The sequence below is a fragment of the Haliotis rubra genome, unplaced genomic scaffold (genome assembly GCF_003918875.1).
Source record: "Haliotis rubra isolate DU_JTF1 unplaced genomic scaffold, ASM391887v1 Scf33, whole genome shotgun sequence".
Classification (NCBI taxonomy): Eukaryota; Metazoa; Mollusca; class Gastropoda; order Lepetellida; family Haliotidae; genus Haliotis; species Haliotis rubra.
In genome coordinates, this window is record NW_025767002.1 from 2100054 (window position 1) to 2172142 (window position 72089).

At 38.9% G+C, this 72089-nt stretch overlaps 1 long non-coding RNA gene across 1 annotated transcript; it reads left to right on the top strand.

The window, feature by feature from the left end:
* The first annotated feature begins 16465 nt into the window (after positions 1-16465).
* LOC124284098 lies at positions 16466-38560 on the top strand. Its single transcript, XR_006900468.1, has 5 exons — positions 16466-16578; positions 20751-20756; positions 34984-34986; positions 36382-36389; positions 38549-38560. It is a non-coding gene; the product is annotated as an uncharacterized LOC124284098 (long non-coding RNA).
* Positions 38561-72089: the final 33529 nt, after the last annotated feature.

Below are 72089 nucleotides of genomic sequence, written 5' to 3' on the forward strand. Positions count from 1 at the left end.
CCCGGGGCCCTGTCGTGATATTGCTGCAATATTGCTAAAAGCGGCGTAAAACCAAACTCACTCACTTTAACGCCATACGTCAAAATATTTTGAGAACGTCTTAAAATCCACTCTGGACCATACAAACTGGTGATTGATACTATGAAAAGCGTTCCACGTTGTTGGATGATTAGTGTACGCAATAACCCAAGTCACCGAGACAGTTGTTTTCTTAAGTCGTCTCAGCACGGCCAACAAAAGTTGTCGGGACCAATTCTCTTGCGGAGTAATCACAGGCTGTAGTGTTATGACCTTGGTTGAGTGAGCAATAACGTTGACATCACGTCCATTTATGTATGCATCGAGTCTGCAATAATTGTAAAGTACAAACGCCAATAGTTTAGCCACTGGGACCAGGGGGACCCATTATACCGTTGACCCGATCTGCCGATTGTTGACGTCGCCATACGTGAGGGTGGTATGACCCGTAGGCAAACTGTTCCCCGACGTCTAGCCTGGGATCAGTATCATTCCACTGAGCATCCGCATCTTCTTGTAAACTACCAGTTCATCTGATTCCCCGATGACCGTTGAAAATGAGATATTCGATGTCGGGGGCATTAGTGCGGCTACTTTATAAGGGAAGGTGGCGGGATGGACTAATCTGTTTATGGCTTCCCGAGACCTATCGAGTGTAAAAGAAGATCGGTCTTTGAAAGCAAGGTAGTTCTAACTACTCGTCTGAAAGTTCCTCGACGCAATTTCTTAAAAAAAATAAATAAGAAAAAGCTTAGTCTCGCGATCCTTTTTTAGATATCGTCGTAAGATATACATCACGTATTGTCTTCAGGAGACGTTTTGTACTCCTCACAGACTTATTGATGCACTGCAGTCAAGACAAGCCGGTTTACTCTTCTTCAAAGTGTACGTGAATGACCGTGAATGCTTTAAGCGTGTCTGCGATTAACATTTGGGTATTAACTGAGACATACTGGTGATAGACACACGTTGACGTCTAAGCCTAATGAAGAATGCCATTAACGCTATTAGAGGTCTTGGCATAAGTCACATTCCTTTCATATTATTTCTCCGAGCATGACCCCCTGATTCATTAAGTTGCTTCCTACGACCAGGAAGGGATTAATTCTAACCTGAAATCCCAACAGGTTTGTAAACGTCTCGCAAGTGAAGACATTACCAAATCAAGGGAGATAACTCTAGAAGTATGTAGAGTGAATGCATGACAAGTTGCACGTGGACATGCTATACGCCTTTTCTCAATCGCCAAATGAATTAGTAGATTTTAACATTATGCCATGCGATTTATACTTCGAGAATGTAGCAAAAATACGGTATAATATTTAAAATTGTCCAGTTGACGCATGGGCAATCGCGAAGACCATTCGGTTGTCACTGGCCATTGGCACGATTGTTAAACCGATAATCAGATCGGGTAAACATGACATCACAACCAGTGTTAGTTATTGCTGTAAAGAATACAGTACAACCAGAAATTATTGAGAATTTAAGATTGTAATTTTTCTTTTTTTACTCATTACTCACGTATTAAATGTGAATATTAGCAGAACATAACTCCAGATTCAAAGACAGGTCAACAGTTAGTTTTTTGTCAAGTCACCATGGGCAGCAATGCAAGCAGGCTTCAGTGCGGCGAGGCATACTACTGATCAAAGAAGTTAGAAAGTCGTGGTCCATGCTGTCCCAATATCGGACCACCTCTTCTTTCATTTCAGCAATATTTGTCAGATTTTTCTTATTGACACTTTCCTTCATAAGTCCCCAAACATTTTTTATTGGATTTAGGTCAGGGCTATAACTTGGCCAATCTAATAATGTCATATTTTGGGTCCGAAACCAGACCTGTGAATGCTTTGAACGATGTTTTGGGTCGTTGTCCTGCTGGAAAATCCAAACGTTTCCATAGAACACGTGAGCAGATGGAAGTAAATGTCCCTCGAGAATATCTGTGTACCGCTCACTGTTCATATTCCCTTCAAATACACAGAGGGGCGTTGCCCCTAACACAGATATGCCACCCACACGTTAAATTTCGGACTGTACTTTGGGCGCTGATACAAAGGTTGTTCAGTTTGTTTGGTCCAGAATTCAAGTGTATTAGGAAACAGCCACACAGAACTTTCATCTGAGAAAATCACATTGTCCCAGTTAAAATTTCTATGCTGTAAGCACCAGTTCAACCTTCGCTCCATTTGTTCAGGTTTCATGATCGGTGATGGAATTCCTCGACTTTTCTGCCAACCCATTGCATGCAGCTCCGTTCTAATTGTCTCCTTACAGACAGCCACAGTTCCTCTTTCAATCATATCCAGCCTTAAGTTTTCTAAACTCCTTCGTTTGTTTTTAGAAACAAGAATACCAAGCCGCCTCCTGTCACCGACAGTCAATTTTCTGGGCCTACCTGCGCCCCCCTGGTGCTCAATGCCATATCCATTTACAATATTTTTCAAAACACGATAAACAGTAGACAAAGGGATGCCTGTTCTACTTGAAATCACTTTAGCTGATCTGATGTCCTTGTTATAATACTCTAAAATCAACTCCCTTATCTCTAAATCATCCATACTGAGGATCACTGAAAATGTCGTCTGCTAACAAGTAAACAAAGGGGGATAACTCTTCACAAACTAATGAAAAAGGATTAACGGAGTTGTCTCTCTTGAATGAAACCAAGCACTTGATAGCTGGTCAAGGTTGTTTATACTAGAAATCCAATTAAACATATTCCTAAAATTCTCAATAATTTCTGGTCATACTATACACGCATATAAAATCCGTACACAGTAGAATGAAAGGTGTAACTTTATTTTCTCCCCCAAAAATTTATTCTGGTTTAATCCTGCCGTGATATTGCTAAAAGCGGCGTTAAACCAGTCGCACTCTCTCAAAGTAATGTTGCCTCTGAAGTGATATGGATACGTACTGTTTCTGTGCTCATATTTATGTATGTGGACAACTACATGCATATTTGTTATAATCCGCCTTGAAAGTAGAATAACCATATTACAGAATTTGATTTATTCAGTATTGTGTATTCTGACCATTTGTTTGAGGCCTTTTATAGACTGATTTGACGACCAAAGTGTGAATCCAGTCTTAATGCAACACGGTGCAGGGCTGCATGAGGGCGATGCTATTAAGTGGATAGATCATGTCATGGGTGGTAATAATTAAGTATTTTCATGGTTAAACGCGTAGAACATGCGTACTCCTAACACCTCACACGTCCAAGCAATCAAGATAAAACACTCGACTTGATCACTCGGACGCGATAGTTCGATAACTTATCTGATAAGCTTATCATGTGTCAGTGTCCATTAACCTAAGATCTAACACAGGCAGTGGGCGACTCACAACCACAAGTGTGTAGATTTATTCAGGTAACCGTAGATGTAGACTTACACAAGTCTCTAAGGTAAAAAATTAATAGTTTAAATGATAATTTCTAAAAAATAATAAACAACAGACTGGGCCTTTACTACTATAAGCTTATCTGGATTTGCCTCTTCAAAGGAAGAAATTTCTATGCACCCATGGGCCCATCATTTAGTACAGCCTTGGAGCAAGGCTACCGTAGATATAACAAAGCCACTTGGGAGTGGTCACGGTGGGGTTGAGGTGGGGACGAGCTCATAACACTGTTGTTTCACGTAAAAAAGCTGTAGGTCGTGGCCTTCATCAACTGGTTGTCTTGCGCCATTCACTGGTAGTAGTGGAGAACTAGTGAGGATTACTACCACTGTTATTGTTGATTAAAGTCGCCTTGTAGAATTATTTCCACAATGTTACAAAATATGAAATCTGAAATGTGATATACATGATATATATTATATTAAAAATGTGCAAAAATAAACACATCTACACTACAAATGAAACACAGCAACAATGACTTGTTAAACACTTTGAAAGTGTGTGACATTCTTTCTCCACCCGTATCAACAATGAATGAGTTGAATTGGGCTTTACATCACATCGGCATTATTCCAGCCTTATATAGTGCAGGGTCCCATGACCCAAAACACAGACTAAATCAACTCTGAACCGCCGAGCAATAGATACGTTAAGCCATATACCTGCGAAATTCAGTTCGAAAGAACAAATATTTAACAAATCACATATTAAGACCTGTAACGCAAAAGGTACACCTAAGGAATGTGACCACAAGCTTGATCGTTTAGTCGTCAGAAACATGTGGCAGAAATACACCATATCTTTGCACAGCTGTTTGTGAGATTGTGTTCAGTCGGACTTAGTCGGGCGGAGATTTTTGTTTGTGACAGAATATGTTTTTCAGCACAACATCATTAGTGAACGTATGTTGCCTCACTCACTCTTGCAATCCGCAACAAACATATGCAAATGCAGGTCAATAATTCACCAGAAACACCTATTGTAAAGTCAAAGCAGGGAATAGCACCAGGAATCAAGTTTGTCACTGATTTGTCAAATTTGAAATTATTCTTAAGATGTCTACTTTTTCCAAGCTTTACTGAGGTTTTACATGTAAGTTTAAGATAAGAAAGTCTGAGCAATAATCACATAACGCTATTTGAAACATTCGTAGACAGATAATAGTATGCTTGACTGTGACTCCAAAGTTGTGAAACACAGAAAGTGAAGCTAGGGCAGCTGGGTGTTCTCCTGATATACGAAAGATGGCCGTTGGAAGGTTGAGAACATCCATGTTGTTGTAGAGTCTTGTGGCTAGTGTTTATAAACTCCGAATCTGTATGTACAGATGTGTAGATAAAGCAGGTGGTCTTTTTACTGGTCTCACTTTAAGTTGGGTGAATCAATGGAGGGAATTGGCTTTAGGACCATTATTAAACAAAATAAGTGTTTCAGCTGTAAGCAATATATAAATAATAAAATTCGAAAACATCAAGCGAGGTCTGTCACAAAACGAGCGGTTGTTGTGTAACTGGAATGATTGAGACTGTAATTGTACCAAATAGTGTTGATGTTCACTGAACACCGTCAAGTTACTCTGGCGTCAGTAACCAGCTGGGACACTGCCTTCTGGGCGTCTACTAGTGACTTTACGTTGGCGGGGTTATTGTATCCATCTGGTTCATCACCAAACTCGGTTTCTTTTAGACTAACACTTATTTCTCTGAATGTATATAATGTTTATTGTAACAAATAAACCAATTTAAATTGAAAAGGAGCTCTCGAGAGACCAGAGATTCAGCTGACTCAGCTGAGACTCCTGAACCTGGGGAAATCTAGACTTGCTTCATTTGGGACTTAAGCATTGCAGGGAGGGCAAGGCTATAGGGAAAATAATGTGGTTCAGGGACTTGAGACAGACTTGGTTTCTTGCTGCAAGTTGACATCCCAGAGCAAACAGTCCGAATAGTATGAAGACTGCGAGGAACTGGTTATGAGAGCATATCATCCGACCACGACGTTCTTTGGGACGTCCAAGATGCCTTTCAAGTCATATAACTACATTAGTGGCATGTACAATTCTACAACTGCAATTTATAATACAAGAGAGTAAATCCTCTTGGCGGTTGAGTCCAGGCCTCATCTCGACAGCAGTGCTACTGAAGGGGTCGTTGTCGGCGCGGGTACTACAGATATGTACCCCAGGTACCCTAGCGAAATTAGAGTACAGAAACGTACCCTACCCAAAATTAGAAAACAGAACGTACCCTAGCGAAAATTAGAATACAGAAACGTATCCTAGCAAAAATTAGAATACATAAACCTACTACCCTAGCGAAAATTAGAATACAGAAATGTACCCTAGCCAAAATTAGACTACAGAAACGTACCTAGACAAAATTAGAATACAGAAACGTACCCTAGCTAAAATTAGAATACAGAAACGTATCCCAGCGAAAATTAGAATACATAAACGCACCCTAGCCAAAATTAGAGTACAGAAACGTAACCTAGCCAAAATTAGAATACAGAAACGTACCATAGGACGAGTCCATTCCACATTGTCTTGATCGGAACTGTCATTCTGTTGTATGAGGGGCGGTGTGGTAGCCTAGTGGTTTAGGCGTTCGCTCGTCGCGCCGAACACACGGGTTCGATTCCCCACATGGGTACAATGTGTGAATCCCATTTCTGGTGTCCCCCGCCATGATATTGCTGGAATATTGCTAAAAGCGGCGTAAAACTAAACTCGCTGTTATATCAGATGCATTTGATTGCGATATATTAGAAATAAGAAACTAGCATACACGAGTAAAGAATGTTTTGCGATGCACACTTACGATCAGGCGAACGGGACAAATATACGGTTTCAGTTTTAGATTGAGAAATATGGAGTCATCCGCCGTTTAGGGTATCGGGTACCTTTCTGTATTTTCACTTTGTTTAGGGTATATTTCTGCATGCAGAAACGTACTTGGAGTACACATCTGTAGTACTTGCATGTGCCGACAACGACCCCTTCAGCAGCAGTTGTCATAGGCGGATCCAGGAATTTAGAATGGGAAAATATTAAATTGGCCTTTGGTCATATTCAAAAGGGAAATGGAGGAGGTGATCCGCCAGTGGTTGTAGCCGTTATCGAGTTAGCATCGGCGGCGGCGGGAACGTTACGCTGGCGTGTGTGTTGTGCAAGTTCTGCAGTCGGTGGTGAGAGCGTAACTGTGATGGGAAGCATCACTGTACATACGAACTACCTCCAGTTTACATGGATGACCTTTTGGCAGTGTTATGCTGCCGCGGTCAAGGTATCCGTCCTCACGTCTTCCCGTTCCCTCAGATTCATGGGCGTCACTTCAACTGACATTTGGCGACAAAGCATCTGAAACACTCGCTCGCCTTCTGTTTCTCCAGGTCTGTGTCACATTCAACGTGTGGTGAAATAAATGTTGTTTACGCCCACTTCCAAACAACCTTAGAGGTTGGACATATAACGGTCCAGATCTGGAATGTCTTCCTCAGTTAAATGCAATAGTCAAGCTCGTGTCACTGGCAATGGTGATCACATGTGATACTGAGTCGTGAACTTACATTGGGCCTCACAAGATGAATGTCTACAGAAGCCATGTGTTGACACTGTCATGGTCAATTCATGTTTTCTGGACATACATGTAATTGTTTTGGTTCAGTTGCAAAATGTTTCTTTATTTAAGGTTGTTTATAACTTCCTGTGATAGTCATTGAGGTACAGAAACCTTTTCTGCAAGTACATCGCGAATGAATACACAATGTCATTTTAGAACGTGGTCAAATGTAACATATGTTATATTTGGGATTACATTTTCCCAGTAAAGTACAGATTCTAGTTTTGTTGTTTTGTTGTTGTTGTTGTTGTTGTTGTTGTTGTTGTTGTTAGCTTGAGTGCCATCCAGGATTCGAGCCCACACTCAGAGAGTTAAAGACCTAATCGCCACAAAGTAAGCCACCTAACCACCGCGGCCTCCATTCAGGTTAGATGGCTGATTTTGTGGGAATGTTACTAATCTCCTGGACAGGGCAATGATAAGCTCAGAAAAAGATTGCCAATAAAAACGTGTGAAGGATTGGTACCATATCACGACCGATAAGGCTGAGACAGTGTATAAATGTCAGTGTGAATCCCACCAGCATCAGACTTACTACTGTCACCAGCATCAGACTTACTACTGTCAACATGAGAGTCGCCCTGTTCCTCGTCCTTGCTTCAGTGATGCTCCTCGGGGCTGTCGGTGAGTAACAAGGGTGATGGGACGACATATGTATATACGTATGTATAAGAATGTCGTTTTAAGGACAACCAGCATATATACATCTAAAAAGGTTCGCTAACATTTGAATACATGAAGAATGCCATGAAGAATGCAAAAGCCTTTGGGATATACTGATGTACAAAAGAAAGTACACAATTGGTGTTTTGAGACTATTAAAACAACGTAAATATTTTGCTGGCAATGTTCCAAGTGGGTACAATATACAGTGGAAGCCCTCTAAACAGGCATTGGTTGGGACCGTTAAAATGCCGATATAGAGGAGGACGTGCCGGAATAGAGAACTTTTTGCCTTTTTTTTATTATACGATATTTCTATAGCGCATATATTCAGGCAACTATTGCTTGCTTAAGGCGCTGGTACTCTGGACGCTGGACTGGGACACATAGTCACAGTACTTTGTCCAAGTTCACTGCACGCTGCTGTACCCGCAACTATGTGTTTGCACGTATTCATGTGGCCACCATCTGGTCATTTTAAGTGCACAGGGTTGTACTGTTGATAGTCATCTTTGTTGTGCCGAAATACGGAATAGACTGACGCCGGATTAGAGGGCGTGTATATGATCATGAATTAACTAGCTTCTGCCGGGACCAAATTCTAGTGCCGGTATTGAGAGCATGCCGGATTGCATGGCTGCCGGTTGAGAGGGCTTTCACTGTATATGGTATTATTGCAACACGTACACAATGTTTGTGACTTCTGAGTCACAATCAAAACATTTTTCTACGTATTACGCTGTTTTCAGAAAAAAAACAATTTACCAAAGCATCAGGTGTGTACTTTCTTTTGTACGTCAGTTTATATGGCTGGTATAGCGCAGATCACAGTCAGCGCCAGTAATACAGGAATGAATTCGTATATATAGATTGAGAGGGTACGTAAGTCCCAACACATTTAGAGTAAATTTAGGCTTGCCACGGTTTTAATCGTAGAATATGTGTGCTTTTAATTTATGGCTAGATTTCTCTTCTGTCGCCAATGGCTGAAGGGATGGTGTAAATCCAACTAGGGTCCATGCAGGTAGCAAAAGTAATGTAAGTCCCCATGGTCCCTGGTATGGTGATCTACCTTCAGTTATTGGCGATTTATAGCCCATTTTTATACTGTATTGTTTTTCCCCTATAGTTAAAACGTTTTAGATTTAATTACTAGTTTTACATACATCTGTGATAGTCTAGTTGTTTTACTGTCCTTCGTCGGCAGGTTTTTTATAATATACATATATTTCATTTCAATATCAAAGGTTTTCGTCACGATATGGCTGAAATATTGCCGATGTGACGTTAAATATTAACTCACTCACTCACTCACTATATATAGATTGAAAGGCTGAATTTTCTTGCGCTGAAGGATGTAAGATCCCGGTCACTTTAATTGATTTGCATTCCCTAGAATGAACTCAGATACAGTAAATTTTAATTTAATTTCACGAGTTATTGTTCCTTAAAAGCAAATTGTGCACATTAACATGTGAGAATTCTACCACTAAGTGTTGAACTTCTCAGTGACGTTATGAAAAAGCCTACAATTGTCATTTTTCCAATGTTTTCTATAAAGTCCACGTTCTTGTAACGGAAGTGAAGGTATCTCCGCAAGTCATGTGAGTCATATTATATTATTGGATTGTCTATTATATTCAGATGCTCAAAGCTGTGGCAGATTTGACCGATGTGTGGAGGACAAAATCTGTGACATTGAGTGCCCCGGGTGTAACGGGAAAACCGAATGCCACCACTCAGGTCACTTCATCGGACACTGTGTTTGTCAATGGTGAGTACACCTAGACAGACGGACTTCGTTTATCCAGATTATCTCGTCTACCAGTAGCACATACAACCACAGGGGTTCGAATCACTGTTTGGACAATATTTTTTTAAAATAAAAATCTAGACATATGCAATCGTATATTGTTTTTACATGTTATGATTAACCTATATTTCAAATTTGAACGAGATCGGTGAAGAAAGGTATTTTTAAGAAAATTCCACCGCTACACTCATTACATAAAATAAACAAGGGGTGACACTCGCGATGCTCAAACCTGATCGAAAACCGGACAGCCCGACTATTTGAACGTGCGGTTCAATCAAAACTTACGATTTTCACAAAACATTGTATTGAGCTTGTAGGTTATTCTTTTACCTTTCTGCTTATCGTATTGAATTTGTCTACCTGCTTTTAATATTTGAACACTGACCCTCGCGTTAGCATTACCCTCATTCTTTGAACAAACGTCGGGCCTCTCTTCGGTAAACATCGACAGTTTCCGTAAATCTTTCAGTGTACGAAAACGTTATTTATTATATTATGAATTACAGGTGGTTCATAGGTAGAAGTTTCTTTTCCCTGTGCAAGGGAGCCAATGCTGTCTGCTATCACAGTCAGAACTGTGGTTAAATATGGGCTAATATTTAATACGGATCGAGTCTGGACTAGACATAATTAACCATAAACTTAAAGACTTACTCCCACAGGGGCGGAAACAGCATTTTCAAAAATGGGGATGCACACTATTGAGAAAAAGGGGGTTGGGGGCGGGTTACACTTCAAACTCTCTCTCTCTCTCTCTCTCTCTCATGGGCTAAGGGGCCAGTGAACAACGTATTTCTTCAAAGGTAATTTTGAACTCTCTCTCTCTCTCTCTCTTAGAGTTATCTCCATTCCCTCGATTTGCATTCGCAAAACATCGGTAATTTCTGTACATCATGCGTGATTCACTTAAATTTAAAGTATCTGAAAGGAAGATTAATATTCTGCACACCAAGTTAAGACATTCATGTAGTTCTTCAAATGCTGATCTTTTTCGTGTCAATTTATCTGAAAGTAAAGCTTGCCTTTGTGGTGCTCTGGTGGAAGATGCCAATCATTTCGTTTTCAAATGAAAATATTTGAGTCAACTCCATAAATTCATTGTAGGCAGTAAGCGTTTCAGTTAATGTGTAATATGTCTTGCCTCTGTTCATTGTCCATTATATGATTTTTTTCCATGTAATTGCCGGGAGTTGGCTTTAATACGTGGAATAACTTGTGCCCAACCCTTTCAATGCTGAATAAATATGTTTAAGACTAGACAAATCAGTATTCAAGACCTTTATCATTCAAGCACGATTGTTGGGTTTGTCCCTTGTCAACCCCAATAAACTGTTAGCTCGTATTGCCAATATCCACCTATCAACAAGCAAAATTCAGTTATAAACCCAGACTGGTTTGCTAAATCAACAACGAGCCTGATTTCAAAACGAAACAAAACATTCAAAAAGTTCCTTAAGATAAAATATCACGCAAACATATTTTGTTCCACGTCATTTTCATACATGCACACTAGTAAGTCAAAAGTACAATTTAGATTGAAAGGCTGAATTTTCATCCGCTGAAGGGTTTCCAAAGGCTTATTTCAAAATATTATCCAATAATAACATTACCTTTACACTCTGTTGAATCTGTTTGGGCAGACAATCGAGGCTGGTTACTCTCTCTACTTAGAAGGTACACCTGCTGGTATTCCTCCTTTCAGTTGGGTCGAATTTGAATACATATCCGATGTCTCAAACGTTTATTTTCTTACATTTTCAGATCATAGACGCTAACTGGACCACCGAGACTGTCATTTATGAAAATAAAACACTTTCACGTGTACATGGACTTGAGGAATTGTCAATACAATCGCATCAAAACAGATATACATATACTCATGCCAATAATGGTTGTCACCCCCTTCAATTTTTTTAATTGGAGAGGGGGTGTGGGGTGGGGGTGTGAGGTGTGTGTGGGGTTGGGGTGCGGAGGGGGGTGACAACCATTATTGACATGAGTATACTTAAAAGAGATTTCGTGTTGACGTCATTTAGTTTCGTTCTATTAAAATCTGAGTTTGGTTTTACGCCGCTTTTAGCAATATTTCACGGCGGGGAACACGCTTCATTGTACCCATGTTTCGTCTTCGGCGTGACGAGCCAACGCTTTAACCACTAGGCTACCCCACCGCCCCTCTATTTAAAATGAATACGTCAAACCTCTACAGTGGATCTTTCGGTGTTTGTATTTAAATATAAGACAAGACTGTGCAGAGTGAGAAAGAATGGTTTTATGCCACTCTTAGCTATATGCCAGTTCCATACATTGCCGAAATCCGTTCTGAAGATGTAATCAGTCAACAGCCGTGAACATGCATTGATGTATTCTGAAACAGCCGTTAGTGAAGGTGACCAAAAGTTGGTAGTTCATTTTATGCAAAGGCGTATAATTTATAATACATGAGTGAGTGGTTATTGGTTTGCGCCGCATCGTCCATCTTGCAGCTATTCACAAAGAGAGGTAATCATATATGTCCACCAATTGTCAAATTACGTCATGAAAGATAACAACATTTTCCTATACTCTATTCATCGTGATGATGTGCCACGCTATACTGCGTACCTCGAGACTCGCATCATGACATGCAACTTCACAGTCTTCTCAAAAACACTTTCCATAGCGATCTGGACTATAGAGGTTCAATATTCCCATCTGTGTGGACCTGGACCCAGCGTGGATTACATCCAACACCTGTTATAGTTATGAGAACGGAACGAGGAGAGTCAACAGTCTAAGTGACGAAATGCATCTCGAAGGGACGGGTCTTCTACACGACGGAAGCCCGTGGTATTATGTTATCATGACTTTATAGTAATGATCAGATTTAATAATCTAAACCAATATGTAATACCCGTTCAATATCAAGTGCAGGGTGGAATCCTCAAACTTCGGCACCATACGATAATACAGGAAGAACTTCTCCATAAAAATCTGAAATAAAACATTTCCTGGAAATATATAACTTAAATACTTTTGATTTCAACATGTATAATAACTTCTTCGATTTCATGTGACAAAACTTTTTTGAGTTTGATACAAAAATCCAGGCCCTGATTTCTCGAAACAAACTTAAGTCTGAGTTTTGACTTAAGTTAGAGTTTTTACTCAAATATGAGAAAACGCAGTAAAATGCATTCCCCAGGATGAACTGAAATCGATATTGAACTCAAACATAGTCGACAATTTGAGTTTGATGGATAGATTACTTGGGTTGTTTGGGCTTTTTTATTTTAAAAATGCAGTTGAGTTAAAAATTCAGCTGTTTCAATTGTCAAACTCAGTTTGAAATTTGAGGAAAAACTTAAGTTTGTTTCGAGAAATTGGGGCCAGAACTTATAAAGTGTACACCTAGGTATTTATATGAAGACAAAATTTCTAGAACATCATTATTTAGATATTTTAGATTTAGAATTGTTTTTACTTCAATCTTCCACCTTTAAACACAATAATCTTAAGTTTATCAACATTAATTTTCAGTCGCCAGTGGAACAATGATTTGTTAACTTATTAATTCGTATTGGCAACCAATTCACCGTCGTATTAAACATAACAATGTTGCCACCAAACAACAAGATGAATAAATCAAGTAACTCAATGTCAATACAACGCTGGTGATCAGTAATGGTGTGACGATTCATCGATACGCATCGATCCATGGGCCGCCTATACAGTGAATCGATACAATTGTTGTTTTGATCTATGATTTCGGTTTATAACTGTACTTTTTTATTTATTTTGTATTATATTTTATTTATTTTGTATTATATTTTATTTATTTTGTACTTGATGTTTAAAAAGTGCCTATTGTGACTTTTTCAAATTAAAGTTTCTTTCATTTAAACATTGTTTTTGTTTTGAAGTTAAGATGTTTAATAGTTGGTGTTAGAATTAAAGACTTTAGTATCGTGATACGTATCGTATCACCACCCTTATATCGGGATTCGTATCGTATCGCAGCTTTAGTGCACAATACCTTTGCAATATATCGTCATGACTAAAATATTCGTTTGGTGATGTATCGTATCGCAGGTTGTATGCCAATACCAGCACTAGTCATCAGCAGGTAGGAACGGAACAGTATCTTTGAAACAGAGAAGGAAACCAAGAATGTCAATACTTGGGATCCGTGTCGGCATGTATCTGACTTTTCGTCCCTTCTGCCTGCCGTCCGTTCTTTCCTGTTTATGATGTATACAGATCAGCATTACCCCCTGCCTGTCCTCGAACAGATTTTGGGCCACACAGATCACCATTGACCCCTGCCTTTCCCTGAACACATTCTGGGCAAAACAGATCACCATTACCCCCTGCCTGTCCCTGAACACATTCTGGGCAAAACAGATCACCATTACCCCCTGCCTGTTCCTGAAGAGATTCTGGGTCACACAGATCACCACTACCCCCTGCCTGTCCCTGAACACATTCTGGGCAAAACAGATCACCATTACCCCCTGCCTGTCCCCGAACAGATTCTGGGTCACACAGATCACCACTACCCCCTGCCTGTCCCCGAACAGATTCTGGGTCAAACAGATCACCATTACCCCCTGCCTGTCCCTGAACAGATTCTGGGGGCAAAACAGATTCTCACCATTACCCCCTGCCTGTCCCTGAAGAGATTCTGGGTCACACAGATCACCATTACCCCCTGCCTGTCCCCGAACAGATTCTGGGTCACACAGATCACCATTACCCCCTGCCTGTCCCCGAACAGATTCTGGGTCACACAGATCACCATTACCCCCTGCCTGTCCCCGAACCTTCACACAGATTCTGGGTCCACACAGATGGGTCAAACAGATCACCACTACCCCTGCCTGTCCCCGAACAGATTCTGGGCCACACAGATCACCATTACCCCCTGCCTGTCCCCGAACAGATTCTGGGTCACACAGATCACCACTACCCCCTGCCTGTCCCCGAACAGATTCTGGGTCACACAGATCACCATTACCCCTGCCTCTCCCCGAACAGATTCTGGGTCACACAGATCACCATTACCCCCTGCCTCTCCCCGAACAGATTCTGGGTCACACATATCACCATTACCCCTTGCTTGTCTCCGAAAAGATTCTGGGTCACACAGATCACCATTACCCCCTGCCTGTCCCCGAACAGATTCTGGGTCAAACAGATCACCATTACCCCCTGCCTGTCCCCGAACAGATTCTGGGTCACACAGATCACCATTACCCCCTGCCTGTCCCCGAACAGATTCTGGGTCAAACAGATCACCATTACCCCCTGCCTGTCCCTGAACAGATTCTGGGTCACACAGATCACCATTACCCCTTGCTTGTCTCCGAACAGATTCTGGATAAAACTGATCACCATTACCCATTGCCTGTCAGATTCCCGAACAGATTCTGGGTCACACATATCACCATTACCCCTGCCTGTCCCCGAACAGCTTCTGGGTCACACAGATCACCATTACCCCCTGCCTGTCCCCGAACAGCTTCTGGGTCACACATATCACCATTACCCCCTGCCTGTCCCCGAACAGATTCTGGGTCACACATATCACCATTACCCCTGCCTGCCTGAACCCCTGGGAACAGCTTCTGGGTCAAACAGATCACCATTACCCCTGCCTGTCCCCGAACAGATTCTGGGTCAAACAGATCACCATTACCCCTGCCTCTCCCCGAACAGATTCTGGGTCACACAGATCACCATTACCCCCCCCTGCCTCTGGGTCCCGAACAGATTCTGGGTCACAAACAGATCACCATTACCACCTGCCTCTCCCCGAACAGATTCTGGGTCAAACAGATCACCATTACCCCCTGCCTGTCCCCGAACAGATTCTGGGTCACACCTATCACCATTACCTCCTGCCTGTCCCTGAACTAATCCCGCGTAGCTGAGATCCACATGTTGTGTATTGTGCCCGGGGGATGTCGAACGTTGCTTCAACTATCTCCTGAACACAGCAAAAATATTCCTACTGAGAAGAGATACCATGTTCTTTTCATGGGACAGTGTGAAGTATATATGTTTTATCTTTTGTTTTGAGTTTAAATCAAATTCTGCACATTGATATAAAGTTTAGGTCAGATCACGAGCATGAAGTTGACCTCAAGGAGTGTATCTCTTGAATGTTCTGAGAAAAAAAAGATTGGTCTGTGCCCCATAGATGAAAACGTTGGACGACAGCCTGCTGGACACTCTTACTTGCTGACAACATCAGAGCAGTTCTATTCCTCGTCTTTGCTTCAGTGCTGCTTCTGACGGCTGTTGGTGAGTATTTGATACAACCTTCCTACAACCAGTGATAGACCCTTCCTACAACCAGCGATACAACCAGTGACACTGTCCAATTGACACTGGTATTCGGTAAAAACTAGAAACCTTAATTTCTCACAATGACCCATTCGTTCATTAACATATGTTAGTCGTATTGTGTAAGGTCAATATGTTGACTTGAACATTTCTTGCACAAAAGATACTTGATGTTCACCAAATTAAAACAGGCAAGGTACAGGCTCAGATAGATCATTCGGCAGAACATTGTGTGTGCCACTACCAAGGTAGTTTACTCTCATGACGACTCGCGCTTCAAGTCCCACGTCCGACACGGACCCTTTGTATAAGGTATTTACCATACTTCAAATACAGAACGTCTAACTTGTGTTGCCACACAGACCTATATCATACATGAACCCTTCAGTGTGTACTACATTGGCGGATCCAGAGGGGGGTTCATGATGTTCAGATTGGGGTTCACCGCCAAACCCACCCCACCCGCCGTTAAACTTTGAAAATGACTTAAGACCACATTGAAGATTTTGTTTTTGCGTTGGCGGAGTCAATTGGGGTTGAACCCCCTGAACCCCCCCTTTCAAAATTCCTGGATCCGCCCATGTACTGACGTCGATATACGGGGACTTTGTTGTGGGCGATTCGACCGTTGTGTGCAGGACCGGATCTGCGACATCGAGTGCCCCGGATGTAGGGGCAAGACTGATTGCCACCACGCCGGGTCATTAATCGGACACTGCGTTTGTTCGAGGTAACTTGGATCAAATAGTTAAAACTTGCTAACGTTAACGGCGCCATGTTGTTGGACACATCGAGGTAAACATTATAGCGGAAATCTCAAGATAAATAATATGCAATTGTGTTCACTTACAGGAACTATTTTCATATGCTTTATATGTCGATGCAATAAATTTTGAAAAATAACTACATGAATAGCGTACAATGTTCCCCAAGAGGTTTATAGTATATTATATTATATTATATTATATTATATTATATTATATTATATTATATTATATTATATTATATTATATTATATTATATTATATTATATTATATTATATTGCTGATAATAATTAAATGTATAAATGGAACATAAAATATGATCTAAACTGTACGCTAAAGGGCCCTATAATTCAAAATCACTAACATTCGATATTCGACACAAAACGTACCTTCTTTATAACACATAAATTGTGTCTCGATCATAAACAGTACGAAAAACATTACGAGCAATGTAGCTGGCACGATATCCGCCCCTGGCATTAAATTATTAACTCCCATACACAATCTGTTGGCAATCAGTTGACATTGTGAAGGAAATCTATCATGCAGAATAACGAAGCCTAAACCAGCGTCGATCCGTACTTAGAATATTGGAAAACAATTACACTCGCCTGTGTAACCATTCTCCGTTTGGTTAATGAAAATTTACCGGCAATAAACCGATTTAGAGCCATCATAAACTTCGCCTTGGTTGACCGTTCGAGGGTATCAGAATGTCATGATTAACTCGTTGAGATTGGACAGGAGCGCGATCTCTGGCCATACTCGCTACAACTCTACTTCCGTCTGCAATGTTACAGCCAAGAGAGACGATCAACGGTATTGTGATTGTCCGGAAAGTAACTTAGACAGAGGAATGACTCCTTCTTGTGTCTTTCGTCAAATATCGGTCCTTTGATTGGTTACATTGTTGAGAAGGGTGATGAGTGGTTCTATGTCCATTCATTAACAGGGAATTACGTTATAATATCCTAACTGTTAAAGGTATCATTCCTTTCTGCAGCACCAGGAAGGGCAGTGGGGTAGCCTAGTGGTTAAAGCGTTCGCTCGTTACGCCGAAGACGCGGGCTCGATTCTCCACGTGGGCACAATGTGTGGAGACCATTTGTGGTGTCCCCGCCTTGATATTGTTCGAATATTGCTTACAGTGGCGTAAAACGAAACTCACTCACTATCCAGCACCAGGATCTCGTCTGTGGTACAGTAGACAGAGTGTATTTCTGGAGAGCAAAACGCCAGTAGTGCGATCCCCAGGCCGCAAGACAATAACAGAGGTCAAAAGATGGTATTTGTTGTTAGCCTGGCTGAACCTGGGCGTGAAGCAAGAGTTGGTCTGCGCGGAGTCAGTATATTGTGGGACATCCAGTGTTACAGTGCCGTATGGTATGGTATGCTCAGTCTATTGTCTGTTTGAATAAAAATAATACCAATAATTAATTTTATTTTTTTAACTTTAATTCGAAAATGATCAGTATCATACATTTGAACATATTAGGTTTAACTGCCTTAATTTATTAACAATTTATTTTTAAATATCTAAATGTTTTTGTCGACCAAGTCAACAATGTGGCATTATGATTATAGAATAACATATATAATTCATCCTAATGACCAATCTCTTCAGGACATAGTACAATAGTACATTGGTCAACAGTTCTCGAATACTCATCGACCTTCAACGTCATTGCACTGCAATTAACTGTTAATTAGTATATGATACACTGGCTAGAATTATATCTATATAGTCAATATTGTCTAACAACAGTAGGAGGCTCTTTATTATATTTGGAGCACAATCGACGACGTGAAATGACAACATATACATGCATGCCTTGGCTTAATGTGGAGAAATGTAGTTTCCGTGAAACAAACGTTCCTATATTTCTTTTTCAAAATTCCATGTTTATATCCTTTGTTTTGAATTGAACGTTCCTGGGATTTAAGTGGAATAGTTGGCTTTTAAAAACTCACATCATGATAATTGATGTTTAGCTTCAACAAAAGCATTATCTCCCATCTTGTAAAAGAAGGGTCAGAGCGTTACAGCAAATTCAACTCATAGGCATTTATCAGACTAGAATTTCAGCCGCTTGGGATGGTCTGCAATACTAATCAAATATTTTACGATTCATGTGATTTCAATCTCAGGAGAATACAATAATTGATCAGAATTCTTGACCACAACAAGTATCAGAGATGTCAGTCTCCAGCAAGGGAGATACTCTTGGTCCTGTCAAGATAATCTGTACGAGACTGATATGGAAATCACTGAAGTGGGTTTGTCATTTTCGGCCCTGAGGACTGTTTGATCCTTATTGCCAAGACTGCTGCCCATGGTGTGTGCATGTGTAGCTACAAGTAGTGATATGGAATATTGCGGTTCAGTGTCGTAAAGATGGTTTGTGACTAATGAGGTATCATTCCAAAGGATAATATGACAAAGGTCTGGTAGGATAATACACCGGACCCGTGATGATCCGGGTTACAATTGGACTTCAGCAACCCATGCTTGTCGTAATGGGCGACTAACGAGATCGCGGGATCAGGACACTTGGGTGGCATATGTCAATGTAGCCCAACTGCGATGATTGATGTTCATCATGTTGATTACTGGATTGGCTGTTATTTACAGACCGCCAAATATGACTGGAATTTTGGTGAATGCGCCGTTAAACAACAAGCAAATAAACAAACATGCGCGTCTCCTGTTTACCAGCGTCCTCTGGTGGTATTCACTATATGGGTATACCACACGAAGCCCCTGTCATGCAGGAATATTGCTAATTTCAAACTCTACTCATCTACTTCATAATACAATTTGCCCATTTAAAAGATTAATAAACACTTTAGGTATCAAAATACTTGGCAGTTCAAAGCTTCAACGGCAAAGAATGATCAGTTTTGATTACCTGTCGAAACACATTCCACAGGGAATATTATACGAACATGACAAATCAGAAATGAAAAAATGAATTAATTTTGCATCGATTCAGCCGTCACACACACCATCCGCATAAAGACACGGCTGTCTCTAATAGCTGAACAGAACAGAAGTATGACATTATTTGACACACAGACCTCACCCACATACATACTTAATTTGATAAATAATGTCTCTCCACAAGTAGGCCACAACTAGGCAGTAGGTCGAAACTTGGCCAAGCTGCATTCCGCATGTGATAAAGCGACACCAGTGTTACTCTCATTACTGCAGTAAACTAAATGTCATGTATTTCAGATTCGAAATATATATACAGGTGAACCACAAAGAACATGTTAAGACATTTAAGGACGATTAAACTAAATATGACATGTTATGGACAATTAAAAGAATTAAACATATACAAATATACTTATTTAGCCGTCAAAATATGTTTCCCCTCTTTTTCAAAACTTGAAAATCCCTGCAGGATATAAATAGAAATATGGCTGTAATAAATAACCGAATACAATATGGCATGGTATACTAAGTGTAGCAGAATGTTCTGAAACTACTGCCTGTATTTTTTATTCAGTAACCCATAAGGCCATTATGCATTTACCAACATGTGCCATTGACGCTTCAGAAAACTAAAATAAATAGACCACGGATGCATGGTCGACATGGAACTTAATTGAAATTCACCACATATACTGATTAAGACAACAAAGTTACAATCATGATTAACAATCATGATCATCAACTTTATCGTCATCATCTTCATCATAATATGTTCTTTAAAGATCCTTTCGAAAAACTGGGTATCAACAAGCATTGAATTCCAAAATTTATCATTTAAAGTATCAGCTTAAAGGACTCTCTAGTTTGTATTTTGTCCGCTCCCAATGGTTTCAGTAAGTGAATCTGACTACGCTGTAGCCATGTTCATCACAGTTTCATCACAGTAATTGGCAATGCTCATTCTTGTCCAGATACGTCACTGCAGGAAAGTATTCCTTTGAGGAAAGCATACACTCTGTATTCACACATAGCAACCCAGTGTGATATGGGGACAATCATAGTCAACTGCCCATCACGGGATTCTAGGTATCTGCTCTGCTCTGGAATCACCCAGATGTAGTCTTTGCAGTCACGGCTTTGCTCAGTCGGACGAGATGACCAGCAGTGTTATCCAATTCCAGGTTCAGAGGTAAAAGTCAACACACATAAAACGACCAACAGTATTGGCTGAGAACAACCACGTTATGCGAAGTGTATGTTCAGATATATATGTGTTTTCATGACAAAATTAACTTGAATGGTTTCAATAAATTCATTCTGTTATATATGTGAACATAGATTGCGCTTCACCTGACAGATCACTATGAAACTTGACGGGGGAGAATAGTAACATAATAAATCTCTGCTTGTTAGTTGCTATGATCTTTTCTTCTGGTTTCTTGCTTATGCCTGTGACCACAGAACGAATATTCAATGGTACAGTGTGTACATGGACTTGTTTTTACTGCATGCTGAAATCACACAACACCAAACACAATCTTCTGATAACATTATTTTCACGTGGACATTCAATATTGTGTTCAAAGCAGCCTCGTCGTAAGTCTGTATTAAGTCACAGAAGTTACGATCACCTTAGCGGTAAGATTTGAACAACGGCACCTTGAATTGTTCCACGCACACGAAATTGTAGATTATTGGTCATGATGAACACATGTGATATTATCAGAATAAAGCAGTGTGCTTATAACTATCCATGCACGTTAAAGTTAAGTCATAACCCATCTGTTATGCCCAATGTCAGTAGGTGAGTTTGATCAGTATATTTTCAGTGACCTACGTCAACCGTGGTTACCATGTTTTAGTCAATCAGGGCTGACTGGAGTTGAGGGGCGGTGGGGTAGCCTAGTGGTTTTAGCATTCGCTCGTCTCGTCGAAGACAGGGTTCGATTCTCCAGATGGGTACAATGTGTGAAGTCCATTTTTGGCGTCACTCGCCATGATGTTGCTGGAATATTGCTAAAAGCGGCGTAAAACCTCACTCACTCATTAGAGTTGACTTGAGTTGACCAGGATTTATAAATGAGAACTTATGGCAGAACGCAAAAGATAACACATAAAATGCAACCTTACAATGATAGTGTCTGGAGAAGAAACACAACGGCAATATATACTTGACGTTATTAAAAGAGCATTGTGCGTAAGTATTACTGTCAGTCATGATCCATCTGTGATACCCGCTGTCTGTGTGATATGGACCGACGTCGCCATACAATGCCATCCAAATACCTCCAAACATAAAGACTGAGCAACCTCATCCAGTGAAATCTGCACGCCATCTTGATCTCTGGTGATTTATGCGTCTGAACCACGACTCTGAACTAGCATGCTGGTTGTTCAATATCCTGTCATATATATCATAAAATTGCGGAACGTTTGTAAGATGTTAATGTGAGCGTCCGGAGCCAGAAGGCGGTCAGATTTACCTGCCAGTAACGCCGAGTTGGTCCGAGTCGTCTGCCGAAATCTGAGAACGGATCTTAGGAAAGGTTATGGGAGCAGACGACTGAGAAGCAGACTTGCCGGAAGTAGCGGTACTAAACTCAGGGTCAGCGGAATACCCGCCAGACTTATCCTTATCTGAGATGGAAATAACCCACAGGATAAAGCATTCATCTTCTCCGTGTGACTGATATAAGTCAGGGGGTAACTAACCGAGGTTTTTAATCTGTTGCTCAAACACAATAATTAATAGCGTCTTTGAAATATTTAACATTTCGCTCCAACAAGTTGAATGTAAATGGGGAATGTGTATATAGATGTGCGTCTAGACAAGGACAAATATGTTGAATGGTTATGGTGTTTACCAGGGCTGAACAGGAGTCGGTCTCAACACAGATCACTTTACTGACTAAATTGCTGGCAGTCATGAAGGTCACTCTGTAATATGTCAACAGTATGTCAAATCTGGCATTTCATTTATAGACATCCCTTTTAGACACTGTTAGTTTTCATGAGCAAAGAATCAATGGATGCGCAGAGCTCCTGGTAGCGGTTTCTAGAACATTACACTTGAGATGCCAACATTTTGATGACCAGACTCATTCCTTCGTTTAATGTCCCTTGTAATTACAGCTGCAATTTACTAATATAAATGTAAAACAGATACCACTGACTTTGCAGTATATCAAACAAGAGCGACAACATCATTTCCATAATCATAAGAAATGTATGCTAAAGGCCACGTCCATTGTACGATTCCATCTGTATCATAATCACGTTTTCACGAATCACTACCAAATAGTGATGATACCAGGTGTTCGGGAAAGTTGTCAATAACTTCTTACTTTTTTCTAATTTAACATTACACATGATTCCACATCTGAGATGCAATACTTAAGCCGCGAATTCCCTATGATTGTGTTTCCAGTGTGTGGTAGACTCTCATTGCTACTTCAGTGGACATGAATGCTTTCATCATTACGTGTATGTAACTGATACAAGATGTGATGTGAAATAGCGACACACAGTTCTCTATCCGGACCTGTCTCCTAAGAGCGTCAAGTGATCCATGAAATCACTCGTATTGCCTTGCATAAGTCGACACCATTTACACAGAGGAGTGGGAATACAAAACAACATATTACATTCTGCTTACCTTACACGACGATTGTCGACGCTATCGGTAATAAAATAGTGATGTATGGTGTGTTCCAAGGCCGACATTCGAACCTCCTTGGAGACTCTCGCTCAAGCAGGGCTTGACAACTGTGATGGAAACTGTATCGAATAATTTTTCCATTACTAATGTCATTCTCCTATCAAAACGTCGCTCTCCTATCGCTTTTGTGGCATTGATTCCGGTAACCCTTACATCAAATGCCAATCACTGCTTGATATATGCGTTACTCCATATCCTATTCAGTCAGGATTTTGCAGAATTTCAAAAGAACGACCTTGGCTTGAAGATAAAGCTCATACCCTGAAGAAATTCTTCCCAAATATTGTGATACAGGAGAACATTTATGGTGCAAGAGATTAGGTGATTTTGTCGTTTATCTACTCAACTACAGCAGAGAGAAGCATTTAATCGTCTTCATCTCTTTCCTGTAAATGACACGAATGCAATAGGACCTTTAGATGATGATGAAGAAGGTAGAGGGAGCTCGGGGGGTAATTGCCATGACGCTTTGATTGACTCCTTCATCGATTCATATCCACGCGAGCCAACCTCTTGCTGTATTCTGAAGTGAGTATGAACAAAGGTTGGGGCAGCTTCTTTGAATTCAGTCCCGACCTTTTCCAAATCGTTACCGTGAGGTCCTTCTGGATTTTATCTTCTTTATTACAGTTGCGAGATATACGATATTTACACTGAAATAAACACAATTCTTTATTATCTTCCACTCCAGCGATGTTATCAGGGGTTAAACAAACGAACTGTTCCCCTTTGCGTCAATTGCCTTCCATGTACTCTCCTCACATATCAAAAGAAGGAAATCACAAGCGTATTTAACGATGAGGAATGAGCTTAAACATGTTCCCTTTGGCGTTCACAGACTGTCAATATCGAATTGGCGAAGGATAAACACCCAAACGTCTTTAGTCGTTTTGTTCGTGCTTCCGTCCATTATGCATTCAAGTCCATGCCTATTGGGTTGCTCAGAACGTATACAAAGTGTACGCTAATAATATGACAATAGTCATCTCATCAGTAAGGGTATGGGAGTTGGTCAGTTATTTCAGATACGTTGTGTAAACGACATTGTTTAATTAGGTATAATTGATATTAATGCAATAAACAGACATGCGAAGTTACAAACTGATTCGACCGTCAAAACACAGTCAGGTAACCCTCAGCTATTCCAATATGAAGATATGGAATATGTTTTGCTTATGTATACAATACAAATTAGCAAATAAAAAATCGATAGCGATGATAGTTAGTCCAGTTCCGCATACTATTTTGGTCGTTCAAGCATCTTCATGGCACATGTAGTATTTAGTTTTTGTTTGAAATTTTATTCAGATAAAAATCAAAGTATTATTTGCTGGTATTATTTAAGGGAATGCAAAACCCATTAGGAATTGGTGTTTTTCAGGTTTAACGTTTGTGTATTGCAATTGTAGCGCTGTTCTATTTACCATTGATTTTGCCGCTTTTATTTCGAGCAACGATAATGGAATTCTAGGAAGATAACTAGCAGGGACATAAGCATAGTCTCTTGGGTGTGTGTCTCCATCTGATAATATTCTGGCAAATTTCCACGAAACTTAAAACAGGAAATGACAAACTATGACAGTGACCTGAGCTGTATCTGTTTCTGTTCTCCAGATTAAAGTTAGTTTTTGTTACAACCAAGTGTCACTTATTTCAAAGATTAAGGCTACTGTCAAACTGAAGGTCATTCAGACATCAAAAACGATAAAAGAAGATTATTGGAATTTGAATTTCATTTTAAGAAAAACGCATAATACATGTCTTATCTCGTGTTCCAATTAAGAATGTCCTTTTACAGAGGTATCAAAACCATTATTCCAGTAACAGTTTCTAGAATTCTCAACGTTCGTTGCATTGCAAAAACATGAGCGTGGTTAGTCCGCACAAAGACACGCAAGGGCTTATGCCTTCCATGAAACGTTTTGAAAGCAGAAAAACCTTAAATGTATAAAACCGGTCAGCGGTCAGATAACTTCATGTAACATCTGTACAAGTAAAGGTACATGTATGATCTAATGGATGATCAGAAGTTGTGCAATGTCGAAAACAGATGAACTGAGTTTACTGTTCAGCTAAGACAGGTAAATTAGTGGAATGGAAATTGGTATTTTCCATTACTGAACGATATGAACTAACGGATATTTCTGAAGCGAAAGTTACATTTCTTGGCCAAATTCCAGTGTAAAATTGTTCCGACACAAGCAGAAATACTGATTCCAATGCATGACATTATTTTCAATGTAGCACTGTAGATGTAAAGCACGATTTGCATATATATTTAAATTTTGTTATTTCCTTTTTTCCCAAATTTCAATTTGCATTTTCATCACTTTAGTTTCGAATAAGCCCTAGTTTGTAAAACATATGATATATGTACACGTACATTGTATGTTAAGGGTAAAATAAAGTGTGTCTTACTTGTGGCATAGGGCTAACTAGCCCTTACCATTTCTAATTACTGGTACCTTTAAACAAGATATGTCAAGACAAATGGATAGAGAGTCCACATAATAATCCGATCGGATTGTCTTAAAAGGACCACCTTTTCATTTTGTCGAGGTTTCTTATATGCATTATGCATACGACAGGAACTATTGTGGTTTCAGGCTGATGACATGTAGATCATGCAGATAACTGAAATTTGAAACTTCTTTTTCCATTTAAACCTTTTTTCCGGGTCTAAGATAAATATGGTGAATGCATTCACCCAAACTCTTTCTTGCAACGACGCATATTTTGTGCAATTGCACGAGTACATGATTAGGCGGAGGTTGTGACGGAACGTGTCTTGTTAAAAGATTCATGCATAGTTCAGTTCAGTGTTCTATTAGTTAAAATCAGCCAAATGGTACACACTTGAATGTGTGCTGTGAAACCCAAATTACCAAGAGAAAGCTGGTTCCTGAACAAATCTAAATGAATGAACTACCGGATGATCAAGTAATCTAATTAACGAATAACAGCATATCATATTATTTTATGTTTGCTTGAAATACGTTGGATCCAAATTACAAATGGCATTGTATTTTATACCGGTAATGCAATTCAAATCTAAAAAATATACCTATGTAGGGACTTATCAGTGACAAAAAATTTAACTCTCTGTTTTACTGTGTATCTATAGTGCATCCGTTCCTCATGCGTTATTTGTTGCTATTAGTGTAAAACCGCCTTTAGGATAAATCCCTAATGCATTCTAACTGTTCTACGAATGTAGTTGCTCTGAAGCTGTGGATGCTGGAGACGCTTAATTATAGAAGGGTCCATTCGGCGATGTTTGATATTCATGAGAGCTCCAGACAACTGTAAATAAACAGAATAAGGAATGCTATAATGCTAATAAACCGATTTATTTTCAAGACCATGTATTTCTTTAAGAGACACCAGAATGTACCGACGTGGACATAGCGCGTAGTCGTTATACAGTACGCACTAATGGACAAGTCGTGATACTTCCCGGAATACATATATGTTACTTAAGGTGATTCGGCTAATGGTAAATCGCTCGGGAGTGTTATTGAGGTGGTATCTAAACTGACAAGCGTGCATAACAAATGGACAAACGCCAGGAGTCGTCGGATACACCACATCTTAATTAAACATTTGGTATATTAATCAATAGAATGGCCTATGCATCATTCAAATTACCTAATGATTTATGTCACTGTGGAAGGCGATAACATATTATTTCCAGATATGTGTGAGTCTTTATCTGGTTGAATGCGTCTTCACAATGAGGATGCTTTATTTAGGTCAAAAGCCGTCTTGTGCGGAGAGAGAAGAAAAAACTATGGTCACGTTAACGGTCAATACTGGACACAGTCATTGTAGGCTTTGATAATATGTTCATGAAAAAAAACAATCCTCACAAGGAGATACAGGTTAAAACGGCAATACCACCTGTTTAAAGTACAATAGACGTTTTATATTTTCATGTTATGCCATTACCGCTTTTGCAGTCTTTGTGTGTGTTTTGTTAATAATGATATACATGTACATGAACATGTCAACGAATGTGGGTATTTATTTTTGTACTTCTGTCACGTGAACATGAATTTTTGGGAAAATTGTACAGTGTTAAAATGCTTACCGATTTTGAACCCTTCACGAATGCTTGAATTATGCAAACTAAGAGTAAGATGGGAAAGGAAACATAATGTACCCTAGCGCAATCATCTTCAGATTAAAAGCCCGTGTCATGCTATTTCAATACTCGCCTACGTATTCGTCTGAAATTGAACTAAGATAATTCCGAAGGCAGCACCTAAAGCACGTTCCATACGTTTGTACAGAGTTACAAATCTCACTGGGAGTGGGAGCGCATTTCCCCATCTAAATGACGTTTTCAGTATATATAGCAATACCCAACTGATGTTTCAGTAGAAGACTCTCGTGATATATCAAACAGCATCTGAATGGCCGGATTAGCATCTCTGAGAGACTTACCAGACCCATTCAAACTGAAGTTACGTCTTGCGATTGCCAACTGTGCAAATCGTGAGAACATTCGTGGGTACTATTCTATGTATATGGTTGTCGTCTTTGAACTGAATCCGAACTGGAACAGATAAAGAAGTTTGACGAGTCTGCAGAGGAGGATGTATTTACAAATAGTTAAGCATTAGGACCTTATTAGCTCTTTGTTGATTGATGTAATAGAAAATGACTGGGGTCTTACTGACCAATTCAATAGCGCTGATTTTGAACTATTTCCGATTAGCTTGATCAATAATCTGGTAATTTGCCCATCAGGAATGCGACATTCAGATTTCGTTTGAGGCTGCGATGCCACACTAACGTTTTTTTATAAAACTTCTCATTTTCATTAAGGCGCTATGACGTGAAGTCACAATCGTCGAACCGTTAGCTATTCAGTTGCATTTGTTCTGTCGTTGAAATCCTCGTTCAACTGGTTAATGCTCTTCTGAAATAATGTTCCTCATTTGGTCCCTGCTTTCAGCAAGCTATCAGCTTCTGTCTGGGCAATCTAACTGTTAACAGTAGAGGTGGGTGTGCATAATACACAGAGTCGGTTAAATATTGGGTCTACAACACATCACATTGAATGATGTGAAGCTCGACATGGCCTGGGCTGAAAGGATAGCTTGGCTGGTCAGATGAAAATGTTTCATCATGTAGTCGTTCTGTGAAGTTATTAGGCTCCGTGCCAGAGCCCGCTGTCTACATAAACATATTTAGCAAACGGCAATCAACTGATTATTTACCTCAAATGACAAACATAAAGAGCAATTATCAGTGACTGATTTTTTATGCTGCTTTCAAGATATATACGCTATACCATGACCTTTTGGCTCCGCGAAGACTCAACCAAAATGATGAAATTTTAGCCTACAGGTATATGATGACTGAAAAGGGATCGCAATAAGGAAGAAGTTTGGATTCGAAAGCACGAACAAGAAATCCTTGCACGCACAGGGAACGGAACTCGACAAACTGAGGCACTCCTACCGCTGGAGTATGCGTGTCTTCCGATAAATGAAAGAGACTTAATCAGATTCACACGGAAGAAAGACATCAGTGACAACAGCTATTTTTGAAGTGTAAATGATAGTCGTAAGAGGCGACTAACGGGATCGGGTGGTCAGGTTCACTGACTTGCTTGACACATGTCATCGTATGCCAAATGCGTACATCAGTGCTCATGATATTGATCACTGAATTGTCTGGTCCAGAGTCGATTATTTACAGACCGCCGCCGTGAAGTGGGAATATTGCTGTCAACAGCAAACAATACAATATATATGAAGTAAAATGGGACTAATCATAACTTGTTTTCTGCTCTTTGACAGACAGTGTGTGATATCATTTAGATCTTTAACAGATATTCTTTTACAAAATGAGAAAGAGTCTTCATCAGATTCACAGGGAACAAATATCACTGTCAACAGCCATGCGGAGTGTTAATGTAATCATAAATTCAATTTTGCTCTTGGACAGACACTGTGAAATATCACTGTAGTGTTTTACAGAGATTCGTATCCAAAGCACTGTCTTGTGTTATACAGTTATACATAAGATAGAAAACATGCTACAGCAGAATGTTTAGAATGACGTAGGGTTTCTATGTGTACATGTGGGATGCAATGTGTTTTGTTTTATAATGGATTAAGGGATTTGGACTTTGATCTCCAATAAACAAATACTGAAACTAGATAATTGAATTATTGATAAATGTTAGTATATCCTGCCTCTACTGCTGTAGCTTACCTGCTTTAAAAAGGTTTAATTCAATAAGACAGACATACAGTATCGGGGAAATGAAATTTTAGGGAAAATGAATTTCGCATCTATCTGGTGATCCGACATGAATGACATTATGGCAGCTTAGGTCACCCTCTTTTGATCAACTACAGAGTGGGTGGTTAGAGCTTCAGATGAACTCTTACCATAATCCATAAAACATGAAACATAACAGAGACTGATAGAGGACCACTACTCTCACTGGTTGTGGCTGTGTTAGTGTCTACTTGTATGTCTGTTTAGTTACAGTTAACTAAGCTAAGGCCTTCTGTAGGGCCGCCCAGTTGGTATTTCCAAAGTCTTTTGTACAGCCACAATCAATTAAGAAACCCGTTATGGTCAAGATATCCGATAGCAACTCCATCGAGAGCTTCGTCATGGCTTGAATCATGTAGGTCTTTGAGAATACGGAAGCTCACTTAATGAATGAAGGGAAAAGAGAACATATTACCTTCTGATAAAGGTCATATTTTAAGAGCTGTCGACTATTGGTCTGTTCGTACTTCAATGTGGTTGTGATAAAGGTTCATAACAGACCCAACAATAACTTACCACATTTTATTACATATACAGAGAAATCTCATTAGTTGAGATCCAGCCAATTCAGAAATCCCATCAGATGCTTCTCTATGACTGTTTCTTATATCTATGTATGTTGTATCACTAACATAAAAAATGAATAACCGTTTAATTCGAAATCAGTGTTCCATTGGAAACAGACTGAACAAAACAAACAACAAATCCCTAAGTATTCATAATATTGATACAAAATTAATTTTATAATTAAAACAAATAATGTAAATGTAGCAAATGCTATGCTACGCCTTGTCAGTAAAGTACATATTCTTGGAAGTTTTGGAGTTCAGGTCAAACCCAAACTGCGTTCGAATACCTGATTTTTTTTGGAATTACCGAATTTCACTCTGATACATTTACATGTCTTCCATATATATTGTGTCGATAACAAATCGTGTGTCATATTGTTGGGTCATATTTCACGATTCACCCATTCTACAGTACACTGAAAGCCCATACTCAGCATAATCCAACAACAGTACGCAGAATTTAAAGTAAAACATTTTCTCCACATAAAGCTAGAAAAGGATCAAATAATTCTACCCTTGGTATGAGATATCGATATATATTTATACAACGAAACAAAATACTTGTTAGATTCAAGTACATCATTTTTAATGATAATCTATTATGCTCATTTGAGCAAGCACAAAAGTAAGGTGTGAAAAGATTGAAGGAATTTGCCTGAGGTAACGTGTCTGTTGTATTACAATGTATATTAATGTGAAGTGAAAGGAGGTGAAATGCGTTCAAGATGATGGTACCCATTGCCACGCGGAGGTACTGTGCCTATGCGTTTGCGTTTGATTGCGTGAGTAAGTGAGTGTAATACCGGTTTTATGTCACCATCCATCTGGGACACCATGCTGCAGTCAAACCCAACTCATGTAATTCCCAGACAAACCAGCCACGTTTGCAGATGAGATACAGTTTCCAACGTGTAGAAAACTACATCTACATGAGTAATAACAGTAAGATGCACATAAACTAAAACATTTTATACACATTTTAGATCTCTTACACTGTTCGTGGTCAAAAGTTTCTTAAATTGGAACACAATTGGAAAATTGTGATACTGCATATTTCATATCGCTGTTGGAGAAAATTGTCACATGTAAATAACATTCATCTCCCACTGCGATTGAACATAGAGATAGGATACCCGACTCAGAAACATTATACTGAATCCAGCCGAACTGTCCTTTGGCGTTCACCTTAATGCCGAGCGCCAGGAAGGATAACTCCCAGTAGTACTGCCATCTTCTTTAGTATTTTTGTATTACGCAAAAGCACAACCGACCTTCCGCTCTCAAGGCATACGTTCTATCCATTATCCATATACAACGTTGTTTTTATTACCTTACACAACGGACCGCCTCCGTGGTGTAGTGGTTAGAGCGTCCGCCGGAGAGCGGAAGGTCGCGGGTTCGATCCCCGACCGCGTCATACCAAAAGACGTTAAAATATGGTACTTGTTGGTCCATGCCTGACGCTCGGCATTTATGGGTACAAGGACTGGTCGGCTCGGAGTCAGTATAATGTGTCTGAGTGGGGTATTCATGCTTCACTGCGGCATGGTATCTCAGTGGGCTAGCACTATAAAACCAGATTAAGCCTTGGCTAGTACAAGCAGCCGTACATACGTATACACACGCATGCACGTCGTCATATGAGCGAAATATTCTGAAGCACGACGTTAAACCCAATTTCACCTCACCTTACACAACGTGTAATTCTCATTGCCAAGAACAACATTCCGTAATTTGACAGTATATCATCACTGGTATGAACATAGCACCAGATAGCGACGGTACGGGTTCATACGTGTGGGCAATGAGTCAGTCACGCTATTCACGCCTCAATTTGAACCCTTGGTCTCGTTTACCAAAGCAACGATCGTAAATCCCATACTTTCAAATTATCGTTGACTTAAGACAGCCGGGGCGTTAAGATCTCTATGTAGAATGGATCCACGATCAAGGAGCTGTTGCCTACACATGATACATGAGAACCTTAGGGGTCATATAACTCGGAAATTTAGACGTTTGACTCTCATAACATTGCATGACCTCAGTAAGGATATAACTCATGAAACGTGAGGATTAAACTGGGAATGTACACACTATCACCTTTCCATTAATATCATTTCTTGACACTGTCCTAAGAGGGGTGTTTCAGGAAAATCATAGCCTATCTGCGGAGACCTGGTACTGGTCCTCTTGGCGATACCAAGTGTCAGTTTTGATGTTTCTTCAAACACGGTCGTAACCAAACAACAATAATTTGGTCGTTGTGTGCCTAAGCTCGTCCTACTGGATCCGTGCAGTATGAGTGGTGTTCTGGCGAATCCCGTGGCACCCCTGACTACGACCATCTCTTACATTTACTGTCATAACATCGATTGAGAGTATTAATCCCCATGCAGTGTGAAGCAAATATCGATACGGTTGCTGACATTCAAGAGCTGTGTTTTCTCAGGAGGTGTAAAACGTCTCAGAGGAGAAGGGTCATAAGCCTAAGAATTATCCATCGTATTATTGCCGTGACTGCTCTAAACTTCCAAGTCGGCCTAATCGATCTGGCTCGTGTCTTACCACTCCTCCACTGTTGTGTTCGCGTACATATCGAGAGTGTTAAAGGGTCGGAACCCTAAGCGGGAAACATGAAACCTCCTGACTGGCTTGACTGACAAACAGTAATCTGAAGTGAGTGACACGGCTTTCTCCGAGATGTGTACTCAGACACTCTGGGGAATTAGGATTTTAACTTTTCAATGCACCTGATAAGATCTCTAGTAAGGGCCACAGCCAATGTATGCTTCATAAACGAAACTAATTTTGCCTGGCATATTCTTTGAAATCAAGTCTTGCCCTTTGGGCTCGTTTTAAAAAGCCATGGAAATGTCAAGCGAGATGACGATGGCAAACTGCGAGAACTATGCGACGTCAATGTTAAGCAATGGAAATAACCAGGATAGGAGCGTTGTTGGGTGAACAAATACTTTTGAATTTCACGTAAGCCTGTGTAATTAAACATGTGCGTTTCTAAAACTGCTCGAAGCTGATGTAAAGGTTCTGGAGGAGCCTTCAGCTTCCATTATTCTTTCCCTTTCGAGGTCAGCAGTATCAACCAACGCAAAATCACAGCATTATTAAATGCTTCAGAACCTCCAGGAGAGATTGATCCAGCCAAAAGAACGAGCCATTGTTAACCTACACGGAGAGACGGACAGCTTGATTTACACGACTACCACCTTCGGTTTATAAGACATACAGGCTCGGCTTGACGATATTCTTACCTTGTTGACAACCACGAACAATTATGCTTCGGAAGAAATACTGTGGAGGTGGAAGGGTTTGACCTAGCTGTTTCGTTGATGTAACATGGGAACCACGCGACCTTGACCTTCTCCGCTTTCCGTCATGTGCTGGTATATGGGATAGAAACCTAATTAAGTTTGACGAATATTCTCGGACATTTTTCATTAAAGACTTTGTCTTACTGTATTGATTTGATTGAACTCATACTGTTTAGTTAAGAATGTATAAATCAAAAGATTCTCAGAGAGCAAATAGAAATGTTAGATTGAATATTAGAAGGTTACACGTTGGTATTTGATGCACTCCATCTCCCGATAGCGTACTCAAAACTTAGCCTCGGACGTTGACATTTGTGCTATGACGTGATATTATAGATTATCGAATTGACTGACAGTTCAACTTTGTGTTGCTTTTGTCACTTTTTATTGGTCATCTGCGCATAGCATGTTTTCGCAGAATATTCGCGTTTTGAGATAATTGCAAGTGGTGGTGTTACTTTAATGCACCCTTTTATACGAAACATATTTGCTATTGTGCGAGCAAGACCGCCCAATTACGCTGGAGGAAGGTAATCAATAATATCTGCACTTCGCCCCCATGAGAATTACTTTTACTTTTTTCTAATCGGCATCATTTATTGGTCACAATGAATCAACCGCACCACGTGGTCATTGACAAGGTCTTTTCATACCGAACGTATCCGAAACATACCGAAGATAACCGACCTCTAAATTCCATGTGATATGTTCTTATACTTTATCGCTAACATGTATAAAAGTATTCCCTTGACTGTGGACAAAAATACGTGGAATGCCAGTATGCTGAGGGCAGATTCCGAGAAATCATTCAACAGCCAACCCTTGAAATTGTTAAAAGGTCATGGAGTATGTCAACGTCGGTAACATTTGGAAACGTGCAATAAAAAATATCTGTGACGATTTGTTTTAATTTTTGTTGCATTGTGTAATCCCAAGACAGAAGAGAATTCATTCTTGCAATGCAGTTTATTTTGGACGGAGTAATCATGTCATGGGCACAGGACTTGACAACTCCTTGCTGGGAGACGTCACGTTTGTTTAGAGTCTTCCTGACATATATTATGTTTGTTTGTTTGTTTAATTGCAGTTTTTTTAACGCCACACTCAGGTATTATTCGGATTAATTGGGTTTTCCAATTCATCGACATCATACGTAACGAGTGAGTGAGTTTAGTTTTACGCCGCACTCAGCAATATTCCAGCTATATGGCGGCGGTCTGTAAATAATCGAGTCTGGACCAGACAATCCAGTGATCAACAGCATGAGCATGGATCTGCGCAACTGGGAACCGATGACATGTGTCAACCAAGTCAGCGAGCCTGACTACCCGATCCCGTTAGTCGCCTCTTACGACAAGCATAGTCGCCTTGTACGGCAAGCATGGGTTGCTGAAGACCTATTCTACCCCGGATCTTCACGGGCCTCATACGTAACGCTAGTCGTAAGATTTGTTCGTGTTTTGTTTGTTTAACGCAGCACTGGACAATATTCCAGCTATATAGCGGGAGGCTGTAAATAATCGAATCTTGACCAGATCAATGAACCAAGTGATCAACATTATGAGCATCGATCTACGCAAATGGGATACGATGACATGTGTCAGCCGAGTCAGCGAGCCTAACCATCCCGATCCTATTAGTCGCCTCTTACAAGCATTGGTTGCTGAAGACCAATTCTAATCCGGATTTTAAGGGGTCCAAGACGTGTCTAGAAGGCTACGAAATACTGTCATATATTCACACTGTGAACAGAAATGAAACGAGATACAAACAAAATTTCGGTTTAATCCAGTTGTTTTGAACCAGGAAACATAATAAACTGCAATGGTCTACACAAAATATGAAAATGGATACTGCTGGTTGTCATGCCGCGTCAACAAATACATTCGTTGTCGTTGTTGCTCTTGATGATGATGATGATGATGATGAGTATGATGATGTTCTTCTTTTTCTTCTGGTATTAAATGGTGCGTATGGGCAGTAGTGAGTGAGTTTAGTTTTACACCGCACTCAGCAATATTCCAGCTTAATGGCGGCGGTCATAAATCGTAAAATATCGAGTCTGGACAAGATAATCCAATGATCAACAGCATGAGCATCGGCCTGCGCAATTGGGAACCGATGACATGTGTCAACCAAGCCAGCGAGCCTGACCACCCGATACCTCCTACGACAAGCTAAAGGTTACTGAAGGTTCATTCTAACCTGGACCTTCACCGGTTCGTATGGACAGTAATGAGTAAAGACCTTCACCGGTTCGTATGGACAGTAATGGGTAAATTACGAAATGTGTGTATGTGTACACAGGTTTCTATTCACGGTTCATTTGCTGTTAACATGCATTCCATGCATTATACATTGACCTTTGTGGTATGCACCCCTCATGGACCCAAAAGAATCAAACATAAATACTGTTTCGTGTGCATACAGGTTAGTGAGCAAAAAGAAATACCTATAGCTTTTTGATAACATGTTTTGTCATACAGCGGTATGTATGGAGTCATTCCAGCAGCATAACGGTAAGAATCTACATCGAAAAATCGCATTATGAAATAAAACCAAAGTTGTCAATAAAGTTCTCTTTTTCCGATGAACATAAACATGAAATTATGCACGATAACACTTAATCTCATTGGTCAATGTTTCTCGTGACGTTGATATTTTACGAACGCTTTAAACGCTATATTTATACGGTCGACGTCCCCATTCGGATGTTGATTTTCTGAGCCACTAAAATTCGCTATGAATAATAATTCAGGTGTTCATGGTTCAGATCCAGAATAAGGATCTTAGGTTTGCTGGCTGAGAATTATGATCCAGAATCCATATCGAGCACTCCAGAAGAAGATGCAGAGATGGACCAGTCCGTTATCGGTTGTGCAGAGTTGCGTCCCCTGGTCGTGCTAGGAACTTGGGTCCAATTCCTATATTCGTATTCGCTATGATTGTGTTTCCTGATTTGTAAATATCATACCATGCATTGAGGATTTTAACAAAAGGTACTCATCCAAAACCTGCATCACTGCAGCCATTGCTCTTCCACATCAGCTGACACAAAAAATAAATCACGTGTGATTATTAAGTATTTGTGGAGCTATTGAGGGGTGGTTTTAGTTTTCACTGAGGTGGTTAGTATGTGCAATCTTTGTCTTTTGTGTTTTTATAAAATTAATCTCCAGATTGGCATAACTGGGATAAATATCACATCACCTTTATAATCCTACCAATATCAATCATGGGTGTCGTTGGTACAAAGTGACCATAGGGCTTAGGTGATCGTAACATACCTTAACATTGACTTACGGCTGTCGTAGCGCTGGGGTTGTTTTGTACAACGGCACCCTTAACATTATCTATTAAGTATGTTTGCATGTTATATTATACATGTATATACCAAACAGAACAGCCGTGCATCAGGAAACCATTAGCACCATATTTAGGTTACTAATAATCTCACGATAAAATGAATCTACGAAGGCGAGAACCATGGACTAAAGGTTAAATGCATTACATATGAACAAAACATCAGTTTAAATCCTTCTACGACAGATAAAAGCAAATGAGAGTAGCGCGGTTGCGTTTCTTTAAAGTTAACACCGAAGGATATAATTGTAAACTTATTTATGACGTATATGCACTGCATGACGTCAACAATTGATTGTTGCTCCACGTTTGAACTTTTGGAAAATAATTAAATTCCGAAGAACCTATCCACTTGCTAAAATTAACCACATTGACATATGACATTATGTTTTTAATTATGTTTTCTTAAGAACTGTGGTTAAGAAGATTCTTTCCAGCAAAAGTGTAGAACACGATGAGCTTCGATAGTAAATTGTGCATTTGACTTAATAACTTCCTTTTAGTTTCTAATGGAAAGTTAAATTTAGTAAATTTGATGATAAAAATAACCATTTTAGAACAATGTAATCTAAATATTCTCAATGAAGACCAACTGACACCCTGAAGGCTTTGCTGCACATCCTCAGAATTAGAACAAAAGAAGTGGTGATAAATGTCAAGTGTGCATTCTGAAATAAGTCATCAGTGAAGTGCTGAAATTGCCTCTGTGCATTTATTTTATTATGTGAGACGAAATTATCATCGAAAGAGCATACAGCGTCCGGACTGGATCTTGAATGACAGAAATATTCGAACATAAAATATATGTGACATCAAAGGTCGACCCAGCTGGGTTGACGTAAGCGGTCAGATTTCCCACACCTTGGGGCAAGTGAGCTGTTACCAACAGTGAAATGTTTTGCTTCTTCTAAACAGGTCACAGAACACAATTGCAATGAATAAGCATAGGTTTTGGTGCATAGAGGGCACATGAAACCTGTGGTCAATTTGGTAATGGTTAATTTGATCTCAGACATACGTGCGTGTGAATTTTCACGTTGTGACTCCTTGGTTGCGAACCTAGTTCTCAAGTCCTTAACGCTGGACTACCCTAATGCCGAGACACCAGCTAAAGTTTATTGGCTTTGGGTGCCATAATTTCAGACACGATAGGTCAACCTAGCTCAAATTGATGTGTACTGTTCTTCTCTAATCCCATCCAGAGTATTGTTCAGGGCGGTTTAGTGTGCCCTTCCATTTGCCGACAGACTACGCGGCCCCTTGTGAACGATTCCTCACTCTCGGTTCAACGGCTGCCCAATTTGAACCACCCTTTTCGGACATTGTACAATTAAGGTTGCGATGTGGTGGTCAGGCTGGTCAAACATGGCCACCACTCAAGCAATTTGACCTGCCAGTGTCCGCTGAATGTTCCAACACATTAACGTCAGTCGTACGCCATAACATTGCAGCGTGCCCTCATTTTTCAGTCCTTAACGAATGAGTTTGAATGCATGATTGTCAGGCTACCTGAACAGTGACAGAGCTTAATAAGATCTTAGATCAAGCTTCGGTGTTATTCCGTGGTCTATGCAAACATTTATTCCCTTTTACCCTTGAATCATTACCTGCCTCAAACATCAAAACCGACAATCAGCGACTTCTCCATTAATGGTCGTCTTCCTTAATGAAAACCTCTCGTGTGGATGGCGAGTCCTAACTGCCATCTGAGAACATAAGATCGACATAATAATAACATTACCACCAAACAGTTGGAATATGAAACGGGGCACTGCTCTCTGATGGTGTAATAAACTAGAGATTCTGGGACGAACACTTTCCGAACCATATAAAATGGGAACCGTTTCAATTTACACTGCATGTTTTTAAAAAAAATATAATCGTTATTTTGTGTCAAAGAAAAAAGTCGCTGTTCTGGTTTAACAGACATGTTACCGAATTTGTCAATTCCCGGACAAAATCTTTTTATTAATTGGATTTATGCCAATCAAAACTCAAAGGTGTCTACAAATCTAACACCTTATTTAGGAAACTAGAATAAAAGCCGTCTGAAATAATTGGTCGATAAAAGAAAATTGACCTTTGATGAAATCTTTCATTCTTTGTTCAAAGTCATAATGTATGGGATTACTTTATGCGAGCTCGACACCACGCATGGTCGCCTTTCATTATGCTGCTCAGGAGAAACTTGAAAGTTCTTAGCTCGTCTCAATAAAGCAGAGCAGTCGTGACACCATAAAGACAGAAATCCTTGTGTGAAGGGAATTATGTTTTCAATTGCGGATTGATGTAATGTCGCCGATCTTTAAAGGATATCACGTGCGTGCTGCAGAAGTTTAATTGCGAATGAAATTGCTGACGGTTGCTTGTTAATCTCCTCCTGGAAAGGCCGATGACATAACTAGCAGTTTCAGAAAACTGTTACGTTAAACTTTGTGGCTTTGTGTGACAGGAGTGACAAGCTGAACGCTGAACCTCAGATCACCACTATGTGCTGTGTGCATGTTCTTGCATTAAGAACCCGTCTGTCAGAGTGGGTTCAGTCTCTCTGTAAATTAAAGGCGGAAGGATTTACAGGACAATATTTGTAGACTGGTTGATGGCGTATTTTACTGTCCCCATGGTTGATGGTTGTTACACTTTCGGGAGGGAATGGGTGGTACACTTTTTTCTTTTTTGTGGGGGGTGTTTAACGCCACACGCAGTGATATTCCAGCTATATGACGGCGGTCTTTAGATGATGGGACTGGACCAGACAATCGAGTGATCAACAGCACAAGCATTGGTTGCTAAAGACGAATCTGGCTCTTGGTCTTTCCTGTTTTAGACGTTCCAGAATGATATGGCAGTGGGTTCGAATCTCAAATTCCATCTGATGCTGTTTCGATGAGAACCGGCACCATTTCTGTGTTCATATGTTTTATAAAAAGTCGATTATTTGCATCACTTCACCTTTTGCTCACAGATTTAAGTGGAACCCCATGTTAAAAATGAAACCACTGATTTTTCGATGCTTCACGCAATCCGGGTTCGATTCCCCACATGGGTACAATATTTGCCCATTTCTGGTGTCCCCCGCCGTGATATTGCTGGAATATTGCTAAAAGTGACTTAAAACTAAACTCACTCACTCTAGCTTTTTACAGAAGGTGAGCTACAGAACCGCTATACTATGTTAAATCACAATGGTGGCTGTATATAAATTGATTTGTTATCCATTAAATTAAATGTAAACGTAGTGATGTTAAATTTGAAAGTTCTTAACCGTCTATGTTTGTATACATGTGATAAAAACCTTAGCGTATTTCGACAATCCGATAGTTGTGAAAACTTTGTAACTTTTAATTAAAGTTTCAGACATTGAGTGAAACCATAGGTGACTTTCCGACCACAATAGCCCCAGACTAACTACAGACTGCTGACAGAGGCGTCAGTGTGATGCACACAGCTCCTTCATTATTATGAATGTCGCTTTGTTTTCAAAGGGCGCATCATCTGTGATGACAGTTTTCAATTCCGCCTGTAGTCAGGCTGTATTGTATGCATTGACCGTGATCAGACGCAAACAGAATAGATCTAAGTATATGGTTGAGGTAGATGGTTCAATAAGACTGCATCCCAACGAGGGCCCTAACAGAGTGACGGTGCTTATACATTGTGTGGGGAGTAGAACTGTACCTGGTTAATCCAGACGGTGCAGCTGGTAGTTGAATCGGGATTGACTTGTATTAGTTATCGATCATTGAACATCTGTATCAACTTGTATTTACACGTTCCAGATAGTGATTGATTGGAATATAGGATATATAAAGAGGTTGATCTCTATTTAATCTGGTCTCCTGCGTTGCTTGCACCTCAAGCGCTGTAACTACAAAACTAACGACCCGTGAAGATCATTGGCAGATTTGGTCTTCACCAACCCATGCTCATCGTAAGGAGCGACAAACCATGCATTAACATTAACTTACGACTATCTTAGCACTAAGAGAGCTTCGAAAATCTAGGCCCTGGCTGTTAAGTGCGCTGATTTGGTTGATGCATGTAATCGAGATCCTCTTCCGTAGATCCATGATCATTATGTCAAACATAATCAAACATCTCTCTGGTCCAGAGACTATGGTCATATGGCTTTAAACCAGGAACCAGTAATCGCCTAACCTTGGCTAGTACATCGGGATATTAAATAATTTAACCGACGTTAAGTACAAATAATTAAACATGTATAGTGTAAACCTCACTAGTCCGGTCTCCTGTGAAGCCAACACTCCATACGATTACTGTTACATCTTTACAAACAAAACGGGATTCTGCTAGGCACTAATTATCAGTTCATCAGGGATTTGTCAAGTCAATTTCCTTTTCAACGGGAGGGGTCGTTCGGATTAACTGGGGTTCACAAGTCATCGATATCATAGGTAACGCTAGTCGTTAGAGGATTGGGTGGTCACAATGTGTGAGCTGATTACGTCATCGTATCCCGATGGCGCAGGTATCAGCTTAATGCTGTCAACAAACAACGTATAATAACAAATAGATGAATAAAAGATATTTCACAACTTCAAAACAATTGTAGGAATTTATGTGACTGTACATGAAAGTTATTTGTTCAATGATTTATTGTTCAAGTCGAGTCATGTGCTGTATGATGTAACTCCCAGATAAAAAAGGTATTTATCATATTCAAAGTAATAATAGATCGTTAAGTGATGTATAATTACGAATAACACGAAGTAATTACTACTGTATGCTGTTAATGCAGCTATTTGTACAAGAAACAAGGCCAAATATTGGACATGAAAGCAAAACTGCATTTATCCCAGATAAAGGTAATCCTGGTTCCTTTTAGATAATTACATATAATTAAAATATATGTATGCATTCCAAACTTAGAGAGAGAAACTGAACTCTACTCATCCTCACACAGCTGCATAAACCACAGAAGGCGAATCGTCTGTGCAACAATACACCAACCAACTGTATCTCGTTTGTTTTGTTTTTTTGTTCTTTTAAGAAAGTTCCGCGACTTGATGTTAAGTGTCCGTTGAACATTCTCGCGGTATTTACCGAATCACTTGAGGTTTGGTGGTTTGTAATTTCATTGTCAAAATCCTGTCTTTGAAAACCCACTTTTCAAGAACCTTGTCCTGACATTCTGGGACTAATTGTCGTGAGCTGTTATGTGCGATCCGCAATTGAATATAACAGCTGCCAATTCGGTGTCGTGTGTGATAGTCTGACATGATAATGGTTTAAGTACACAGATCATTAGGACCTTTCTCTGTTTTATATATAGGGTAACTGTGACCAGAAGGCCATTATATTCATGTAGTGTAATTATTCAAAACCAGTTAGTCTTCAATTTTAGTTGTCAGAGCAACAATGAAACGTATACCAGAGCCCAACAGAGGAAGATGACGATGGACCAAAATCTACTTGTCCTAAACTGTAGATGAGTTGTTGAGGGGCATAGATCTTGTTAAGTGAGTTTCACGGAGGTCTTTAAGACGATTCCGATCTTGACTAACAAAACAAACTCATGATATGGTCGTAATTCGGCAATCGATTCTGCTTTCGTATTCTTACGAATGTGGACAGGGATCAGTCGTTTTATCCAATACTTTTTTAGTCTTTATTCATGTGAATGTGAATGTAGACCATCGGCCCATGGTTCAACGTTATACATTGGCAGCCTTCAAGCTGCAGCGACGACGATTGTTAGAATAGAAGATGAACATGGCAAGATTTCTTAAAACAAGAGGAATAGCATTACTCATCAGTCGATTAAATTTACACAAGGTTGGACAGGTTTGACAGGGATAAAACGTTTACGTAGATCATCACAGACAGTACAAATCAGTAACATGTGGTACTCATTTTCTACATAGTTACAGGAACACATTTTAAAAATCTTGAGGTTTTTGGTTTACCAGAATGTGTCTCACATGCGTCGTTGGTCAGGTTCTCCAATAAATTAGCTTCATCAGTGTTATTCTACGCTCCAGCCCTCTCTTGAGGGCTTGTAAGTTGCACTTTTTCTCCAGACTACACCAATAGGACTTCTGGCGACATCATTACTTTTACTATAACTTAGTGTGAGTGAGTGAATGAGTTAAAATTTATCGTCACATCAGCCATATCGTGCCGAGAATAATTAATTGGTACACATAGTAAGTAATAGTAAATTATAAAAGCCTGCCTACGAAGGACAGTAAAATAACTAGATTATCACAGAGAATAATTTAAAACTAGTAATTAAATCTAAAACAGTTTAACAATAGTTGACAATACAATATAAAACCGGGCTATAGATTGCCAACAACTGAAGGTAGATCACCATACTAGGGACCATGGGGACTTATAGTACTTTTGCTTCCTGCATGGTCCCTAGCTGGATTTACACCATCCCTCAGCTATTAGCAATTTATATTTATAAGAACATATATTCTGCGATTAAAAATAACAGTAGATTCAAATTTACATTGAATGCTTTGGGACTTACGTACCCTCTCAGGAGGACACTATTACTTAGTGACTCCGGATGTGATACATTGTCATTCAACAAACATGTATACTACAACTTCAAGTACAATGCCTGGCGGGCCCAATTCGGCTGCTGCCTTCACACAAATTTCTACATTCAGCCCGATAACGAAGTTTAGCCGCACCCTAATAATTTAGTGTTGTCATAATTCCATCATATGCAAGACTTAGTGTTCAAAGTCTATAATTGTCATCAAAACAATAATGTTAAAAGGATTTGTCCAATTTAAATAAAGTAAACCCCATGGAGCTCTTATCCTCACTTACGTTTTCACATCAACATTTCATCTTGTAGACGTGATATGAAATCAAACAAATAGAAGTTCATGTGGTATAATCTGGTCGGTTTAAACAACGATATGATAAAACTCCTCCACTTAAACTTCCCAAAGGGCCTATATTGCATTAGACAAAATCACATCAACTGACGAGTAACAAAACATACAGCCATGAGCTCTGTAACTCATCAGACCAAATTGCTTTATCGAGGGAGAAAGATATATTCAATAAGATAAAACAAAAATACTGGCAAAACACACTATTTATGTTTATTCTTATTGCATCTTTGCCACATGCCAAATGTAACCTGATTACCTGAGAGAATACAGGATCAAGGTCTTATAATTGCTTTTCAATACCGTTGCCATGGAATCCAAGCTATTCTTTCAATAGGGACGGCTACGTTTGCTGGGGGAGACTACTGGACATAACCAACCTTTTTGTCATACCAGACACCAACCAACTACATGGTAGGCATAGAAAACACAATGTCAATATTCCCTCCAAAAAAGGAAAAAATACCTTGGGGCTGCCCACCAATGTCGGTATGATTAGTGTTTTCTTAGGGCAGCAAGAAATGTCAAATTTTGTGATAGTAAAATACGGAAAGATTCTAAATAATGGTACACACATGATCGGATATCTTCAAATGTCAAAACATTGTTTTGATTCAATCTGCACGTCCGAAACTCTTGATAAATATAGAAGAACCAAGGAAGAACTTGCAGCTCATGACAAATATATCTGGAAACATAATTTTCTCTTTCTTCTATTTTCATTAATCAAACTGCCAATGGTGCATTTCCTAATGAGTTTGTCATGCCAGTTTCCTCATACTTTGGACCTTTGGGATTGGTAGGAAAATTGTTGTGACGAAAGGAATAAAACAGCCAGAGGTTTGAAACAAAGGGAAAATTACTTTCTGTCATAACCTATTTCGCTATGGCGAATGTAAAGAAAACCTTGAAATTAAAAAAATATAAAGTGTCAGTATTTATTGTATTCGCAGTTTTCAGTATGAAACCTGACAGGGAAAGAACTGATTGTTCACTGCCGTGTCCTTCGTTTATCCCGTATGATCTGCAAAGCACTGCATTTAGATGCACCGTTAGTGTAACGCTGCCAGAATGTTTTGGATCATCAATAGAGTGATAGGACATATACGTTTGTACTTGAAAATTGCTAACATGGTCAAACAACCAGACTAAAATGAAACGTACGGATTGTTTACACGATGTATTTTCTCAGAACATCTGGAAAGGTTTTTGGTTTTAAATCACCATATGTTTCTGTGCTTTGGGTTCGATAGCCTGGAGGTTACAAGATGTGGTTCATTACGTCGAAGACCCAGTATCGATAACGCCAGTGTGATGTATATGTGTTTGGATTGTTTATCAAGAACCAGTGACGGCTCAATCAGTGATCACAACACCATAATGCCCCTTACAGAACAATTTCTACTCTCAGAGTATTCATTGGAGGCGGTTTATTGAACGACAAGACGTAATTGGTGGTTGAAGGTCTTCAAGGAGTTTGTATGGCATCGTGACTAGACCAGGCGTCATTGTTTGATTTCAAGACTTACATGTGAGCGTTCTGGAATGGGTTCGAAAGATTATGCACAGTAAGCATCTTAAGTACAATGAGTGCTGACTCTTGTGTTTACATGTAAGGGACAGAGAACCAAGAATGGACAGGTTGGCGCCATGTCCGCGGTCAATGGATAGGCACGTATAATGTTCTATCCCTCCTCCAAAGTTTGTGAGTGCCTCCAAACCATTTGTATGAATGCAGTGTATATACACGAAACTAAGTTTCAGTTGGTCCCTACTTCTCTACCTTTGAGGGGCGGTGGGGTAGCCTAGTGGTTAAAGCGTTGGCTCGTCACGCCGAAGACCCGGGTTCGAATCCCCACATGGGTACAATGTGTGAAGCCCATTTCTGGTGTCCCCCGCCGTGATGTTGCTGGAATATTGCTAAAAGCGGCGTAATATCCAAACTCAGTCAGTCTACCTTTGATCAATGAATGAAAGGTACATTTATAGTAGCTGAGCAAACGGTTCACCAACTCGACAAACATCTCTTTTAACAAGTAAACATGAATGAGACTAACCATGTTTACATCAAGAATGGTAACATGAAGCAATATCACACTTTTCTCAAAAGTTATTACAAATCCTGAAAAAGGTGGCAATTAAAGGTGTCAGCATCCGATCACTCATCACTTAGATCTTGTAAATCCACAGTCCTATTACATGTCAGTTAACTCAGTATTTCTTTCTTTGCATTTAAAGACCAGAGGCCCTATTCTCCAAACGTTCGTAGCCCTAAGAATTCTTAAGTTTGATCGTAGCCAATGTGTTAAGAATGGGCTTAAGAAGTTCGTAGGGCTACGAACATTTTGAGAATAGCTAGCCGGGCCCCAATTTCTCGAAATAAACTTAAGTCTAAGTTTTGACTTACGTGAGAGATTTAACTCAAATTTGAGAAAACGCAGGAAAATGCATTTCCCAGAATGAAGTGAAATCGATATTAAACTCTAACATAGTAGACAATTTGAGTTTGGAGGATAGATTACTTTAGTTGTTTGGGCTTTTTTATTTTCAAAATGCAGTTGAGTTAAATATTCAGCTGTTTCAAATTTTAAAACTGAGTTTGAAATTTGAGTAAAAACTTAAGTTTATTTCGAGAAATCGGGGCCTGATATGAGAATGGATCGTAGGACAAATTGTCAATCTTGTAAGGGATGAACGTATCCAATTGGAATTATCAACGGTATGATCCGAATTATGAGAGAACTAGAAGAAACTGTGATTTCTGACGGACATTCATGCATACTTTACAGTGGGAAAACGATTATTCTGCTGTTTCTGGTCACGAAAAGATTGAAAGTCGTTAGTTTTGGTTTGAGTTATGTATGCAGGAAATTTAAATGAAAATGAAACTTGAAACAATAAAAGTACATTGTATTAGGATGATGGCACGTTATGTGTCTTTTTAAATCCTGTAATGAAACCGAAACCAAAGAAAGTTAAGCCAGTTGGCCCAACCATTGACAAACGATAATACTCCACTTAAAACACTAGTTAAAAGTGAAATTTTCATAAGGAAGCTAAACCGACACGATACATTGATCCACCAAACAATCATGGGCAAACTATTCTTCTGAAAATATCAGTTTTCATTTTGGTACAAAGCTGACTTCAATTGCGCCTCTGGAACAAATGAATATGCAAATTACACAAATCATAACTCACGGATAAAACAGTACCCTTTTACAATTTTCGTTTAAAATGAAATTTCCCCAGGAAAGACAACACAGAATATTGCTTGATATTTTCTTTTGAAAAGTTGAAGCTTACTCACTTGAGATCGCGCGTTGGTCTGAATACCAATGACCAGTCTTACCACCGGTTAGCAAAATATTGCTCATACACCATATTACCAACTCAAACATAACGCACTTCAATGCGCGAGAAGCTGTACAGAAAACCTCAACATGGCATCGGTTTGTTTCGTGAATACAAAGTTTCATGATTATTCAAACGAAACGTTTCAACTGAAACTTAGCACTACTATTTTAGGTTAACAATGGATAAATGAATGAGTTAACTAGTTTGTGAGGGGAATGAGGTGCATTTTAATCATGCGGACACCCATGTAGTCTCGGGTACGCGTTTCATCGTACCCTGAAAACAACGGACGTTGCTAACAAATAACTGCCTGTTTGTATGTTGTAATAACGTTACAATCGCAAACTATAAACACACGGTCTGCACCTTCTCTGAAGTGGAATCCCAACAGATTAACAAGGAGGTACTAAATTTATGTACAGGAATATTCGCATCCTCAGATATATAGAATTCCTTCCATGGAACAAATGTATACCCGCTAAACGCACATACTTCGGTGCAATTCTGACTGAATCAAAGGCAGGGATCGTTATCCAACATTTAATAGTAAAACTATTGTAATGGCCAAAATGGGATTATTATTCTATTTTCATTTAGTTGTTTCTTTATTAGGTGTTCAAGTTCATTAGCAAGTATTTTTTTACATTATTTTTCTAAGTGTAAGTTCATATAAGAATATTTATTCATTCTTCATCTTAAGATATTAATATTTTTCTTTACTGTATGAGCAGCCTGTATGTTTCCCATACTGCTTAACGTTAAGTCACAGGATGGAGTTCTCCAGGAAGTAACTCGCCAAAATAAAAACCTGTTTGGGATTTTTCTATCACTGTTATTCAGCCTGGCAACTTTGAACAAACCAGTGCCACTTTGGTTCCTCCTCCAGCATTGGGCTGATTTGTCCTTATGCAATTGTAGCAATCTCTGAAACGTTATTAAATCATCCAACACCCCCACTGACAGTGATTTACTGATATAATGACACGTGTCCCACCTGGAAAATATAACTGAATCCCGGAATCGTTTAATCTGGGTTTTAGTGAAAATCTGTCTGCGAAAATCCACACGGAATTCCAATGTCAAAGTTTTACTTACAAAGGTTCAGATATACAGAAAATAAAACAATGAACTTTCGTCTTTGAAGACGTTGAAAACGAATCGCAAAAAATCGTAATTTGAAAAAAAAAAGGTTTTTATCTAAAAGGTCGACATGTCCTAACAATGTGATGGAGTATAGCACTTTAATGACTTTAATACTTTTCAAATTACCGTTACACAGACATGTAAAATAAATTAGTAGTCCAACAAACTTGGTGATCAAACAGTATATCATGTACAGGGCAACGTTCAATCATGACTACTTTTTAAGAGAACCACCAACCCCGTCTAAGAAGCTGTTTCACAATAAACCCTAGAAAACTATTTGTTTTCCATGTCCCCATAGAACAACACAGGGTTCATTACTGTTGGAATCTCGCTCATGTTACAGGCAATGTGATTTGTTACAGGTCTCCTCCTGTTTGACACTCATTCCAACTAGCTGAACATTGTGTTGGTATCCTTGTAACAAGCGTCGGGTAATGTCTACCCAATTCCCCAGTAACCCTTGAAGTGAAAACATTTTCAGTACCAATCCAAAGAATCAACATAAAACTCAATTTGCTGTCCAGTTTGATAGATGGTAATTATGGAAGGACATTTTGCGATCGTCAGCAGAAGTTTCCCATTGTTATCATTGATCCGACAATCTGATGATCAACCCCATACATGACATAACCCAACCGGAAAGTTCAATTTGGAACGCTTCACTCTGTATTCATTGATATGTTACATCTAAGAGAACAAAACAATGTATTATTGTCCATTTCCATTATATTTCTCATTCATCAAATTGGAATAAGTTCTTTTCGTTAAGGCTTTTTGAGTACATGCAAGAACAGTTATGTATTTGTTTGTCCACTTATTCGATGGTTAGATAACATCTTCCATTACGCCGCTGCTACTAAAACAGCTGTGGAATCTTGGTGGAATGACTTTAAATTTACCAAGCGAAAATGTACTGAAGATTTGTGGCTTTGTTACTTCCTTCCTTGATACTGGATCTCGCGTCATGACCACATATTGACAGTGTGATATGTGCACCTAATATTTATACTCCTTTTCATGAAGGTAAACAAAGAGGTATTTAATCAAGGCCTAATGAAGGTAGGTGATATATACGACCTATATATATTCCTGGCTCCATGACTATGTTTTATCTCTTGTAAGCCTTTCATGTAACCCCACCTTCAGTAGTAGTCCAGCTATATGCCGGCGGTAGTTAATGATCGACTGGACCAGACAGTCCAGTGATGAACAGCACTAACATCGATCCACTCAATTTGGATACGATGACATGTGTCAACCAAGTCAGCGAGCCTGATCATCCGCCTCTTACGACAGGCATTGGTTGCTAAAGATTCTAATCCGGATCCGGCTCACTAGGTTTTGGTACCGAAGTTCGCCTTGCAAATTAATCACTTTTAGGCGTTCCGGAATGATATGTCAGTTTGTTCGAATCTCAAATTTGACCTGATGCTGATGGTGATCGCCGGCACTCTTTCTGTGTTCATATATTTTATGAAACGTCGATAACTTGCATCACTTCAGACTTTGCTCTCAGATTTTCGTGGGCCCTCATGATATAAATGGCGCGGTGGGCGAACTAGCTAAAGCGCCAGGCTAGTGATCCAGCGAGCTTGAGGTGACGGGATCGAGCCCACCTGTGAGTCAACTTTGTGTGCCAACTTTGTGTGCAGACTCTTTCAGTGTTGTCACAACCCCTAGTGTTAAAAGAACCCACGACTCCGTTGGTATATGACCAGATGGTGGCCACATGAATACGTGCAAACACCCAGTTGCGAGTACAGCAACGTGCAGTAAACTTGGACAAAGTACTGTGACTATGTGTCCCAGTCCACCCAGCTGTGAATCGGTACCTCGTAAGGATTGGAATGCCACAATAACTCGGTGCGCCTAGTGGCTGCAAGAGTTGTATGATCCCCATGGAGTTGAGATTGACAATACGATGTGCCGTTGAGATTGACATCCAGTGAACGAGGGAAAAACTAAGCGCCTTTGAGCAGCTGAGCTGAGCTGGATATCGGCGCTATACAAATGTGTGTGTGTGTCTGTGTGTGTGGTGTGTGTGTGTGTGTGTGTGTGTGTGTGTGTGTGTGTGTGTGTGTGTGTGTGTGTGTGTGTGTGTGTGTGTGTGTGTGTGTGTGTGTGTGTGTGTGTGTGTGTGTGTGTGTGTGTGAAACCACTGACTTTCTGATGCGTACCTCAATCGGGAAGTTTTGTAGTTTAAATCCCGTGAAAGATAGCCCCAACTATACATTTATTAATAAGGACATTAATATCGAAAACATCTACATGTATACGTAGTAGTGGAGTAAGACCCAGTTTCCATTACCTCACATGTGTGCGATGTGTGAAGCTGATGTTGAATGTCCTACGTCCCCCGCTGTGATATTGCTGGAATATTGCTAAAAGCTAAAAACTAAACTCGCTCACTCACTCACTCTAGGCTTTTTACAAAAGGTGAGCTACAGAGCCGCTATACTATGTTAAATCACAATGGTGGCTGTATATCAATTGATTTGTTGTACATTAACTTAAATGGAAACGGTGTAGCGTCATATTTGACTGTCTGTGCTTGTGTACATGTGCGAATGACCTAAGCGTGGTTTGTGAATCCATTACTTTTGAAAACTTTTGATTAAAGTTGCAGACATTGACTGAAACCATAGGTGACTTTCCGACCACAAAAGCCCCAGACTAACTACTGACTGCTGACAGAGGCGTCAGCATGATGCACACAGCTCCTTCATTATTATGAATGTCGCTTTGTTTTCAAAGGGCGCATCATCTGTGATGACAGTTTTCAATTCCGCCCGAGTCAGGCTGTATTGTATGCATTGGTCGTGATCAGACGCTGATAGAATAGGTCTAACTATATGGTGGAGGTTGATAAATGGTTCAATAAGACCACAATGGAAGACACTTACAGAATGACTGTGCCTATACATTGTGTGGGGATAGAAGAGTGAACCTGGTTAATCCAGACGGTGGATCTCGCAGTTATATTCAGGATTGAATAATGATTTACCTTTATCAACGTGCATTTACACATTCCAGATAGTGATTAGTCGGACTATAGGATATCCGGATTAACGAGGTTGGTCTCTATTTAATCTGGTTTCATGCGTTGCTTGCACCTGAAGCACTATAACTACCAAACTATCGACCCTTCATCATTGGCAGATGTGATCGTCATCAACTCATGCCCATCGTAAGAAGTGACAAACGTTCCCGGGTGTTAAGCGCCCTGATTTGGTTGATGCATATAATCGCGATCCACTTCCAAATATTCCAGGCTCATTATGTCAAACACTCAGCCTGTCTGGTCCAGAGGCTGTCGTCATATGGCTGGAACATTGGCGTGAGGCGTTAAACAGGAAACAGTTTGCGCCTAATCTTGGTTGGTACATCTGGAGATTCAATTATTTAACTTACATTAAGTACATGACTTGCAATTTTAACTCACTCATTCAACACATTTAGTAAAATTATTAAACTTGTATAGAGAAAACCTCACTAGTCAGGACTCGTAACACTAACACTCCATACGATTACTGCTACGTCATTACAAACAGAAGGGGATTATGCTTGGCACTAGTTGTCAGTTTATCGGAAATTTGTCGAGTGAATTTCCCTGTCAACAAAAAGGTATCGTTCTTATTAACTGGGGTTTACAATTCAGATATCATAGGTTACGCTAGTCGTAAGAGGATTGGGTGGTCACAATGTGTGAGCTCATTACGTCATCGTATCATCGCAGGTGTCAGCTTAATGCTGTCGACAAACAACGCAACAAATAGATAAATAAAATATATGTCAGAACTGTAAAACAATTGTAGGAATTCATGTGATTGAACTTGAAGGTTATTTGTACACTGATTTATAGTTCAAGTCGCGTCTTTTTCTGTATGATGTAACTCCAAGATAAAAACGCACGGCATTTATCATATAGATTAACAGTAATAATAGATAGTTAAGTGATATATAATTACGAATTGCTTAAATAATTACTACTAAACGCTGCCAATGCATCTATTTGTATAAGAAAAAGGGCAAAATATTGGAGATAAAAGCAAAGCAGCATTTATCCAAGATAGAGGTAATCCTTGTTCTTTTAGATAATTACATAAATATAATTAATATATATGCCAAACTTAGACACAGAAACTGAACTCTACTCATCCCCACACAGCTACATAAACAACAAAAGACGAATCGTCTGTTGAACGATACTTCAAATGGCTACAATATATATTGCGACTTGATGTTCAGTGTCAGTTGAACATTCTCGCCGTAATTACCGAATTACTTGAGGTTTGGTGGTTTGTAATTTCATTGTCAAAATCCTGTCTATGAAAATAGCAAACCCACTTTTCCAGAACCTTGTCCTGACATTTTGGGACTAATTGTTTTTAGCTGCTCCCAAGTGGAATATAACAGCTTCCAGTTTGGTTTTGTGTGTGATAGTTTGACATAATAATGGTTTAAGCACACAGATGATTAGGGTCTTTCTCTGTTTTATATATTGGGTAACTGTGACCAGAAGGGCATTATATCAATGTAGTGTTATTTGAGAAAAAAACATTGAGTCTTCAATCTCAGTTGTCAGAGCAACAATGAAACATGTATAATCACTCGTTCTCTTGAGGGCATGTGAGTTCCCCTTTTCTCCCGACTATACCTATAAGTTGTCTGGTGAGATCATCATGTATTATGCATTTTAAATGACGTTTGTTATTACTTAGTGAATGCAGATGTGATACAGTTTGATTCAACAAACAGATATACTACGTCTTTAAAGGTCACATGCAACCAAAAAATCAAACATAATTATAACACAATTATCACTTATTCACGACATATAATATACATTGCTGACTATGTAAAAAGATATAAACAAAATTATAAGCGTACAATCGCAATTCAAAAGTGCAATATTTTGTACTTCCCTCGAAACGAAGCACCCAGGAGACCGAACCCAGTCAGAGCGGGTGGGTGTGCACTCAAGTGTAACGAAGATTTTCATTGCCTGGTTCATTGTGTGTGTGTATATATAGAGATTTTGGGTTTTGTAAATACATGCTCATTTTTTCTGCATTTGTGTTCGATCAAATCAACAAATACTGAGATGGTGAACTACTGCGTGGCTGGAAACTGTCGTTCGTCCAAGTACAAAGCAGGACTTGAAACTGACAATCTGAGTTTGCACTGGTTTCCGTCCGATCCAGTCATCCGAGAAAAATGGATGCAGTCTGTTTGCAACCCACAGACATAATAACATGTCATTTGTACAAGTATCACACCTGCCTGTCTGTGTAATTACATAATGTGACAGAGGCAGAACTCAGGTGCACTAGCCATAACTCAATGTATTTTGTTTATGGTGTATAGCCTGATACGTTTCAAGTTCCAATTGCATGTGGTCACATCGGCAATATTTCAGCCATATCGTGACGAGAACATTTAATTGTTATACATAGTAATTTATGGTAAATTATCAAAGTCTGTCATCGAAGGACAATAAAACCGACTAGAATATCATAATATCAAGATATAAAACTAGCATATATCTCTAAAATAGGATTTCAGATTAGGACAATACAATATAAAAAAGGGCTGAGGATCGCCAACAACTGAAGGTAGACCACCACTCTAGGGACCATGTGGTCACTGATTGAAGTTGTGTATTGCATATTGTCATTAGCAGACAGGCAGGCAGACACATAGGTGTCAATAAAACAGACGCTGAGTTTTGTCTGTGACAGAGACTGCTTATCACAATCAACATATCTATCTCTGTTTCCATAGACATGTATTAAAACATTTCATTTCAATTTTAAACAAAGAAATTTATATTTCTAATGCTACACTTTCTTGAAAACTTGGTTTGCAAATCTGCCAATCCCCCAAAAGCAAGATGTGAAAACATATAAGAAACAGTATTGGACCAGTGTATTTTTATTAGTGCAGACCAAGATGCTTGTAATCACAAGAAACATCTTTTGTTCTCGAACTTCGACCACAGCGATAATCCTTGCACGCTTCACTTGCTGTGATTTTACGAGTCGCCTTCCCGGTTCAAGCCAAGCGAACCTAATCACTGCGCATGCGCTATGGGCGCAGCGCAGCACAGCTGTTGAAACCACTTTTCACCCCAGCGCCTGGGTGAAATTAGTGACTCGTTTGAACTCCGATTTCGTGGGGTTTTTTTTATCTCGTTATTTTTCAATTTTATAAGTTGAATTTGCATTTTTGATAATTTGTTACTGTAAGTCCATACCGAAAGGTATCAGAATCTGTAAAGTTGTGTTTTGCGTTTCATGTGACCTTTAACTAAAATGTCCGAAGGGTGGAGTTCGGCTGGTGCTTTCACACAAGTTTCTATATTCATATGTCTGACATAGTTTTGCCGCACCCTAAAACTTAGGGTGGTTATAATTTAATCAGTGTTCAAAGTCTATAATCGTCATCAAAACAATGATGTTAAAAGAATTTAAACCAATTTAACTTAAGCAGACCTCTGGAGCTTTTATCTTCACTTACATGTTCACATCAACATTTCATCGTGTAGACGTGAAATGTAACCAGGCTTCTAAATCAAACATAACAGAAGTTCTTGTGGTATAATGTGACATCTTAACACTCTTCCAATTAAACTTTCAAAAGGGCCTATACTGCGTTAGAAAAAATCACATCAACTCAGGAGTAACAAAACATACAGACATGAGCTCTGTAGCTCATCGCGCCAAATTGCTTTATCGAGGGTGAAAGATACAATTCAATTAGTTAAAAACAAAAATACTGGCCAAACACACTATTTATGTTTATTCTTATTGCATCTTTGCCACATGCCAAATGTAACCTGATTACCTGAGAGAATAAAGCATTAATGTCTTATAATTGTTTTTTCAATACTGTTGCCATGGAATCCAAGCTATACTTTCAATGGAGACGACTAAGTTTGCTGGGGAAGAAACTAGAGGACATAACCAAGACTATATACATATCCAACATTTGTGTCATGCCAGACACTAACCAATAACATGGTAGGCGTAGAAAACAAAACGTCAACATTCCCTCCAAATATGGAAAAGTGTCTAGAGGCTGCCCACGAGTATCGGTGTGATTAGTGTTTTCTTTGGCAACAAGACATGTCAAATTTCAGGATAGTAAAATACAGAAAGATTAAAAAAATAGTACACACATGTTCGGATATCTTCAAATGTCAAAACATTATTTTGTTTCAATCTGCACGTCCGAAACTCGTGATATAAATATTGAAGAACCAATCACGAGCCAAGGAAGAACTTGCAGCTCATGAAAAAAATATCTGGAAACTTATTTTTCTCTTTCTTCTGTTTTGATTAATCAAACTGCCAATGGTGCATTTCCTGATCAGTTTCTAAAGTCAGTTTCCTCATACTTTGGACCTTTGGGATTGGTAGGGAAATTGTCGTCTCAAAAAAGAATTAGGCAGTCAGAGAATTGAAAATTACTTTCTATCATACCCTATATCGCTGTGATGAATATAACGAAAGCCTTGAATTTAAACAAAGTATGAAGAATGAGTATTGGCAGTTTTCAGTATTAAACCTGCCAAGGAAAATAGACTCATTGTCAACTGTCGTATTCCTCGTTTATGTCGTATGATCTTCAAAGTACTGCATTTAGATCAAAAAGTGATACGACATATACATTGCTGACATTGTCAAATAACCAGACTAAAATTTAACATATGTATTTACTCAGAACGTCTGGAAAGTTTCTGTTTTCAATCACCATATGTTTCTTTGGTCTGTGGTTTGGGTTCGATAGCCTGTAGGTTAAAAGATATGGTTCATTACGTCAAAGTCCCAGATTCGATAACCCCAGTCTCCTATACGATCGTTTCATATGTGTTTGAATTGTTTATCAACAACAAGTGACGGGCTACAGGGTCAATCAGTGATCTCAACACCATAATGTCCGTTACTGGACAATTTCTTCTCTCAGAGTATTCATTCGAGGCATATTATCGACCAACAAGGCGTAAATGATGTTTGAAGGTCTTCCAGGAGTTTGTATGGCATCGTGACTAGACCAGGCGTCATTGTTTGATTTCAAGACTTACATGTGAGCGTTCTGTAATAGGCCTGACAGATTATGCACAGTAAGCATCTTAAATGCAACGAGTGCTGACTCTTGTGTTTACATATTGGGGACAGGGAATCCAAGAATGGACAGGTTGGCGCCATGTCACCGGTCAATGAATATGCACGTAAACTGTTCTACTAAAGGTACCTACTACTCTACCTTTCATGAATGAATGAAATGTACATCTAGTGAAGCAGAGCAACTGGTCCAGCCAACACACATGTTTTCATCTAGTAAACATGAATCAGACAGAGTATGTTTACATCAAGTAGGGTTGAATGAAACAATATCACAGTTTTCTCAAAAGTTACCACAAATCCTTAAACATTACAACTGTTCGCAATAAATGGTGTCAGCATCCGATCACATCATCACTTAAATCTTGTATTTCCACATCCCTAGTACGTTTCAGTTAACCCAGTATTTCTTTCCTTCTATTTAAGGACCCGATATGAGGATGGATCGTGGTATCATCTGTACAAATCTGCAGTCTTGTAACAAATGAGACTATCCGATTGGAATCATCAACGGTATGAGAGAAATAGGAAACATGTGATTTCAGACGGACATTTATGTATACTTTACAGTAGGAAAACGATTATTTTCCTGTTTCTGAGTCACAAAAACATTGAAAGTGGTTACGTTTGGTTCGAGTTATGTATTCAGGAAATTTAAATCAAAATGAAACTTGAAACAATAAAAGTACATCGTATCAGGATGATGACACTTTATGTGTATTTTTAAATATCCTCTAACGAAATCGAAACCAAAGAAAGTTAAACCAGCTGGCCCATCCGTTGAAAAAAGATAGTACTCCACTTTAAACCCTAGTTAAAGGTGAAAGTTTCGTATGGAAGCAAAAGCCGACATGATACATGACGGTCACACTGATCCACCAAACAATCATGAGTAAGCTATTAAGGTACAAAGCTGACTTCAATTGCGCCTCTGGAACAAATGAATATGCAAATTACACAAATCAAAACATAAGGATAAAACAGGTCCCTTTTAAAGTTTTTGTTTAAAAATGAAATTTCTCCAGGGAAGAGAACACAGAATTGTGCATGATATTTTCTTACGAAGAGTTGAAGCTTATTCACTCGAGGTCGTGCGTTCGACTGAATGACACCGTATTACCAGCAGTTAGCAAAGTATTGCTTTTGCATCATATTACCAACTCAAGCATAACTCACTTCGATGCGTGAAAAGCTGTACCGAAAACCTCAAAATGGCATCGCTTTGTTTCGTGAATACAAATTTTAATGATGATTCAAACGAAACGTTACGGGTACGCGTTTCATCGTAACCCGGAGACAACGGACGTTGCCAAAACAGTAACTACACGATTGTGTAGCCATGAAGCAGGTATGTTGCAATTAAGTTACAATCGCAAACTAGAAACAGGCGGTCTTCACAAACTCTGTAGCGAAATTCCAACATATTAACAAGGAGCTCGAGGTCACTAAGATAATGAACAGCGAACAGGAATATATTCGTACTTTATAAATAAAGTATAGCCACAAACTCCATCCATGGTCATAACAAATGCATACCATAAACACGCATACTTTTGTGCAATTCCAGCTGCATCAAAGGTATAATTTTAGGTATCGTTATCCAACATTAAAAGTGAAACTATCAATCTCTACGTTTCCCTTACTGCTTAACGGCAAGTCACAGGAAGGAGTGATCTGACAGGTAACTCGTCAAAAAAAACCTGTTTGGAATTGTTTCATCTGTGGTTGTGAAGATCCCATCGTTAATGCCTCATGCTGCGATTATACTCAATGACAACAAAGTTGCCAATAGTGTGCGACCTACATCACTATGGTGTTTACTTCCACATTAGATTGTGTTTTGTTTCTTTTCTCGGAATCTTTGTGTGTCGTTTCTAATCAGCTTGGCAACTTTGAACAAACCAGCGCCACTTTGGTTCTTCCTCCAACATTAAGCTGTTTTTGCCCTGATCCAATTGTAACAAACTCTTAAACGTTATTGAATCATCCAACATCCCCACTGACAGTGCACAAAATATAACTGGGTGCCGAAATCGTTTAATCTTGGTTTTAGTGAACATCTGTCTGCAAAAATCCACAAGGAAATTCCATTTCAAAGCTTTAATTTGATAACATTTGAGAAAATGGCCCAGATATATGCAAAGTAAAACCCAGACCTTTCGTCTTTGAAGACTTTGAAAACAAATCGCAATAAACGCAATTTGAAAAGGATGGGTTTTTTATCTAAAAGGTCGGCATGTGCTTACTTCACAATGTGAGTGAATATAGCAGTTTGACCTTTGTACTTTTATTTTAATGTTGAAATTAACGTTACACAGACATATAAAATAAGTGAGTAGTCCAACAAACTTGGTGATCAAACAGTATTTCATGTACATGTTCATGTTCAATCATGACTACTTTATTTTTAGAAAACCACCAGCCCCGTCTAAGAAGCTGTTTCACAATAAACCCGAGAAAACTATTTATTTCCCATGTCCCCATAGGACAACACAGCTCATGTTTACAGGCAAAGTGATTTGTTACAGGTTTCCTCTTGTTTGACGCTCATTCCAACTAGCTGAACATTGTGTTGGTATCCTTGTAACAAGCGTCGGGTAATGTCTACCCAATTCCCCACTAACCCTTGAAGTGAAAAGATTGTCAGTACCAATCCAAGGAATCAGCATAAAACTCAATTTGCTGTCCAGTTTGATAGACGGTAATTCCGGAAGGACATTTTGCCATCGTCAGCAGAAGTTTCCCATTGTTATCATTGATCCGACAATCTGATGATCAACCCCATACATGACATAACCCAACCGGAAAGTTCAATTTGGAACGCTTCACTCTGTATTCATTGATATGTTACATCTAAGAGAACAAAACAATGTATTATTGTCCATTTCCATTATATTTCTCATTCATCAAATTGGAATTAGTTCTTTTCGTGAAGGCTTTTTGAGTACATGCGAGAACAGTTATGCATACGTCTGCCAACCGGCGAGTTAATCGATGGTTCGATAAAATCTTCCATTACGCCGCTGCTACTAAAACCACTGTGGAATCTTGGGGGAATGACTTTAATTTACCAAGCGAAAATGTACTGAAGATTTATGGCTTTGTGACTTCCTTCCTTGATACTGGAACTCTCGGCATGACCACCTATTGACCGTGCAATAATAATGTTAACCTAATACTTATACTCCTTGTCATGAAGGGAAACAAACATGTATTTAATCAAGTCCTAATGAAGGTTGGTGATACATATGCTATAAACATTCATAGCCCCATGACTATGTTTTCTACGTGTAAGCCTTTCATACAACACCATCTTCTTGAATGAGTATATATCGGTATTTTCCACACAATAGTAATGAAGGTGTAGAAACGTCAAGATCTTAATCATTTCCCATCTGGGATAAAACATTTTTATAGGATACAAGTAAGAATACTGACAAGTTAAAGCTCTAAGTACTACATAAGTATTTCCATGGTTTCACTCTCTTCCTTCTGTCCAACTTGAAGCTGACACGCTGCGACCTGTTTCTAATTACTCAATTTCCTAATTGAACAGTACCTCAAACTTCTTGTTTCTTGAATATAACGAACCTCTAGTATTTTGTCATTAGTCCTCATTTTATAAGAAACATCTAAACATAAATGCAGTTGTTATCTTTCATTGTTGATATATCAAGATGAGATGCAGTGTAGTGGCTATATTACAGTACAGTTACTTTTCTGATATTATAATACCTTGGTTGAATTAAATAGAAACGACAGATCATGTATTGTACCTTGCATCTTTGTTATGTTGAGCTGTCACGAGTAAATGGATACAGTTCGGTGATGGTCCTAACGTGTATTATGCATCTCCTGTAATTGTGCAATGTTTGCAAGTTGAATTAAATTCCATTCAAATAAGGTGGCCCATTTCCTACCTCCTCAGGGCGAGAATTGACTCATCCGTAGACAGGTTCTTCTGTGATGTATGTACATACACGTAGCTAATATATCACGAGGGCTAATACTTTGTTGTTAGAGTGCACCCCTTCTGTGATGTGAGGTTTCAGTCCTGTTTCTAAGGAATCTATGGTGTTAAGATTGAGATCAATCGAACACTTTTCTTTATGGTTGAGGAAAATGGATGAGCTGTTGGACTCTACCATACGAAGTGCACCACGACTATAATTGTGATGATGCTTAAACGTTATGTCATAAGAAAAACGACACTTAATCTGGATGGTACATCGTCTGGTGACAAATGGCACATTGATGATGACATGTGTGGACATGTTCCAATCGTGATTCTTCCAGGCTAAAGTTTTGTTTCTGGATTAACGAGATCCAGTTTACTAAGGTTTCTAAATAGTCAACATATCTTTCGGTTTTCATTGTCCTGAAATTACACAACTTGTTTGATTGTAATTATCACGCAGACATTCCCTTTCGTTAATAGCATAACTTCGTTGGTCTGAACTGAATAACCTATTGGTTGTGTATTATCATGAATGCTGTTATGTCACATTATATTGCTTTCCTACATGAGGAACAACTCAACTCAACTTTTTTTTCAACATAAATCAGCGGTGTAGATTCCTCTAATTAAACAATAAGCCAAATTATCACGGCATTAAGACGTTTTTCTTTTTAACAATAAGTCTTTCTAATTAGAATGTGTTGGCCTCTCAAATGGCCTGTCAATGGGTGTAAAACGTGTGCTGTGAGACATTGACCAAGGTCAGTGCATTCAATGTGTCGGTCGATCTCTCATTATATTTCTTTCCAAAACGAGGAACAGTAATGCAACTCATCTCAGGCTTTTCACCTTTCACATTTCACTCACAATGTAAATCGTCATAAATCGCCAGGGGCGACTCCTCTAGTTAAAGAATTAGCCAATGAAATGAGAAATCGTATATGTCTTTAACACGTTTTTTTCTAATTCGAATTTGTAGGGACGTTCAAGAGCATTTAATCCTTTTCAATGTAATTATACCGCCCGTAGTTTGTTTTGTTGTAATTGTATTGTCAAAAGACCTGTGGATAAAGATAGCAAATTTAAAAGCTCTTGGGAATCTTGCCCTGACATTTGAAGCTAATTGTTCAGAACTATTATTCGCGCTATGGCAATACCTCTTTTGTGTGTGATCGTTTGAAATTTTTTTTGATGAGTCAAATAAAAACTTATCTATGTAGATAATGAGTACATTGCGCTTTATTAGAAATGAAGAAGGGTCAGTAATTGACATTATTGTTTTTCAGAATTCTTGAGATTCGACATTAGCTGTTGGAAGTTAATAAGAGTAATTGATGCCACAGCATGACTACCAGATTAGTTCTTGTGGTGTCCTGTCACGTATACCATTAAGTCATTGACAAAACTCCCGGTTTAGTGACTCAAAGCAAGAAAATAGGTACTCTTGTGACGGAGAATACATAGTCATACATTATTTTAAGAATGTGGATATCTCCTGTGTTCTGCAAGCACTTTTTCAACACATTATCAATAATGGGTGTGTATATTCCCTAAGGAGCATAAATGCAATTCAAATGCACTAGTTAGCTGGAGCATATGTAAAGGTGAGGCTGTATATTTTTTTCACAATATTTCTGCTTGTGTTGTTGGGATTGGTGCTTGTTGTTCTTCCGTTGTTGCATGACTCAATTACACAATAATTATCCAAAGGAGTGAGTGAGTTTAGTTTTACGCCGCTTTTAGTAATATTCCAGTAATATCACGGAGGCGGACACCAAAAATGGGCTTCACACATTGTACCCATGTGGGGAGTCAAACCCGGTTTTGGGCGTGACGAGCGAACGCTTTAACCACTGGGTTACCCCACCGTCCCTTAGTAAATTTTTGTACCAATTTTATTCAGAATAGGAAAGTTAATGTTTCCAACAAGTCAATGTCACTGGATGATATATACAGGGAATCCAGAACACCATACTAATGGTCACTGAATCGGTGGTGTGAAATGTTGTTCGCCAAAAACTATTACACTGATTGATTGTGTTTTGTTTCAAGCCTTTTCTAACAGTATTTCTGTTATATCATTGCCAACAATACTAAAGTGACATACATGTGTCAACGCATCAATATCTCCTGAATGAATGGAATTACTTTAGACATGGACTGACGTTTGTAACAGTCAGTTGGAATGACATGTTTAGAATGACAAATATATCAGGAAAGGTATTTTTTATAGTTTAATGAAACTGTCAGTGGTGCATTGTTTAAGCACTTTCCTCATTTGCCAGAACCTTGGCAGGAGAATTGCTATGTCAGAAAGAATTAAGTATTCGCAGGGTTGAGTAACAGGCAAATTGTTTTTAATAAGAACCATTTTAGCTCTGGTTAATATTATATGAACCCTGAAAGTGGAACTCCTGAAATATCAGCATTAATTATATTTGCAGTTTTAAGTCAGATGATGGGGCAAATGGATGGTTACCCTCGTGGGTTATCTCCCAGGGCTGGTTAGGCGTTTGATAATGGCAATTGGATTTTATTTGGGTAGGTACCTTCAGCCAGAGTCACCATCACTGAATGAACTGTAATCATATTTTGCCCCACACAAGTGTGTCGTTTTCATTATATTTTCATATTATGGCTATTTGCTCTCATGCAATGGATACCGCAATATTTCATGTGACAATGTTTAGGAATATTCATGAACGCTTATGCATAGAGAACACTTGAGATACAAATACATCTATGTTCCTATTAAAGCGTGGAAAACTAAGAATGGTATATTGGGGCCATGTGACTGGTGACTACGCAGGTATCCTCTACTCATCATGTAAAACAATTTTGACAGATAGTAACTGTCGCGTCACTAAGTGCATTAAGCATTTATATATATTTAGTTTATTTTTGCTTTTGTTTAACGCTACACTCAGCAGTATTCCAGCTATATGGCAACGGTCTGTCTATAATAGTCTTTACCAGACAATCCAGTGATCAACAGGATGAGCATCAATCTACGCAATTGGGATACGAGGACATGTGTTAAGTAAGCGAGCCTGACCACCCGATCCTGTCAGTCGACTCTCACGACAAGTCTGGGACACGTTCTATCCCATAAAGCATTAAATATTGATGAATACAGTGTATATCCGGGTAACAGTGTGTTTGAAATGTTATTAACAGTAATGCTACTGTTGACAAATCTTTGAACACAACAACCCTTTATCCAACCATTGATATCTGATTTAGGAACTGGATCAGAATTTCAGGCGTTAAAACGAAATTGGACAGACCATACTCTCTGGACAAGCAAAACAAGCTTTCACGATGAACGGTTTTCTCTACCTTTGATCATTTAATGAAATATGCATTCCTAATAACGGAGCAGCCGCTTCAACCCCTTGATACCTATTTGTTTTAATAAGTAAACGTTAATTAGGCAGCCCGTACTAACATCAATAAAAGAAAAGTGAGATGAAAGGCTTCACATGTTTCCTTTTCTCAGAAGTTACTGTAAATCTTTTAACATAACTTGCTGAGTAGAAACAAACACTGTAGTTCCATTGCAGCTACTATTGTTAGCCATAACGAGTTGCGATCGGATCACTCAGCACGCCAATAAATCTTGGAATCCCATTTTTATTTGGCATAATATTTCTTTCCTCTAATTCGAGGACCTTCTCTGAGAACTGTTCGTGTTATTATCTGTACAAATCTACCATCTATCTGGTTGTGGATGCTAATATCCAATTATAACTTGATGGAGATGGGGGAGAGGAGAAAACCTTTGGATATATAGGTATTGGCAATATGATTCTCTAGGCATAGAAAACATAACGACGATATTCTGTTGTTTCATTGTCATTTAAGAGCATTCATTATATTTGGGTTCGAGTTGCGGAAAAGGTGACTGATCAAGGGAGGTAGTAGGGATAGACAGGGAGTAAAACATTTCTCTGCGAAATTAGGAATCAATAGATATGCACATTTCAAGTAATGATAATGTAATATAACCGGAACGTTTTAAAGTTTTCGTTTAGAAATGGTATTTCCCCGGGAGAGAAGAGAACGCATAAATCTTCTTGACACTGTGCATTTGTCTAAATACGAATTATGCATTTAACCACCTGTCAAAACATTATTTTGTTTCAATCTGCACGTCCGAAACTCGTGATATAAATATTGAAGAACCAAGGAAGAACTTGCAGCTCATGACAAAAATATCTGGAAACTCTGTTTTGATTAATCAAACTGCCAATGGTGCATTTCCTAATCAGTTTCATATGTCAGTTTCCTGATACTTTGGACCTTTGGGATTGGTAGGAAAATTGTCGTCTCAAAAAGAATTAGGCAGTCAGAGGATTGAAAACAAAGGGAAAAATACTTTCTGTCATAACCTGTTTCGCTGTGATGAATATAACGAAAGAATATATTTTTTTTTAAATCTGAAGAATTAGTATTTATTATATTGGCAGTTTTCAGTATTAAACCTGACAAGGAAAATAGACTCATTGTCAACTGTCGTATTACTCGTTTATGTCGTATGATCTTCAAAGTACTGCATTTAGATCAAAAAGTGATAAGACATATACGTTTGCATTTGAACATTGCTGACATGATCAAATAACCAGACTAAAATTTAACATATGCATTTCCTCAGAACGTCAGGAAAATGTCTGTTTTAAATCACCATTTGTTTCTGTGGTTTGGGTTCGATAGCCTGTAGGTTAAAAGATATGGTTCATTACGTCAAAGTCCCAGTTTCGATAACCCCAGTCTCCTAAACGATCGTTTTATATGTGTTTGAATAGTTTATCAACAACCAGTGACGGGCGACAGGGTCAGTCAGTGATCTCAACACCATAATGTCCGTTACTGGACAATTTCTACTCTTAGATTATGCACAGTAAGCTTCTTAAATGCAACGAGTGCTGACTCATGTGTTTACATATTAGGGACAGGGAATCCAAGAATGGACAGGTTGGCGCCATGTCACCGGTCAATGAATATGCACATAAACTGTTCTACCCCTTGTCCAAAGTCTGTGAATGCCTCCAAACCATATGTATGAAAGCAGTGCATATACACGAAACTGATTTTAAAATGTTCCATTTCACGTTTTATGTAAAACATGTGATTTCAGACGGACATTTATGTATACTTTACAGAGGGGAAACGATTAATTTGCTGTTTTTCTGGTTCACGAAAACATTGAAAGTGGTTAGGTTTGATTCGAGTTATGTATGCAGGAAATTTAAATCAAAATGAAACTTGAAACAATAAAGTACATCGTATCAGGATGATGACACTTTATGTGTGTTTTTTATATCCTGTAACGAAATCGAAACCAAAGACAGTTAAACCGGTTGGCCCAACCGTTGACAAATGATGGTACTCCACTTAAAACTCTAGTTAAAGGTGAAAGTGTCGTATGGAAGCAAAAGCCGACATGATACATGACAGTCACGTTTAAGACATTGATCCACATAACAATCAGGAGTAAGCAATTGTCCTGAAAATATCAGTTTTCATTTAAAAAGTTGACTTCAGTTGTGTCTCTGGAACAAATCAATATGCAAATTACACAAATCTTACCATCAGGATAAAACAGGACCTTTTTTAAAGTGAATACAAACTTTAATGATGATGGAAGCGAAACGTTTCACGTTTAACTTAGCACTACTAATTTAACTTAACAAAAGATGAATGAAAGACTTATAGAGTTTTGGGGGTTTTTTTCCACATTTTTTTATTCACATCAGTAGGTACAGTCATTTTATACAAAAATCATACACATTGACAGGTGACAGTTCTAGTTACAATCATTTTATACAAAAATCATACAATCAAGGTTGTATAATTGCGGATCGTCTAAGCTTGAGCAATTAGGTAAGTCGGTGCTATGGGTAATATTACTTGTTTGCTCATGGGTTCATTTGGTTTGTTTTCATAATAGCACCATATCATTCTGGGTAACCAAGAGGTAGAAACATTCATACATTATTATACAGATGTCATGCCTAATACAAGCTTGGACATGTTGACAGTTCACAACACATCAGTCTTCAAACATGAGTAGGTACATTCAAGTATTACTGCACAAAGATCATAGATTGTATACATTGAGGAGTCATAGCACATCAGACCATGTAGAGCAATGGGTGCCCGCTTACTCCACATTCGTCTGGCTGGTTTTTCATTCTGGCAACATATCTTTCAAAGAAGCGATGGAGGATTTTAAGGACAAAATTAAATTTCTAATACAGCTTATGGATATAAATATGTATATCCTTTCCCGTCCGTGAATCGACACATATTGTAATAACTAATTTAAGTTAACAAAAGATGAATGAAAGAGTTACAGAGTTAATGAGTTGTCTTGGGAATGAGTTGTTTACAGTTAGCAGCATTGTCGTACATTCGTATCGTAAGCACGGGGACAGCTGTGTGGCCTCGGGTACGCGTTTCATCGTAACCGGGGACAACGGACGTTGCCAAAACAGTAACTACACGATTGTGTAGCCATGAAGCAGGTTTGTTGCAATTAAGTTACAATCGCAAACTAGAAGCAGGCGGTCTACACATACTCTGAAGCGAAATTCCAACAGATTAACAAGAAGGCCACTAAGATAATGAACAGCGAACAGGAATATATTCGTACTCGATAAAGTATAGCCACAAACTCCATCCATGGTCATAACAAATGTACACCCTTAACACGCATACTTTTGTGCAATTCCGACTGCATCAAAAGTATATTTTTAGGTATCGCTATCCAACATTAAAAGTGAAACTATCAATCTCTACGTTTCCCATACTGCTAAACTAGCAATCGCAAACTAGAAGCAGGCGGTCTACACATACTCTGAAGCGAAGTCTTTTCTAATCAGCTTGGCAACTTTGAACAAACCAGCGCCACTTTGGTTCTTCCTCCAACATTAAGCTGTTTTTGCCCTAATCCAATTGTAACAATCTCTTAAACGTTATTGAATCATCCAACATCCCAAATGACACAAAATACACATAATATAACTGGGTGCCGAAATCGTTTAATCTTGGTTTTAGTGAACATCTGTCTGCAAAAATCCACAAGGAAATTCCATTTCAAAGCTTTAATTTGATAACATTTGAGAAAATGGCCCAGATATATCCAAGGTAAAACCAAGATTTTTCGTCTCTGAAGACTTTGAAAACGAATCGCAATAAACGTCATTTGGAAAGGATGGGTTTTTTTACCTAAAAGGTCTCCATGTGCTTACTTCACAATGTGAGGGAATATAGCAGTTTGACCTTTGTACTTTTATTTTCAACAAACTTGGCGATCAAACAGTATTTCATGTACATGTTCATGTTCAATCATGACAACTTTTTAAGAGAACCACCAACCCCGTCTAAGAAGCTGTTTCACAATAAACTTGAGCAAACTATTTATTTTTCATGTCCCCATAGGACAACACAGGGTTCATTACTGTTGGAATCTCGCTCATGTTACAGGCAATGTGATTTGTTACAGGTCTCCTCCTGTTTGACACTCATTCCAACTAGCTGAACATTGTGTTGGTATCCTTGTAACAAGCGTCGGGTAATGTCTACCCAATTCCCCACTAACCCTTGAAGTGAAAAGATTGTCAGTACTAATCCAAAGAATCAGCATAAAACTCAATTTGCTGTCCAGTTTGATAGACGGTAATTCCGGAAGGACATTTTGCGATCGTCAGCAGAAGTTCTCCGAAGATATCATTGATCCGACAATCTGATGATCAACCCCATACATGACATAACCCAACCGGAAAGTTCAATTTGGAACGCTTCACTCTGTATTCATTGATATGTTACATCTAAGAGAACAAAACAATGTATTATTGTCCATTTCCATTATATTTCTCATTCATCAAATTGGAATTAGTTCTTTTCGTGAAGGCTTTTTGAGTACATGCGAGAACAGTTATGTATACGTCTGCCAACCGGCGAGTTAATCGATGGTTAGATAACATCTTCCACTACGCCGCTGCTACTAAAACCACTGTGGAATCTTGGGGGAATGACTTTAAAGTTACCAAGCGAAAATGTACTGAAGATGTATGACTTTGTGACTTCCTTCCTTGATACTGGATCTCTCGGCATGACCACCTATTGACCGTGCAATAATAATGTTAACCTAATACTTATACTCCTTGTCATGAAGGGAAACAAACATGTATTTAATCAAGTCCTAATGAAGGTCGGTGATACATATGCTATAAACATTCAAAGCCCCATGACTATGTTTTCTACTTGTAAGCCTTTCATACAACATCATATTCTCGAATGAGTATATATCGGTATTTTCCACACAATAGTAATGAAGGTGTAGAAACGTCAAGATCTTAATCATGTCCCATCTGGGATAAAACATTTTTATAGGATACAATTAAGAATACTGACAAGTTAAAGCTCTAAGTACTACATAAGTATTTCCATGGTTTCACTTTCTTCCTTTTCTCCAACTTGTAGTTGACACCCTGCGACCTGTTTCTAACCACTTATTTCCTAATTTAACAGTACCTCAAAATTCTTGTTTCTTGTTGAATATAACGAATCTCTAGTATTTTGTCATTTTTCCTCATTTTATAAGAAACATCTAAACATAAATGCAGTTGTTATCTTTCATTGTTGATATATCAAGATGAGATGCAGTGTAGTGGCTATATTACAGTACAGTTACTTTTCTGATATTATTATACCTTGGTTGAATTAAATAGAAACGACAGAGCATGTATTGTACCTAGCAGCTTTGTTATTCAATTCAATTATTTTCTTACAGAAGTGTAGGCCATCGGCCCATAACTACATAGGTTGCATTGTGCATGTCAAAACATGGTGTGTACAGTATAGTATGATAAGTTTAACATCTTAGATACATTGCATGATAGATAAAGCTACCTAAGTTATTTATAAGTTTACAATCTGATGATGACATGAGGAGTTTAAAATTGGCTTTACTTGGATTGATACAATAGGTTTTGGGCAAATGGTTCAAGCGGAGCTGTTTTAATTTTGAAGATAGCTTTGTTATGTTGAGCTGTCACGTGTAAATGGATACAGTTCGGTGATGGTCCTAACGTGTATTATGCATCTCCTGTAATTGTGCAATGTTTGCAAAGTTGAATTAAATTCCAGTGAAATAAGGTGACCCATTTTCTACCTCCTCACGGCGAGAATTGACTCATCCGTAGACAGGTTCTTCTGTGATGTATGTACATACGCGTAGCTAATATATCACGAGGGCTAATACTTTGTTGTGAGAGTGCACCCCTTCTGTGATGTGAGGATTCAATCCTGTTTCTAAGGAATCTGTGGTGAGATCAATCGCACACTCTTCTTTATGGTTGAGGAAGATGGATGAGCCTGTTGGACTCTACCATACGAACTGTACCGATGTACGAACTGTGCGAATTGTGACGATGCTTAAACGTTATGTCATAAGAAAAACGACACTTAATCTGGATGGTACATCATCTGGTGACACATGGAATATTCGTGATGACGTGTGGACATGTTCCAATCGTGATTCTTCCGGATTCTGTATTAACGACATCCATTTGAAAAAGGGTTCTAAATATTTAATATATCTTTCAATATTACGCAATTAAAATTAGTTTAACTGTCATGATCAAACATACATCTCTTTTCGTTAATAGCATAACTTCGTTTGTCTGAACTGAATAACCTGTTGGTTGTGTATCATCATCAAAAATCTATCACCCTTGACCTCAGCACTAACACCGTTAATGGGTGTAAAATGCAACCTGTAGGAGAGACAAGATAAGTACATGCAATGTTGCTATGTCACATTATATTGCTTTCCTACATGAGGAACAACTCAACTTTTTTTTCAACATAAATCAGCGGTGTATAGTCATTTAGTTAAACAATACGCCAAATTATCACGGCATTTATACGTTTTTCTTTTTAACAATAAGTCTTTCTAATTAGAATGCGCTGGCCTCATAAATGACGCTGTCAATGGGTGTAAAACGTGTCCTTTGACATTGACCAAGGTCAGTGCATTCAAAGTGTCGATATTTCGTGATATTTCTTTCCAAAATGAGGAACAGTAATGCAACTCATCTCAGGCTTTTCACCTTTCACATTTCACTCACTATGTAAATCGTCATAAATCGCCAGGGGCGACTTCTCTAGTTAAACAATTAGCCAATGGAATGAGCAATCTATATGTCTTTAATACGGTCTTTTTCTAATTAGAATTTGTAGGGACGTTCAAAAGCATTTAATCCTTTTCAAAGTAATTATACTGGTCGTAGTTTGTTTTGTTGTAATTGTATAGTCAAAAGACCTGTGGATAAAGAATCTTGCCCTGACATTTGGGGTTAATTGTTCTGAGCTATTATTGGCGCTATGGCAATACCTCCTGCCAATTTGCTTTTGTGTGTGATCGTTTGAAAAGTTTTTGATGAGGCAAATAAAAACTTATCTATGTAGATACTGAGTACATTGCGCTTTATTAGAAATGAAGAAGGGTCAGTAATTGACATTATTGTTTTTCAGAATTCTTGAGATTCGACATTAACTGTTGGAAGTTAATAAGAGTAATTGATGCCACAGCATGACTACCAGATTAGTTCCTGTGGTGTCCTGTCACGTACACCATTAAATCATTGACAAAACTCCCGGTTTAGTGACTCAAAGCAAGAAAATAGGTACTCTTGTGACGGAGAATACATAGTCATACATTATTTTAAGAATGTGGATATCTCCTGTGTTCTGCAAGCACTTTATCAACACATTATCAATAATGGGTGTGTATATTCCCTAAGGAGCATAAATGCAATTCAAATGCACTAGTTAGCTGGAGCATATGTAAATGTGAGGCTGTATATTTTTTCACAATATTTCTGCTTGTGTTGTTGGGGTTGGTGCTTGTTGTTCTTCCATTGTTGCATGACTCAATTACACAATAATTATCCAAAGGAGTGAGTGAGTTTACGCCGCTTTTAGTAATATTCCAGCAATATCACGGCGGGGGACACCAGAAATGGGCTTCACACATTGTACCCATGTGGGGAATCAAACCCGGGTTTTGGGCGTGACGAGCGAACGCTTTAACCACTGGGTTACCCCACCGTCCCTTAGTAAAGTTTAGTACCAATTTTATTCAGAATAGCAAAGTTAATGTTTCCAACATGCCATGAAATGATAGATATCGCGTGCAAATTGTTAATCATTCGGTTACTCATAGTAATACATTAACAAGTCAATGTCACTGGATGATATATACAGGGAATCCAGAACACCATACTAATGGTCACTGAATCGGTGGTGTGAAATGTTGTTCGCCTAATACTATTACACTGATTGATTGTGTTTTGTTTCAAGCCTTTTCTAACAGTATTTCTGTTATATCATTGCCAACAATACTAAAGTGACATACATGTGTCAACGCATCAATATCTCCTGAATGAATGGAATTACTTTAGACATGGACTGACGTTTGTAACAGTCAGTTGGAATGACATGTTTGGAATGACAAATATATCAGGAAAGGTATTTTTTATAGTTTAATGAAACTGTCAGTGGTGCATTGTTTAAGCACTTTCCCCATTTGCCAGAACCTTGGCAGGAGAATTGCTTTGTCAGAAAGAATTAAGTATTCGCAGGGTTGAATAACAGGCAAATTGTGTTTTATAAGAACCATTTTAGCTCTGGTTAACATTATATGAACCCTGAAAGTGGAACTCCTGAAATATCAGCATTAATTATATTTGCAGTTTTAAGTCAGATGATGGGGCAAATGGA